This window comes from Chenopodium quinoa, unplaced genomic scaffold, assembly GCF_001683475.1.
Source record: "Chenopodium quinoa cultivar QQ74 unplaced genomic scaffold, ASM168347v1, whole genome shotgun sequence".
Lineage (NCBI taxonomy): Eukaryota > Viridiplantae > Streptophyta > Magnoliopsida > Caryophyllales > Amaranthaceae > Chenopodium > Chenopodium quinoa.
Window position 1 is genome coordinate 4,448,935 of NW_018745000.1, and position 72,089 is coordinate 4,521,023.

Genomic DNA, 72,089 nt, shown 5'->3' on the forward strand with positions numbered 1-72,089 from the left:
AGCATCTACAGCAACCCTTGCTAAGTCCCACTTGTCGCTAGGTTTCTCATCAATTCTGAAGTAGAAAATTCACCATACAAAATACATGTATTTAGCATAGAGGTAGAGGAGATGCAAATGAGATTAATGAGATACTTTGCTTCTGAAAACCAAATATCATTCCAGAGTCTTGGATAACTAAATGCAATAAGTTTCAGTCCACTGCATAAACTTACCTCAGAAACATGGGAAAGCTTACGATGAAGTAAATTGCATAAAACAAACATCCGACTTTGTACATTGCGTCTCGGTCTACAAATTCATAATACGGAAACTGCACATTCAAAGATGTAGACATTAGTCGTAACTCACACATTCAACATGTAAGGAGCATGTACTCATTTCAGAGAGCACATAGTTTGGTAAAACTCCCCCCCTTAAACGAGCACGGGGCAACCATAGCAGCCATAGGAGGAATTATTAGATGATTAATCGGTATGATTGGGCAAAACATCAGATACAGTTAAAGGCAATCCTATTGATCTTGATGATAGTAATCACAAGCAATTACTAAGCCATCGAACAAAAACAATTCAAGAGAAAAAGAAGGTGTTCTAGCTAACCCCCACCCCCATCAAAAGAATTTCAAGAAAAAGAGAGAGAGAGCTTAATGCTAAGCATTATGCTTATTCCTACTGGACCTTACAAGTACAAAAATAGAATTTCAAGAAAATACACTAGAAGCCTATGTAGTATTGATATTGATGGGATGCGGAATTGGTAAGCTCCCATTTTTTCTGGACAAAGTTTAGAGAGGTCCAATTGTTAATGTCTTAAGCCTAACTTAGTAAAGGGATGGATTAGCAGCGTCAAGCTAGTCAAATTACAGGACATTCAAGAATGACGCATGCTAGTTTAGTAGATCAACCAAAACAATATGAAGAACTTGCATAAAATAGATGAACTAAGGCAATAATGTACCAATTATGATGGTATCACAAGAATAGTGGGTTCAGAAAGAGTCCACATACATTTGCAATTGCTATAGTCTCCAAGTATGCAATAAAATATGACAGGGCTAGAATCCATGCACCCTCCATTATCCACCGTATTTTCTCAGGAACATCAGCAAGAGCATAGCGTAATCTTCGAAGTGTCATATTTGAAGCAACGTGGTAGAATAGAAAACAAACATGAGTCAGCAGGAAAGTTGTGTGTGGTACCTACAACAGGGAATAAAAGTTAGCAACAGAGTTTTGGTGACAAACGATTTCAGCACCAAGTGACTATTAAGTCAGTGTGGCTCACATCATTCATCTTCCATGATGGGAAGGTATATGAAGCTCCCAACACTTTGAAGAAATAGTGGGTCCAAAAGTAATTACCCACATAACTGAAGCATATGATCCAGATACTCGCCTGCAATAAGGAGAAATTACAGCATCAAATATGTTACATCCTGAAGATTTCAAATTATTGAAGAGAAATCATCAGATGCTTTAACATTCAATCCACGGATGATTAGAAATAGGAACCAAAATTGTAGCGTAGAAAGAAAAGACTCAATAGAGTACAGCATTTGCAAGTAGCCAACTGAGACATAATTAGTAGAATACCAAAGTTTAAAGGCAATATTCAGATGCTCCAAAAACTTCCATATCATAAACTTCAACAGTTCAACTTCTCATAAACATAAACAATCAAAATACCCGAAACTATACTGTATGACTCTTAGTTTTGATAATAACAAACAAACAATTGATGCAGCTCGTTTTTAGTGTTTGATACTATTGAAGCTCGTGTCTATTAGGTGAACAACATCTTATCAAATCACGAACAAATCTAAAGCTTTTGATATGGTAAAATAAAATAACTAACCTTCACCCAATAACGATCCTTCAAGGGAGTACCTTCATCAGCCTGAAAACCAGCATTTATATCAACTTAAACCAACGCATACAATGATAAGAATCCAGGTAGTCTTTTTTACTCGTATAAAGGGTGTAGTAGCAAAACATTACCTTCCCAACAAAAAACATTGGTATGGCAAATGATGGTACAGCTGAAATCATAGCCAAAAGCAAGTACTCCAGCTCTTTAAAATTCTGTCAATAACCACATTGTATTACATAAAATCTAATCATTCAAATATCACAAGTTATGTAGTTCTCAAGAATAAAATCACATAATCTTGTTATCAACTTTGACTACCACTTAATTTACAATATGATATCATAATTCATAAACATCTCAATATGTCATAAAATCACACTTGGAACAAATCCCGTCAACATCACTGCCCTCTACTACGCCTTATAATTAAAATAAAATTTCTAGACAACTAAGGCATGTAAATGTGATAAAATTTGAAAAATTATAACTACCCTTAACTCAAAGTCAACCCAAAATTGCTACTTGTATTTGTATATGCTACTAAAAATCTAAGAAATCCCAGAAAAATTATGGCCATAAATGATGAATTAAAGAAGAAATTAGAAGTAAAACCTCATATAATTTGAAGGGGACAACAATCCCAAGGCAAAGAGTAAGCCAAAAGGGAGTGTAGAGCAGGAAAAACAACTCCCCCCATCTTTTGCTCGGACTTTGGGCCAACCATTTGCTCGGTGTAGACCGATTTGAATTTGAATTTCGTTTACCTGCACACAAAAAGTTTCGAAATTTATGATTATTATTTTTCAGCTTGAATTTTTTTTTTTTTGTAACAAAATTGGAGGAAAAAAGTTATGGAAGATGAAATGCGCAAATGTAGTAAAATACCTGCCATTTTGGGGAAGTTTTAGGTGGGGAAGACTAATTGCGTCGTTGAATCTGGGTTCTTCTTCTTACTTTGGTGACTCAGTTCACAACTTCACTGTGAATCTGTGATGTGATAATTTTGGAGAAGTTGGTTGTTTGAATTTCCGATGTGAGGAGTGGCTGAGTGCTGTGCGACTAGAAAAGTATCAAAATGAGACCGGCCCGGCCCGGCCCGTCCCTAATAGCATGCATCCACAAATACTCCCTCCGTTTTGGAGTTTTAGGAGACGATAGAAAAAGTAATATAAAATGGAGGTAGTGGGGTAGTTGAGTAAATAAAAAATTGTAAAAAGCAAAAGTAGTGGAAGAATAGGAGTAGAGAAGAGTATTATGTTGGGTCCACTAAGGGATTGTTCTGATTGACTGAACTGAACTGAACTGAACTGAACTGAACTGAGCTAATTGAACTTATTAATTAGTGATTTTTAACTATGGATTAGTGATCTTTGATTATTTATTGATTAATTACTATACATATGTGTATATACAAATGTACATATTGAAATATTTACGAAAAATATACTATATAATTATAAAATTTATGGAAAATATATTAAAAACTTGAAACCTCTAAACATTTTAAACACATATAGTATTTAATTTAAAAATAAAATAGTATTATGACAAAAGAACACAAAACACTTACATGTATCTAACCCATTTAAACAAATTTACAAAAAATATTTAAAAAAAAAAAGAAAAAAACACGAAAAGCTAACAGAGGCAATGGCCCAATAGTGCAACACCCTAACCCACTCTCTTTAATTTTTTAATTAATACATGTATCTAACTAGTATCTAACCCCAAATTATTATTATTATTATTATTATTATTATTATTATTATTATCATTATCATTATTATTGTTATTGTTATTATTATTATTATTATTATTATTTATTACTTATTGATTATTGATTATTATTATTATTATTATTATTATAATTATTATTATTATTATTGTTAATGTTGTTGTTGTTGTTATAATAAGAGCTTAAAAGAATAAAATTTGGCTTTATATCATTAGCAATATCATTAGACATAAATTAAGAGCTGAACTGAACTGAGCTGAACTGAATTTCAACGGAAGAGAACAGGCCCTAAGTGTGAGAAATGAATTAAATATTGAAAAGTTTTTCAAAGGAGGAAATGGAGCAAGTATTTAAAAACGACCGGAAAAGGAAAGTGAACAAGTATTTAAAAACGGAGGGAGTATCTTGTTTTTATTTAATTATTGTTTTTCATTTAATCATTAAATGAAAAATAAAAACTAACATTAGGATAGTTGGGTATACGGTACACTCGGGAGTATATAAAAATTTCTGGAAGCAATCAACTTGGGCACCAAGAGAAAAAGGGCCTAATTAGGCTATTGTACTTTATTTATAGTAGTAATACTAGGTTAAGTCTTGTGCCATGCACGGTTATAATTAAACTTTATAACAAAAGTTATAAACAATGGTATTAATTCAACAATAATTTATCCAAAAAAACATATTTATAACAAAATAACTTGAATTTTAATTTATACCAATACCAAATGCATAAAGGTTATTGAATTGAATTTTATATTAAAAAAATAATAATAATAACATAAATAGAAATTTAGAATCTATAAGGTTTTATATAAGAAAATGAAAATATTATCTTAGGTTAGTACCCATATCTGAATTCATGTACATTTATCCTTATAATTTGTTGACACACTTTGACCGGCATAATACAAAATTTTAGTTGATTTTATATTACTATATGATAATTAGTATTCTGTAATCAACTTTTTAAAATATATTTTTAGTGGATATATGGGTTTTTATTTTAATTTTAATAATCGCATTGCTTAAAAGCAAAGAGTAATTAGATTGAATTTTTCAATATATATTATGTGCTCTCTCTCTCTCTCTCTCTTTTTCTTGGAAAAATTAGAAATAATAATCCAACTTTTTTATTAATTTTGGTAGAATAATCCCAACTTTGGATTATACTGGAATAATTCGAACTTTAGGGGGTCGTGAATTTCTTCAATCCCAAATACCGATTACCAGTTGAATGGGTTAATTTTTTTTTTTTAATGAAAGTGACATGTGTCACAAATTAATTGGTTTTAAAATATTAAAAAAAAAAAAAAACAACCATCGATCACCCAACCCTCCACCCCTGCTCACCAGAGCCCCCAACCCCACCCACTGCCCTCTCCCTCTCTCATCGAAAAAGCTATGGCTCAAACCGTAACCTGACCCCGACCCTCCTTCATCTCGGAAAACACCATATCCACCCGCTATCTGACCTCCCTCATCCCGACCCGAAACCCCTAACCCCAACCCCACCCAATGTTGGCTTCCCCTCTTGCCTCGCTAAACACCACAGCCACCACATCCTCGCCAAACATCATAACCATCCCATCCGCAACCACCCCAACCGCAGCCATCGAGATCGAAATTACCAAACAATCTCTATTTCAATTGAAAAATACACATCAACTGACGCGCGTGCATGGAACTTAGTGGAAGAAGTGGAAGACTTACCATGTGTCGTGACACGATGTCCGGCCAAGCTCCTTGGAGGTCACCTTTTAATTGGGACTAACCATCATCACACTTGAAGACAAGAAGAATTGAAGAGGTTCGGCCGAACCTAGGAAGTCCGACCGAACCATATTGTCAGTTTCAAACCCGATTTTTTCAGTTTTGCAGCAGTGGTCGAAATCCAAAGGTTCGACCGAACTAGGAGCATGACAGTTCGATCGAACCTACCCTTAGTTCGGCCGAACCTACCCACAAGTTCGACCGAACTTACCCTTAGTTCGGCCGAACCTTTTCCCGTTTTCTTGTCAGTTTGTGCGAACTATTTAATTTGTTTTAAGATGTTTTGCATCTTAATTAATGTTGAACTTTGCTTGATTTTGTAATTAAAGAGACTTTCTCTCTCTACCATAATCTTTGTGATTATCTTGCTTTCTTTGTGATTTCTACCTTGTAATCTTTGTGGTTATACCTTAATCCTAGCTTTACTTGGTGTTGGCTTTGATTAAGACCCCTATTTTCATTATCTTGGTGATTTTGAGATAGGTTTGTCTTATTTAGTTGGTTTGAACTTGTTGTTACTTGATTTCTCCTCCCTTTTTCTTGGGTTTTAATTTGTTGGTTATTTCATATCATTTGGTATCAAGACCCTAGGTTATTAGCCTAGAAAGGTCCTACCTTTTTGAATTTCTCTTTCCCCTCTCAAAAGATCTCATCTTTTCCCACAAAAATTTAAAATTTCTCTAAAAAAATACAAGATTTCTATCTTGAAACATGGGTGATAGATACTATTATGAAGATGATGAAGGTTACAATGAAAACTCTAAATTGGATGCTCTAGAAAAGAAGTTTGATAGATTTCTTGAGGTCTTGGAGAATAGAAGAAGTCCTAGAAGGAGGGGGAGCCATATTGAAGAAGATGACTCTCACTATCCTCGCCGGAGAAAGGAATACCGTCAACGACACCATGAGGACAACCGTGACATCAAGTTGGAATTTCCGGACTTTGAAGATAATCTTGATCCTAATGAATTTCTTGATTGGGTTAGGAGTATGGAGAATGTGTTTGAATATAAGGGTTATAATGATGAAAAATGTTTCAAATTGGCCATCTTTAAACTAAAAAAAACATGCTTCTTTGTGGTATGAGAACTTAAAGAATCGTAGGAAGAAAGATGGAAAATCAAAAATCACTTCTTGGGAGAAATTGAAGAAACATATGAGCTAGGCCTTTGTGCCTAAAGATTATTTTCAAGATGCTTATCTTAAATTAAACTTTCTTAAGCAAGGAACTATGTCGGTAGAGAAGTATACTAGGGAGTTTGAGAAGCTTTCTATCATGAGTGGAATTGAAGAAGCACTGGAGCATAAGATTTCTAGGTATATTGGTGGTCTTGAAAGAAATTTTGGGCAAAAGGTTGATGTGAATGCCCATGGAAGTTTTGATCAAGTGGTGCAAAAAGCTTTGAAGTTTTAGAAGTATGACAAGGTGAGTAGTGCTAGTGGGTATACTAAGCCTACCTTTAAGAGTTCTTTTACTCCAAAGGGTGAGACAAGCAAGCCCATTGCCAAGGATGATAAAGGAAAGGCTCCCATGTACTCTTTTAGAAAAGATGATCACAACAATATGAGAAATCGGAAGACTTGCTACAAGTGTAGGGGTTATGGACATTTTTCTAATGAGTGTCCAAATAGTATAGCTATGATGATTCGTGAAATGGAAGATGATGATTACGAAGATGAGAAGAGGGATTTTGGAGACCCTATATATGATGAAGAGGATGAGATTCTAGTTGAAACCGATGAGGGTAAAATCCTTGTTGTGAGGAGGGCACTTCACTCCATTTCTACCCCTTAGGCGGAAGAGCAAAGGGAAAATATCTTCCAAGCTCAATCTTGAAACTACCGATCATCCTACTCCCTACAAGCTTCAATGGCTTAACAATCACATGAGGTGAAGGTAACGAAACAAACTCTTCTTTCTTTCTCAATTGGCAAGCTATATAAGGATTTGGTGCTTTGTGATGTATTGCCTATGGATGCTTGTCATGTATTGCTTGGTAGACCTTGGTAATTTGATAGAGATGTAATGCATGATGGAAGAAAGAACACTTATTCATTCATGATGAATAAGAAGAAGATTGTACTCAACCCCTTGTCCCCCACCATCAAACACAAAGAACCCTTGGGTACGAGAAACACAATCAAAGAGAACCTTCTCATTGGGGAAAATGAGATGGGAAAGGAGATAGATCAAGGACACCTTTTCTTTATTTGTCTTATTAGGGAAACACAAGAGAGTGAGCAAGAGAACCCAATCCACCCCCTTGTCAAGGAAGTATTGGTTGAGTACCATGATATTTTTCCCGATGATCTCCCCCCCCCCCCGGTTTGCCACCTATTAGGGAATTGAGCATCAAATTGATCTTATTCCCGGATCACAACTCCCTAATAGACCGGCTTATAGGTGTACCCCCGATGAAGCAAGAGAGCTTCAAAGACAAGTTGGTGAGTTTATTAAAAGAGGATTTGTGAGGGAATCCCTTAGCCCTTGTTCGGTTCCGGCTCTTTTGGTTCCGAAAAAGGATGGTACATGGAGGATGTGTGTGGATAGTAGGGCCATTAATAACATCACCATCAAGTATCGTTTCCCTATTCCCTGACTTGATGATATGCTTGATGAGTTATATGGTTCCAAGGTGTTTTCAAAGATTGACTTGAGGATGGGGTACCATCAAATTCGTATGCGTGAAGGAGATGAGTAGAAGACCGCTTTCAAGACAAAGCAAGGCTTGTATGAGTGGCTAGTTATGCCATTTGGGCTCTCTAATGCTCCTAGCACTTTCATGAAGCTCATGAATGAGGTACTTTTCCCCTTCATTGGTAAATTTGTTGTTGTTTATTTTGATGACATACTTGTTTATAGCAAATGTGAACTTGATCATGTTAAACATTTGAGGCAAGTATTTGAAATATTGAGAAGTATGCGGCTTTTTGCCAAGTTGAAAAAGTGTACTTTTGTGGTGGATAGTATTGTTTTTCTTGGTTATGTGATTTCGAATATAGGGATCTCAATGGACCCTAGTAAAGTGGAGGCCATTCAATCTTGGCATACTCCTACTACTCTCACTTAAGTTAGGAGTTTCCATGGTCTAGCTTCCTTCTATTAAAGATTTGTGAAGAATTTTAGCACTATTTTGGCCCCGGTGACCGAATGAATGAAGAAGGGTACTTTTGAGTGGACACCATCGGCTCAAAGGGCTTTTGAGACCCTCAAGATGTGTGAGGCTCCAATCTTAGCACTTCCGAATTTTGATCAACCCTTTGAAGTTGAATGTGATGCTAGTGGGGTTGGAGTTAGAGCGGTTCTTGTGCAAGGAGGGAGGCCGGTTACCTATTTTAGTGAGAAGCTTGGTGGAGCAAGAATGAGGTATAGTACCTATGACAAGGAGTTCTATTCTATTGTGAGGGTTCTTGATCATTGGTCACATTACTTGAGGCCTAGACCATTTTTACTACACTCCGATCATGAATCTCTCAAGTACATCAATGGTTCTCATAAAATCAATGCAGGGCATGCCAAATGGGTTGAATTCCTCCAATCATTCACTTTCTCTTCTAAGTACAAGGAAGGGAAGAGCAATGTTGTTGTCGATGCTCTTTCTAGGAGGCATTGTATGATCACTATTCTTGATGCAAAGTTTTTAGGGTTTGAGTTGCTAAAAGAGTTGTATCGCGATGATGAGGATTTTGGTGGGTTTATGAAGAAGTGTGAGGAAGGGGTCGATGGCTCTTTCATGGTGCAAGAGGGTTTCCTTTTCAAGGGAAACAAGCTTTGTGTTCCGAAATTCTCTCATCGACGGTTGCTTGTTAAGGAAGCTCATCAAGGAGGACTAGCCGGACACTTTGGGGTTGCAAAAACATATAACATTCTTCGAGAGAATTTTTATTGGCCCAAGATGTTTGGTGATGTGCAAGATGTGATAGCTCGTTGTGGGGCTTGTCACAAGGCTAAGAGTCAATTCCGTGAAGGACTTTACTCTCCTCTTCCGGTCCCTAGTCACCCTTGGGATGATCTTATTATGAATTTTGTGGTTGCTCTCCCTCGCACTCAAAGGAAAAATGATTCCGTGTTTGTTGTGGTTGATCATTTTAGCAAGATGGCTCACTTCATTCCTTGCCACAAGACCGATGACACTTCTCATGTGGCTACCTTGTTCTTTAGAGAAGTGGTGAAGCTTCATGGAATTCCAAAAAGTATTGTGTCGGACCGTGATCCTAAGTTCTTGAGCTACTTTTGGAAGACTTTGTGGAATTTAGTGGGAACCAAGCTCTTGTTTAGTACCTCTAGTCACCCTCAAACCGATGGCCAAACCGAGTTGACTAATCGTACCATGTCCACCGTTCTCCGAGCTATCATTAGCAAACACATGAAAGATTGGGATCTTAAGCTACCTCAAGTTAAATTTGCTTACAACCGCTCTCATTGGATAGCTACCGGGAAAACACCATTTGAAGTAGTGTATGGATTCAATCCCCGCATACCACTTGACTTGTTGCCTAGTATCCTTCAAGAGGAGTTGATCTTTGAGGCGAAAGATAGAGTTGAAACGATGAAAAAACTTCATGAAGATGTCAAGAAGATAATTGAGAAGGCAAATGAGAGTTACAAGGCAAGGGCAAACAAATTCAAGAAGCCAAGGGAATTCAATGTAGGTGATCTTGTGTGGCTCCATCTTCGGAAGGAAAGATTCACGGCTAAGAGAAAGAACAAGCTCACGACAAGATCCGAAGGCCCCTTTGAAGTTGTGGAGAGAGTTGGACCTAATGTTTACAAGATCAAACTACCGGGAAACTTTGGTGTTCATGCTACCTTTAATGTTGGTGATCTTGCTCCTTTTCTTTTTGAAGATGATATTGGTGATGATGAGCCGGAATTGAGGGCAATTCCTTTTGAAGAGGAGGGGTTTGACGCGGGTGCATGGAACTTAGTAGAAGAAGTGGAAGACTTACCATGTGTCATGACACGAAGTCGGGCCAAGCTTCTTGGAGGTCACCTTTCGGGATTAACCATCATCACACTTGAAGACAAGAAGAATTGAAGAGGTTCAAACGAACCTAGGAAGTTCGACCGAACCATTTTGTCAGTTTCAAATCCGATTTTGTCAGTTTTGCAGCAGTGGTCGAACTCCAGAGGTTCGGCCGAACTTACCCTTAGTTCGGCGGAACCTTTTCCCGTTTTCTTGTTAGTTTGTGCGAACTACTTAAGTTGTTTTAAGACGTTTTGCATCTTAATTAATGTTGAATTTTGCTAGATTTTGTAATCAAAGAGACTTTCTCTCTCTACCATAATCTTTGTGATTATCTTGCTTTCTTTGTGATTGCTACCTTGTAATCTTTGTGGTTACACCTTATCCTAGCTTTACTTGGTGTTGGCTTTGATTAAGACCCCTATTTTCATTATCTTGGTGATTTTGAGATAGGTTTGTCTTATTTTGTTGGTTTGAACTTGTTGTTACTTGATTTCTCCTCCCTTTTTCTTGGGTTTTAATTTGTTGGTTATTTCATATCATCAACCAAAACCACAGTCCCAATTTTGTAACGATTTTCAAGCAATTACATTGTTCAATTTGTGAATTGCAGCGCGTAGGGGGGGGGGAATTAGCAGTGCAAGGGGAGGGGGAATTAGCAACATGGCAGTGATATTTGGGGAGGAATTGGTGGTTGTGTGGGGGTTTTGGGGAGAGGGGGATGGTGTTTTAGATGGTAATGGCCGGAGCGGCAACTAGGGTGTTGGTTGCATGGGGTTCGATGAGGCTGGTGGCTGGGCTGGCGGCGACTAGGGTGGTGGTTGCGTGGGTGTCCGTCGAGGCCAGGCTGGGTGGTTTTTTTTATTTTTTTAATTTTTAGGCCAATCAGAACTTGACACGTGTCAAGTGACCTGATATAATTGGTCACTGACTTTTGTTGACCGGTGAGGATTGAAGAAATTCAAGACCCCCTAAAGTTCGGATTATTCCAGTATAATCCAAAGTTGGGATTATTCTACCAAAATTGATGAAAGTTGAAATTATTATTTCTAATTTTTTCTTTTTTGTATAAGCCAGAGTTGGATTTTACACTATTCTAATGTCGCCTTTGACTTAAATTTTGTTACCAATACACAATATATAAATATGATCATGTAATATGTTGTTGGATTATTGTCATAAAGTCTGCTTTTATAAAAAAAAGTTTTCATAAATTTTAATAATCTCTAATTAAAAATATTGATGGTCAACATTGTGTCTCGACAAATGCGCAAATACAACTCTAATTTTTTTTTAAAATGGATGGAGTATTTTTTTTTTGAAACCACAGATGGAGTATATATATTTTTTTGAAATCATGGAGAGAGTATAATATGTTAAAATGATTTTGTTCGGTTGTTCTTATAAACGTTATGTATGATTTTAATATTTATACAAAGTATGCTTACCAAAATGATTTATTATTTTTAATTAAAATAAATTTTATTATTAAATGATAATATTTTGAGAAAAAATTGATAATATTTTAATAATCTTGGATAATGATATATTTCAATACCTCATTTTAAATCTAAGTTAGTATATTTGTAACTAAAAGATTCCTAGTATATAAAATATATGTTAAAAAAATAATAAAAAAATTAATAGAGTATTAGATTAAATGTGTTGTCAAAATGGAAATAAATATTATTGTAGTTTATAAAACAGAAGCCATTACAATTTGGCAAAAAAAAAAAAAGTTTAAAAAATTAAAAACAAAGGAAAAGAAAAAAAGGCGAGAAATTTTTATGACATTATGACAAGTGTCACTTTAGGTTTTGCTTTTAGTATAGGTTAACTAGGTTAAATCATGTGTCATGCACTGTGATCTATAATTATAAACTAAATTAGCCCCGTGCGATGCACAACGTAAAAAATTTCAACCCATTAATTGCAATGGTATTTAGATCTAAGTAATTTTGAAGATAGTAAAAATTTTACCAAATTATGCAATACAAAATACTTTTAAATCGGGAGTAATAATATTTGGAAGCCAGATAATTTTTCTTATAAATCCATAATAATGTAAATATATATATATATATATATATATATATATATATATATGTATATAGAAAATAACATACTTCGTAATATAATAATTGTCTTCAAAAAGAATATACTCTCTATATATTTTAATAATTTAAGGTAAAAAAATTAGAAGGTTTTTTTTAAAAAAAAAAGTAAAAATAAAAATTAGAATATAATGTCAGCAATGTTATGAACAGGGTGGAAATATTTGTGGATATCCATTTTCCTCCTTTGTATCATCCCGAAACAATCTAGATCTAGGGTTTATATTCTTATCCAATCAAACTCTAATATATTGTATGTATATATACACCTTATCATATGGAATAATATACACAGATTTATTCTCTTTCAATCTCTCATCTTTCCCCTTATTTTACAATACGTTATAAGTACCAACCCTAGCCGACTGAGCATGCAAAAGTTAAAGGAATATGATATTACAGATATTGAGGTAGGTATCATCGTTCTTAAAACCTTAATTTTGGATGTGCATATGATAGTTGTGTAATTTAAGAGTTGCAATGTTTCTCAATGTGATATTAAATTATCATGTCTAATCCTTAATTTTGTTGAATTATAAATATTGTTTCTTGTTGTCAATGTTAAATTGATTATGATACCAACCATTATTTTTGTGAGGACCGAAATTACATTTACATATTAGAATTTAAAAGTTTTATACTCCATATGACACCATACAAGTCCAAATTAGATTGATGTTGTATTTTTCAGTTTTTCTTTGTTTAACATTCAAAAACTTTATGCATCAAATTACTACAAGTATCTTTTAATTGCACTAACTAGTTGGTTTTTAATTATTGTCATAACCTTGTATGTATTTACAGTTATAGATTATTAGATTCCATGTGATACAATTCTTACTTTTCTAATCAGTCATTGATCGTTGGTTTGAATTGGTTAAGATCTTTTACATTTGTTATAAAATATACTATTGTTTGATTATCAACATACAAGATACTTCCTTTTTTTTTTTTTTTTTTTCTTTTGTAGTGCTCTAAGATACAACTTAATACCTCTATAATATTATAGTATGTATACTGTTGTTGGCCTATTATGTTTAGAAAAGTATCGAATAATATTATGCTCTTATTTGTGCATTAAGTGATATTTTTTCCAATAATTTTCTTCCATCATATATAATGTGATGATTATAATTGTATATTCAAAGTCTTGACTTATTAGGCTTAGAATTTATGGTCTAATTCTTCCGTATTGGATTTGGTTTCTTCATGGGGTGCATTTAATTATTCAACCCATACTGATTGTAATAAATTTTGTTGTATACAACTATAAATATATACTTTACTAAGGTACATTACTCGTACTCTAGGAATCGAACTTCCAAACTCGGTAAATTTGTGAAGTTTGTTAATTACTGTACAATTCAATTAAGTATTGTTTGCATAATTATGTTTAACAATTCCTCTGTATTGTTTAATTTTAAAGTAAGATTATCGAGAATGATTTAATTAGTGAGATTGCTTATACATGGATGATGTCGTACCTTATTGAATGTTTATTCTTGACGAGCCCAAATTATGTTAAAATTTGTTTCAAAATAAATTTGAGAAAAATCATCTATTTTTTTTTTAATTAGATGTGAAAGAAATTGGTGAATTATTATTGGTGAATACATATAGTTTCCTGTGAAATAGGGAAGACAATTACTACTAGTAATTTGCAAGACTATACTCTATAATTGCATATTCTTCTCCACTTATGAGCTAGTTTCTGATTATATAAATCATGTACACACCGTCTAATTGACCTAAACTTGTTACCGTGATCATATTATTAGTTAAATTTATATTATTATGGAGCATACTATCTTGATTTTTATATTAACATTAGATTGTGTGATTTCATTCAATTATATGTGACCTTATACATACTCCTACATGAAGATATATTATTAATGATGTGTAAATTGAATAATTGAAGTTTCGTAAATATAGACCTGAAGTTTCTTAAATTTATAATAGGCTAAAAACCTTCCAGAATAATTTAGAAGTGTCTAATAGTATTGAAAGTATATGTTCCTATATATGTCATTCGAGACTTATTAGCTGATTCTCGTAGATGAATGGGAAATCTCATGATTATTGAAGAATTATGAAGTATATTTGCATGTTATTCTCTTAATTATATATAATTTATGGAAAATTCATAAGAGTATCTATTTGAGAAAAGAATAGTGTTATGAGTTCAAGATATTAAACATGCTATTTTGAGCAAATTACTTAAATAATGTATTATGCCCATAGTTTATAGAATTTTCAACATAAAGATTAATATAATTGGGCAAGAGGAACAAGTAAGAGTTTTATAAGAATACTTTTCTTTGCTTGATACATGACATTACCAAAAGAATTTATGGTTTAAGTGCAAGGGATTTCGAGCTTGTTGGATAACTTAATTTATTTCATATCCCCACGTGCAAGGATTAGGGGGAGATATTGTTATTATATGTAATCCTTGCACATGAATTGTATGATATATTGATGGTCAGCAGTGCATACATTAGCATTAATATCAATGTCAATAATTTATTTAATAAAAGCGACCACATAATTTACATATTTACAAATGACAACATCCTGAAGATAAGATGTAAATAAATGAATGTCATTGATCATTACTAGTTGTAAATGCTCCAATTAAAATTATTGTCCCGCAAGGACAACATTGGTTACTAATGAAACCTAAAGCACGGCTGAAGCGTTGTAGTCCAATAGATTAAAAATAAAAAATAAAATAAAAACCTTTGGGAAAAAGGAATGGAGCAACTATTGACAATGACAAATTTGAGAAAATGATAAATCCCATTACATTTCTAGAATAAAATCATTTTTAATAAAATCATTATGTCTCATGATTATATAAAAGACTCTAAACTACAGCAGAGTATATATAAGTAATTATTGGATAAACTATTAGTTGATTGTCTTGCCAATTGTATAAAGAAACACATGTTGGTGTTCTAATATCACATCACATTCATTCATGTCCATGCATCAAGTAAGTTTAATAAAGTGATCACTAGTGTTGGAAAACTGACCAAAGTTCAAATTTAGAGAAGTGATTGGATGTGATAATTAAATTAGGCCATCCGGGTTTAATAATTACCCGTCATGGAAACCTGAAGTTTCATTTGATAATGTGCTGACGCTCTCTTAATGTTAAATATATGAAATGAATTGAATGGCAAGACATAACATTTAGATTGAGCCATATTTGGATTGTGATTCATAACAATTTGTATATATGAAAAATTTCAAGGGTTAATAAGTTTTGATTTCTTATATAAAAAAGTAACGAGTGACCAGAAGCTCACCAAAATAACTTATATATTATTGTCAACTATCAAGTGACTAGAAGCTCACCAAATACACTATTTAAGTCTTTAAAGAACTAGAAGATCACCAACTACTAAAATTACAAGCAAGTGATTTATGCTTGTATAACAATTCTTTTGATTGGGGCTATAATATGTCAACACATAAGAAAAAGGAAAAGAAGGAAATTCAACTGCACAATATATGTCTCCCCATTGATGTTGAATTATTGATCTCCTGAAGAGAACAAATTGTAAAAGATTTAATAATAAATACATATGTGTTATGCAATGTATAGTTAATGAAGAAATAATTTAAAATTGCTCTCTAGAAGAGATAACAGCTTGTTTTAATATAATTATATTGAGAGATAAATTTTGTTGATTATGATCCTCCCATGAAATGAATTTTATTGCAAAGTACTAAGTTGGTGAAGAACTGTGATGCCCCTATATATGAGATATTTTACCAACTTAGGGGGAGAATTGGAGTAAGTTGGCAAAAGTTAATTAAACTGATTATCCCTATATAAATAATGGTAATTTGAAATGTTTTCTAGCCAACTTTTGTCCATATGCTATCAAGATATGTTGCACATTGAGATAAAGCTTGCCAATTGTATATACTTGAATCACTACACCTGAAGTGTAGATTGTATAATTGGTTCCAAAATAAAGATGTGATATATGGCAAGATAGTGCAATTGACACTTTTAATAGTGTAATAGTATATTAATACCAAGTGTATTAAATATCTTTGAAGTTGTGTAGATATCTGAACTATTACAATAGATGGCCTATGATGTAAGAAAAATTATGATGGTACCAATGAAAGATGTATTCAGATATCATTGTCAAAATAGCAAGCAAATTAAAATTGTACCTTGAGGAATTATATGATGATACCGGTATATGATGGAACCGATAAATAATGCATATGCATGATATAATGGACTAGTGAATAAGGGATCTGGAATATATGTCCATTTTAGTGTCGACATAATGATAACAATTAAAGTTTATCATGGACCAGAAGTCCAATGAAATATGGATTTTAAAATCCACACTGTACAGTGTCTTGCATTATTTAGAGTCTTATGTATGTTCATATACATGTGTGAGTCATAGGTTAATGGATTATTCATTGCATATATTGAAAGTTGTTAGATGCATTACTCATTATATATTTTGTTTTCTATATCTCATATTGATGCATTAGTTCTATACAATAATTGTGGTATATGTGAATGTCTGTTCAAAATATATATAGTATGGCGTATTAGTAACTTTGAAGGAAAATTACAAAGAAATATTTATATTCCAATGGGCTTATAGTTGTGATGAAATTATTGAAAACGTCGATTTAATAACATGTTATGAATCATGTAAGAAGAGTTCATGAAAAACTTATATATGACGTATTAAAATAACCAGCCCTACAATTTTTTGAATATTACAATTATCAAACTCTTGAAAATTTTATGTGACTACATCATTGACATCTCAACCTGAAGTTTGAGTATATAAGAGTTAGTGAGATTTACTATTTGTATTCAATTCGTAGAAAAATTATCGTGTAGTTAATTATGAAACTTCTAAAGAAACGGGATACTTATGCGTGAGAATGTTTCTTATGGTCCAGAAGAACCATAATTAATGTATATAATTGCATATGTTATATTATAATTCATATGAGATAGAAGAACGACATTAATAATGACAAGTTTTGTCATCAAATGATTATTAATGAATGTTTGATCAAATAATGATTATCAATTTCTATTATTAACGACTTCCAGAAGAAGTCATAACCGCATAAGTTTAATTTTAAATCAACTATTAAACAGAGATTTGATATAATGATATTAGAGATAAACACATATATGGTCAAATGAAGACACTTCACATGTTCACGTGAAAACTTGAAGAATTGGAGATGCAACTTCAGCTTAGGAGAGTCGAAGATCAACGAATGATACTTTACTTACTACATATGAGAAGATATCCAAACATATTGGATTCATCGTTGCGGCATTAGAAGATCTCAAGTTATGTATTCATCAGGAGGAGAAAATATGAGCTGCACTCTTTTTCCCTTGACCATGATTTTGTCCCAAATTGGGTTTTCCTGGTAGGGTTTTTAATGAGGCAGCATCTTGAGCGTATTACGAAGAATGATGTACTCTTTTTCCTTCACTATGTTTTTATCCCACGGGGTTTTTCATAGTAAGGTTTTAATGAGGCACAATCTTCGATAATGGACATCCAAGGGGGAGTGTTATGAAATATTTCACTACAAAAAAATGTCCATATAGAAACGGAATTCTAGCGACGGAATTTCATCCGTTTCTAAATTAGAAACGGAATAAAAAAAATCCGTCCCTAAATTAATTTAGAGACGGAATTTAAAAATCCGTTTCTAATATAGAGACGGAATTTAAAAATCCGTTTCTAATATAGAAACGGAATTAAAAATTTCGTCGCTAAATTAGCAACGGAATTGAAACTCCGTCTCTAAATTAGAAACGGATTTTTTTTCCGTTGCTAAATTAGCAACGGATTTTTTTTTTCGTTGATGAATCTAGCAACGGATTTTTTTCCGTTGCTAAATTTAGAGACGGATTTTTTTTTCCGTTGCTAAGTTAGCAACGAATTTTTTTATTCGTTGTTAAGTTAGAGACGGAATTTTTTTTTTCCGTTGCTAATATGAGCAACGGATTTTTTATTCCGTCTCTAGATAATTTTTGAAACTAATTATTTAAAATATTACATTAGAGACGAATTATGTAAGTTAATTTCATCTCTAAACTAGAAACGAATTTTCAATCCGTCTCTAAACTGGAAACTGATTTTTAAATCCGTCTCTAAATTAGAGACAGATTTGAAATTCCGTTTCTAAACTAGAGATGGATTTTAAATTCCGTCTCTAATATTTCTTTCATTTATTATCAATTATGTGCGTAAAAGTAAACAAATAATATTTGGTAAGAGTTTCAATATTTGACATTGAGGTCACGGGTTCGACTCCTACTAACAGTAATATTGCGATTGGAGATTCAAGGAGCGTTACATGTAAAGCCGAGTCAGGTTGACCCAAGTGAGGTCGACCCAAATAGCAGCTCTTTTTTAGATTCAAAATATTTTTTTCGTTGCTGAATCTAGCAATGGATTTTTTTTTCCGTTGCTGAATCTAGCAACGAATTTTTTTTTTTCCGTTGCTGAATCTAGCAACGGATTTTTTAATCCGTTGCTAAAGCTAGTGACAGATTTATTTTTTTGTTGCTAAATCCAACGACAAATTTATTTTTTCCGTTGCTAAATCCAGCGACGGATTTTTTTTTTTACCGTCTCTAAATTCATTTAGCGACAAGGTTTTTACCAACGGAGTGATTCCGTTGATTAATCCGTAGCTAGCTATGTCCAGCGACGGATTTTTAGCAATTAGCAACGGGTTTCACCTGTTGCTAAAAGGCCAAATTTTTGTAGTGTTTGTGGATATCCATTATCCTCCTTTGTATCATCCCAGAATAATCTAGATCTAGGGTTTATATTCTTATCCAATCAAACTCTAATATATTGTATGTATATATACACCTTATCATATGGAATAATATACACAGATTTATTCTCTTTCAATCTCTCATCTTTCCACTTATTTTACAACAAGCAATTAATTTAGGTAGGAAATTTTTTTACCACAACTTGACATTTGTACAATTTAAATAGAGAATGATGTTAGCGGTTGTTACTTTAGTTATATTTATAGATTAATTGATTGATTTGCAATATCTTAGCTGGTTGGATTAAGCTAGCAATTTTATGAAGATAGTTTAAGAAAGATAAACTTGAATTTTCCCTTAGTTAAGGGCTTCGAATTAGTTGTATGCAGTTTTTTTTAATACCTTTTTATATACGAAGTGTTTTGTTTTGTTTTGTTTTTTTTTTTAAAAACTATTTGCATCCTTAATTTGATTGAAATCTTGAATAGTTCATAGTGTTGGATGGTTGACACCCATGTTATTATTATTATTTAGTTGTTGTTAATTTTCTCTAATAGGATTTCAAGATAGAATAATTTTTTCCCTCATTTTTGTATGTGTGTGTCTTAATAATTTTAAATCTCTATCTGAAGGTTATGTTTTCTCTTTACTTGAATGTGATTAAATTCAAATTGCTTTTACAACAAAGAATTTGAAACAATTTTTTTTATTTTTTTTTTATTTTTATTCAGTACAAAGCCACCTAGTATATCCAAAGTACATGACAACATAATTGTTTCACATATGAGAGCCTTTATACAAATTTTGCCCCCAAGCCTATAATATATCAGGAATGGGCCTAGCGCGACTTGATTCGAAAAGTAACTCGTTTAAGATTTTAACTTGTATGGACACGATATGCAAATTTGGTAATTTAGCATAATTTAGGCTTGAGTTGGACTCACTAGACTCAGTCAAAATCGACCCAATTACCTGAATTCACACCTACATAATTTAGACTTGAATTGGACTCACTAGACTCAACCAAACTCGACCCAATTCAGTTCAGTTCAGTTCAGTTCACTAGACTCAACCTAATTTCATTCTCTCATAAAATATTCATTTCAGCTCAGTTCAATTCAGCTCAACTCCAATCAATTCAGCTCCAATCAGTAAAGTTCAGCTCAGTTCAGTAAATGTGAACATACCCTTAATTGCATGAAGTTTGGGTTGAATGTGTTAAAAGTGGCTTATTGGAGAATTTAGTATTGCAACTTTATTCCAAAATAACCAACATGGTAAAACTTAGCACTTTTGCAACACACTAGTTTGACCATTAATATAAATACTCCCTCTGTTTCGAAATAATTGACACACTCCATTAAATACAAAGTTTAATAAAATAATAAGTGGACATCATAAAAAGTGTTATATAATGTAAAGGTAAGTTATTTAAGCAATTTTTAGGGAACGTTCAAATTTAATGTATATAAAAACAAAATGGGACAAGTGAGAATGGGAATTTTTTTTTTTTTTTTGAAACGGTAGGTATAGTAATTAATTCTAATTAAACAACGGTGGTTTTTATTACTCCCTCCGTCCCTTAATTAGATGCCTATTTCTCTCTATTATGTAAAGAATAAATGTTAAAAATAGGCATCTAACAAAGAGACGGAGGGAGTCCTTTTTAAGGTAGTGTGCCAGTTATTTTACTCAACCAAAAGAAAGATGTTTGACTACTGGAACCCTACAGCACCTAACTACTGGAAATATCTCTGGAAGTCCGATCTTCTATCAGTTTGGAAGCATTTTATATGGAAGATTGCTCAGAACATCCTCCCTACGACATACAACCTAACAAAAAGAGGAATTATAACATCTAGACATAAGACATTGCCCTCTATGTAATGAAGATTTGGAAAGCATGAATCCCTTGTTCCGCTTCTGTAACATTTCCAAGAGGGTTTGGGCATCCTCCCCTCTTGGTATCCCTTTCCACTAACCCCTCTCATTTGTCTTGCAGGGAATGGATGATTAACTTCACCAATTACTGTATGAGATGTTTTCCTACCGACCCTTCGATTCTAGTTATGTTCGTGGCTGGCTTATGGTCCATTCGGACACACACAGAAATGTAATCAATTTTAGAGGCGTGAGTGTAAACCCCAGCAAAATACTGGATGTTGCACAGATGCGCGTTCGAAGACGGGAGACTGCTAACAAAGTGGCTGTGGACAACAACGTGCAGAATGCACCAGGGAGCCAAGACAAGCCTATGCTATGGTGCGTAGGGAAGGTTTCATCCAGGAGCAGCATTTCAGTCTGTGTAGATAGATGCGGCATGGAAGAGGCAAATCCTCGCAAAGTCAGATTCCTGGATAGGAGCAGTAGCGTGCATAGCAGAATCTGATGATCTCCATCACTTGAAGGAAGCGGCAAGAGTTCATGCATGCACTTCCAATCAGGCTGAAGCGATGGCCATCCTAAAAGCAATCAAGGGAATTCCGGAGAGTTATGGCAACCTGATTATAAAGACGGATTCCAAACAGCTCATCCAAGCGTTAAGGGACCCCAACAAGGCGGAAGAGGAGCAGAAGCACCTAATCAAGGACATAATAACAGCTGCCAGCAAAAGGGATTTTGCTGTATGTGTAAACGTGGATAGACACTTAGTCAATAAGGCCCATAAACTAGCTGTTGAGTGCAGGAAGCCAGGAAGTATGGGTAGCTTATTGGCTCTAGTGTTAATCTCTATAACCACTGCCTAAAATAAATAAATAAATAAAAGAATTATAAATATATTGGAACATTATGTGTAATGAGTTTGATATATTTTCATGTAAAGAGGTCGGGTAATTGTGTAGCTCACTTAATGGCGAGACAAGTCCCACCTAATGGCCTTGAGCATATGTATTTAAATGATTTCCCGTAGGGTATCATTTCCCTTGCTGAACTTGATATAGGCTGATCTTTTGATTTCGAATATATGCTCTTTGCCTCTTTGAGCCTTTTCAAAAATATATTGAAACATTAGTAAAAACATTAAAAAGTTATTGTTTAGCTATAAATCTACTTCACAGATTCCACACTGGTTAGCAACTTAGCTATATGGTGAGCTCTATATACCTGATCTCAAATCAACTTTCAGAATATTATAGACTTGGAATTTTGGAAGCACATCAAGTCGTCAGATTTCCCCTATGGTCAAGTGGATAAACATGCCACCGTTCCTCGTATTGAAGCATAGAGAATAGCGTGGTGCAGTCCGAGTACACCAGGAATGGTTCAGGCCTAGACTCCACTATAGTGCAATGATGCAAGCTGAAGCCTCAGCCTGCAGGCACTTTAAGACAATCCAAAGGTGCCTGCATCACAATCTTTGCCTGTAACATACTCCGTGTTTGTCCCCTATTCCAGGAGCCATCAACCTGAATTGTGCAATAAGGACCAAGGAAAATTTTGTCTCTCCAAACATTACCTTTTTTTTTACAAATTAATGCTTGTTACTGATCAGAATTTCCCAAACAACCAAACCTATAGTCGCTACATGGTTACATTTATGAATTGTTCTCTAGCAATCTCTCTTCTCAAGGTCAAATGGGTAGTTGCTCTTCACAAATACCTTAAATGCCCAAAAAACTAAGAAAGGATTGTAATGTTACATTACAATTTCATCCCAAAAACATAAAATTTACAATGGTGCTAGGAGTACAAATACAGTACAACAGCATCAAAAAGCAGAAGCAGAATAAAGCACAACATAAGCACTTAAGCAGTGTTTAAAACCTTAGTGTCTGTAAAAAAGGCAAGGGACAACATTTATTTAACTGTAATTATATCAATATTTATTTAACTGCAATCATAAAAGGATGAAAAATGGAAGAACATGGATAATTATACTCCCATATGATGCAAACAAAGAGAAAAAAGGAAAAAAAAAAATCTGCAAGTTCTACTGAAGTTAACCAAGCCAAATTAATAAAACAAAACCTAAGATCTAAAACAAACTCCTATAAATTAACTAATAAAACCTAAAATCTAAACGTAAATCCTTCAAATTAGCACAATTTCAATCTAGTTTATCTCAAAGTACCGGAGTACATGAGCAGTTTCCACTTTATTTAACCAAAGAAATTAGAGTTTCACTCTTGCCTTGAGATTAAGGCATTGTTCTTCAAAAGAACTAAGACATATAGCAAAATAAGACCAATTATCATCGACAACGCCAAATTAAGGGAGATGGATGTATGAAAGAGGAGTTGGGAAGAACGGCTATAACCCTTCAACTTCGCACAATTTCAATCTAGTTTATCTCAAAGTACCAGAATACATGAGCAGTTTCCACTTTATTTAACCAAAGAAATTAGAGTTTCACTCTTGCCCTTGAGATTACGGCATTGTTCTTCAAAAGAACTAAGACATACAGCAAAATAAGACCAATTATCATCGACAACGCCAAATTAAGGGAGATGGATGTATGAAAGAGGAGTTGGGAAGAACGGCTATAACCCCCTGACATGAATGTTCAAGTTACAGATTAAACATATATTTAGTATTCATAATTGTATCTTTACATGTAATATAGGTGTTATTAAGTATTCACAGGAACATCCCTGTATCTTATTGCATTCCTTTAACATCCCTCGATTAAGTCTGCTGATAAATTAAATGGCATAAAAAAGTTCATGCAATCCTGTCAAAAATCAACTACAAAGTAATAGCTAATCATTAAGCACAGCCAATGTTGGAAGTATAAGCATGTGAGAGAAGGTGATGGAAAAACGGAAATCTTTACATGAAATCTAGCACATATAGAGATGAGATTTTGAATTAAAATGATTACGAGCAATATGAAATGAGCAGTATATGAATAAATTTTGACATATATATACAAATTCAGGTCACATACAACAGGAATGTGAACTCAACAAGAAATAAATCTCTTACAACATAAGTGTCGAAAAGTACTGCTCGAATTCCTGATCTATTGTTGGCTTCTGTCTACCCATATCTCCCTCTGCATCCAAACGAAATGTTGTCTTTAGAATAAAATATTTAAGTTCTCCACATATAAACTGGTAACTGGAAAACTAACAGTTTTGAAATTAAATTTAGTAAGACATAAGAGTCCGCTACTATTGTGATTCTAGAATGTGCTTCCTAAAAGAGTAAAGGCTAAACAGCCAACATGTTATTTCCTGTGAAGTGTGAATCCAGATCAAACCTTTCTTCCTTATTTGTAGTGGTGAAAACTCAAGCTAAATTCTACTAAATTATGTCCAAGGCTTTAAACACAAGAGTTATGTGCAAGGTATTAGATAGTGAACATGTTACACTTAATACAAGTTTTCTCTTATAAAGAATGACTAAATTACCTCCATCAGCAATCCACCTATCTGACGATGGAATCCCACTGGAGGAAAGTAACCCTTCAAGTTGTTCAGAAACATGTGCCTTGCTGTCCCTATAATATTGTGCGTCGATGCACTCCTCCAGACAGTCAACATCATACCACCCAATAGTACTCTCCTGATGAGGAAGATGGTTTTCTTCCATATCATCCCCTTTGGCATTGAAAATTCCACTCTCTAGTGAAAGGGAATCAATTCCAGAAGTGACTGGTCTTGAATTAGCCCAGGAAGTAGAAGCCTCATCATACGATTCCGTCTTTCGAAAACCTGCTTCAAAAACCACTTCCGTAGATGACTGTGAACCTCCCGGAAAGCTATTGCTGTCTTGTGTTGATTCAACTAACATGTTAAGGAATTCTGCACCCTCTTCATTCGCAGATCGTAATGATCCACATTCAGATTCGTCAGCTGCCTCATAGCATACATGCTTTGGAGCAGGCAGGCCAAAGTCTTCAGCAGCTACAGCTAACTGTTTTCTTTTCTTCAAGTTGGAGCCAACAAGTTTCATTTTCTCAATTTAATGAAGCTCTGGATAAAACAACCAAGAAAATTTAAGAATCCAAACACCTATCACTTAGCTCAAGGAATATGCACCATAAAATGTTAATATTGTGTGCCTGGACAGCACTAGAAATGCAAGCTGTGTAATCAACAAGCTACGAAAACGTGACAACCTAATTGGTTGAAAGAAACAACAAAACTATGTCCTCAAATGATCTTAGACATTTAAGGTGCTGGGATTTTCACCTTTCCATCATATGGCAGTATGCCAGTATGGCCTATGACTTTAAAAATTGTAGCTCAGTCAAACATAAAATAGCAGATTATCATATCATTCATCCTTAGCAAATTTCAAGATTCTTCAATAAAAAGAATTAGATAGGGCTTTTGTCGATATCCCACCATGACTTTACCTCAAATCCATGTGATTTGTGCAAACTCCATATTATGGTGAACCATATGTTTCATACCCCAACTTTTGTTTTCTCCTTTCGTTGATTTTTGCAAATTCCATCCTTTGAGTTTACATTTTTACCTCAAAGCTTGTTAAATTTCTATAAAAAGTACAAGATTATCACTAAGATAACCCAGCAATTGTTTTTCCTTCAAAACCAATATTAGTGACAAGATTTTCACATATGTAGGTACTAACCGAGATGACATCTCCCCAATGCTAAGCAATGTTTAGCTTTCCAGTTGTATTCTTTTTTCAATCCATGAACTGGAACTCCATCCTTTAGTTGTTTCCAAATAGGAAAATTTGTTGAAAACCATCTTATAAAAACCAAATTTTGTTAAAAACCATCTTATAATTTTTTTTTTTTTTTTTTTGGTCCCGAAACACATCTCTTTTAAAATTTTTTTTGTTAAGTCCCACCTCTTCCCGGATTCCGACCATTAACTCATGTTTCTGACGTTGAGCGAAATCCGGGAAGAGGTGGGACTTAACAAAATAAATTTTAAAACAGGTGTGTTTTGACAAAAAAAAAATTATAAGATGTTTTCAACAAAACTTGGTTTTTATAAGATGGTTTTCATCAAATTTTCCTTCCAAATAAAATAGAAAAAAAGGTGGATTCCAAAAGTGAAGAAAGACTGCAGGAACCCTGGAAAACATAACCCCTTGAAGGTGGTTTTTGTCACTTTTCTTATATATGTTAATGAACTGAAAATTATTATGAGACACACAGTAATGTTCAGGAGTATATACAAGAATGTGGGAGTCAGCAGTGCTTAAAGAGCATTTTTTAGACGCACGCAAGCCTACTGAAACGAGCAACACAAAGATGACTACAGAATGTGTCAAAGATTATATTGGACAAAAAAAAAAATATCAACATGATTTTGCATAAACAATCCCTAGACCACAAGCTAGAAAGCTCACAAGTTCCATTGCTTGATTTTACATCTCATCAAACCAGCATGATAGCTAGTACTTGAACAACAAAAACACCTGACAATTTCCAAATAAGCTACAACGAACTAGTCTAGAGGCAAAACAATGAGAACATTGATCATATATCCAAGAGCATGTTAGCAACAGCCATTTAAGTGCTTGGCTCAGTCTACTGCATATTAAAAATTACGGAGTAGTTCCAAGTAGAAAGGACTTTAGTCTAAGAGAAGCTCCTAATGATGTCATCGTGACAAAAAAGAGATGTGGTGGTTCAGATAAGCTTAGCGGCACTCCATGATAAAAAACTTAACCAGGGAAAAAAGAAGATTTTGAAGAATTGAAATAGAGTCCTGTGATTCCTGTCAGTTGGAAAAATAAAATTCCCAAGTAAGAGAAAAATCCCCGGGGCTCTCCTTGTGGTGTTTGAGTCTATCTGCAATTGGGGTTGACAGGGCACATCTAGGAAAGTTGAGGCATTTGTAGCTTGGAAAAAAAAAAAAGGTTAAGGGGAAATGAATTGTTGAGCATTTGTAGCATCAGAGGCTGGTTCTTATATCAACATGTTGGTAAACCTTAATAAGGAATTTGATTTTTGAGAGCATAGCCTTGTTGCAATAGGATTTAAAGCTCTTTTATATAAAGCTTTTGTATTATTTGATCCATGACCTTCATTATAAACACGGGAACTTTTCAGATTTTGTAGGTAAGGTCAAATAGAAATCATTAGAGTCCATTACACAATGAACTCATAAATGGCATAATTTGTCTCAAACAAAATACCTTACAAGATCTACAACAATATTTTATAGTTTCACACTCCCAGCTCATATAGGGATAACACCGGCAAAGAGGGTATGTGTATGCCACTATGCACTACAAAAGCACACTCATAATTAACCTTGATGAAGGATGAAGCAAGAATTGATGCAACTTAGTTTCAAACTGAGGTAAAAGATGGAAACAATAGCCATCCATGATACAATCTATATTATAATTACAGAGTCAGTTAATGAGGTTTCTCCAAAACTTCAATACTCAACTCATGATTTTTTTTATTTTTTTTTCCCCCTTTGACTGCTTTGAGTAACTTCCATTATTTTTTTTAAAAAAAAACTTCTGTCTTTCCTACGGAGTATTATTTTTCCTTTCTAAGTATACATGTTACATGTATACCATGCGCTAGCACGGATGAACAGAGGAAATAATCGAAAAACACAAACACAAAAACACAGACACAGACACAGACACATAACACAGCTTGGCATGTTCATTTTGTTAAAGCAAACAGTCAATAGTGTCTCTCCGTCCCTATTTGCCATATTGCATTTTGGGACCTCCATTATTATCAATATAAACCTTTTTATTCATACTCAAAAGAGGAAATACATACAATATCATTCCATAATTTTCAGCAGATTTTAAGATTATATGAAGAGGCTGTTATGATGAACATTTAACTTGAAATCAGAAATTTATTGGAAGACAGCAGAATCAAAAGCTGATGAGTTCAACTTTCACAGAAAGTTCTTCAGTCTTATCAGCACCACTCTAATAACTTCAATTCCAAGTTGACAAACAATAATTTAATGTAAAATTTCACCTACGACCCCATAAGTTTAATGGAATCTACAAAGCATCAGCTGCTCATACACAAAACTTTAAAAGCTCATACCACTTAATCAGAGTGCTCTCACTTAATAAGACAAAACCTAGATCAACCCCACATTTTATAAACATATGAACTCTTTTTGTATTCCATTACAGAGACAACATATGTCTGTTGGTACAGCCCTTTGGTGAATACATGCTGGTTTAAGCTTTCACTTAGTTGACACGAACCTATAAACGACATAATAAATGATGTGCACAAGACTAATATTGTAAAGGTAGCTAGTCGATGTCATGATAGAATGAAAAGCATGTTGATTGTATAGACAATATTAGCACATTAAGAGTCACCTTTTCAATTTTTGTTAGAAGGCAGGGAGAGAGGACGATACTTGTGCTAATTACAGTACTTGTTGGTTGTAGTCTCGATAGTAGTTAACACATTAAGAGTCACCTTTTCAATCCTTCATAGTAGTTGTGCCCCCAACCTCCTCAGTATAATTTCAGTTTATGCAAGACATACTTCATCCGAAACTGCATCTATATACTCATGTATTGCAATACCCTCCAGAAAGTTTGCATCCACACAATTGTCATATGTGACTAAGTGAGGTATGATGGCAATAGTATAGCACTAAATATACAAGCTTTAGACCACTTTCACGAATAAAGTGAGCTGTTTTTAGGATAAAATCCTATGTCTTATAATCACAAAATATCATGCTTTGAAATACTGTTGCCATTATCTAGTTAGCCACAATGCCACATTAGAATGAATACTCAAAAAATCCTTTTTCTTAACCAGGAAACGAAATATAAAGCAATACATACTAATTTTGATGAATAACAAAGAGTATAATAATAATTCAGAATACAACAACAACAATAAAATTTTAATTCCCAAAATGATTTGGGGTTGGCTAACACGAATCTTCATAAGGAATCGTACAACATAACAAGAGACATAACAAGATATTCAGAATAATAATCAAAATTCAAAACCTTACCCCTGTAATCTGCCATGAATGTATGCTTGTTTGAGATTAAATTAACAATTCAAAGATATCAAATTCGCCGCAAATCACCTTAAACCCTGCATAATAGAGATAATTCAATACAAACTATTTGGAAAATCTATAACTAATAGTCTTATACGAAGTACTAAAACCAAATCAATTGACACCACCATTATATATATATGACAAAATCATTCTAAATTCTTCTTTTTCCATATAAAATTACTCGTACTTATGATTATTTACTGATCCATACACTTTTATTGCAATACTACAACATATTTCGTAACACTTCCATTTGAATTTGCTTGATAAAACATTTTTTTTTTCCATTTGTATTGAGTTTTTTTTTTTTTTAAAAAAAAAAACCATTTTGTGATTAGTACTATGTAAAATCTTTAATATGAGTAATACACACATGAGTTTAAACATTCTCTTACGAACAAAAGATATTTACAAATATTTTAGTGCATCGCACGAGTACTAACCTATTTCCCGGAATAATTCAACGAAAATCAAAATCACAAGCATAAAAAAAAATATAAATAAATAAAAAAGTAAAAGTTTAAGCTCACCCTACCCTGTGAATCTGGAGTTTAAGTAAACAGTTATCTTCTGCAATTGAATTTCAAAAACCAAGATGTAGCTAGCAATTGAAGAAAAGAGAAATTGGGGATTTTGATGGAATTTCGATAATGGTGGATTACTACTTGTTAATACTGAAGGTTGCTTACGAAGTTACGATATCTAGTGGACTGTTCCCTCAGTCCCTCCCACGTGAATACCATGTGATTTATGGATTTTTTTGGGACAAACATTTTGGGATTTGAGATTAATTCTACCACAGTATTTTGGTATGGCCTGTTGCCAAGTCAGTAAAAATAATGGACTCAGATGTACGCATAACGGAACTGCTATTCACGTGCATAAGTACAAATTATAGGGGTTACTGGCTTTGTTAGGGTTATTTGTATTTTTCGAGGGTTACTTGTATTTTTTTTTTTTTGGGATTATTTGTATGAATACTTATTCAGGGGTTACTTGTATTATTACTTATTCGGGGGTTATTTGTATGGGTTAGTTTAAGGGTTAATTGTATGAGTTTCTTATTCAAGGGTCACTTGTATAAATTACTTATTTAGGAGTTACTTGTATGAGTTACTTTAGGGGTTACTTGTATGAGTTACTTTTTCAAGGATTACTTGTATGAGTTGCTTATAAGTCCCATACCAAACCAGTAACATCCTACAAGTAACCCATGACCAAACCAATAACACCCTATAAGTAACTCCTGACCAAACCAGTCGCACCCTACAAATACTCCACAATCTACTCATATTACTATTGCTTTTTCTATTGCTGAATTTTTTACGAAGAATGTTCGATCAATGATTTCACGAAGAAAACGAGCTCACATTTCTCTGGTTCTCATCAATTTCACTACTTCAAATGTTGTTGATAATCTTAAGGTTAATTAATTGCAATTTTTCATAGCACTTTGGCACCCAATTTCTACAATTTTGGGCTTTAATTGTAGCAATTTGACAAAGAGGAGAGAGAAAATGGGTGGAGTAGAAATATGGTTATTGGTGATGTGTGGTCTGAGTTGGAGAAAAATCTAAGAAAAGAGGGGAGAGAAAATGGGTCGAGTAGAGATATGATTGTTAGTAATGTGTGGTTTGGCTTGGAGAAGAAGCTAAGAAAAGAAGAGAGAGAAGACTTGTGGTATTTTGTAAAAAAAATAATAAAAAAATAATAATAATTGTCACTGGCCACACCGTGTAGCCAACCACATACAAAAATTTGTGTAATTCTATTTGTCACAACTTGACCAAATTTGCTTCATACAATCGTACGTAAGACTGTAAGAGACTAAAGTCTAAAGATCTTTTTCTTTAAAGTTCGTTAGGCTGCTAATGTCTGTTTTGCTTTGCTTTATTCTGTTGAAATATGTTATGCTCTGCTCTACTATGCTATTACATATTCTACATTGTTGACATTTGCTCTCTTCTACTAGAAGCTCAAAAGAATAGGACCTAAGTGGTCTAAGGCTCAAAACTTCAAACCTTGTACATTACATTTTTTTTTGTAAAAATTTGCTTAAAATAATCCGTATTATTATCAGTGTGTTCAAATAATACAACCTAAGCTATTTACTATCAACATCACCACCTTTTAGAATATTTGGGCGAAATAGTACACCGGCTATCTAGGTATCCCAAGGACTATAGCGTCCACATGCTCTCTTGTATTTAATACTGTTTGTAATACCACTCATGATTTTTTTGAAGGAACTTAATATACTACTCATATCAACAAGATGCATCTTTATTTTAGGGAGCTCGTAAAAAATATTTCTTAGTTAAACGTGCTTGGTTGAGAGTAGTTTTGGGATGGGTGACCTCCTGAGAAGTTTTCCCAGGGTGTGCATGAGTGAGGACAAAATGCGCCAAAAGGACTTGTATTGGTTTGTGAGGACAATTGTTGGCTCTTGATGCGCATTTTGTACCAATGTGCCCCACCCTAATCTAGGATCGGGATATTGTCATCACTGGAAAATAAGTGGAAACCCAGGGAGCACCCCTACAAAGCCGAGTACCATGAATCAATCTCTCATTTGCCACCTTTGTTAAGAGCCTCGAAAAGGTCTTTACACAAAGGAGATATAAGTAAGGTGATATAGGATCCCCATACCAGAGACCCCTAGATCACACCACTCACATTGTGTCACGTACAATACCATGTATAACATCGTATAACCTGGTGCAGTGTCACGGTGCATTGCCACGTATCGCGACGTTGTAATACCCCTATTATTTTAGTACTCTATCTATATATTTTATATAGCAAAATTTGGTTTGCTTTTTACTCTCTCTCAAATTTACAAGCAAGTTCTTTTTCTATTTAAGTTTCGAGGACGAAACTTGTTTTGAAGGATACAAATTTTTAAATGGATCTGGTTCACACTAATTTATTGTGGACCACTAACATAAGAGAAACTATGGTTGTTTTATAAATATAAAAAGGGAATCTATAATAATAAAAAATGTCACGATGTTGAAATAAAAGTCATTTTGGTAATATATAGGCTATAAGAGGTTAATCTTTTTGATGAAATATTTTATATACTCGTCAATGAAAATAATAAAGGTCACTATGTTAATATTAGGGTCATAACGTCGTATTTTAAATTCACAATACCATTAAACATTATACAAGTTTTAATAAAGGTTACTAGGTCCAAAATAAGGGTCACTATGTTCAATATAATGTCAGTTGCGTGTGTATAAACCTCGGGTCCACAATAATATTATTGTGGACCAGGTCCACGCAAGTCTTTCTGTTTTAAAGAGGGTAGATTGTAATACCCTAAATTTTTCACATGTTTTAAAGAGAGTAGATTGTAATAACCGTAAATTTGGTGTTTTTTTTTAGTGTAAAATTAGAATTTTCAATCAGTATTTAAAAGGTCTATCTTTTTATTTTTGATAAAATTATAAAACCTTGTACTGCGTATATTTTAGTTTAATTCTTTTCGCTAGCACCTGCTGTTATTCTAAAACCCTACTTTATTATTCGTAGTTTCATTATTAACTTCCATTCTCTTTATTTTGTCGTTTTCTTAGCTTCCTTCCTATCTCGTGCATTAGAACGCTCGTAAGGAGTCCTATTAAAACCAAGAAATATAGGCCTGCCTGCCATCCACACCAGAATAAATAGATTTTTCCGAAAAAACCTGCTAGTGGAGGAAGACCCCCTAGGGATAAGAGGCATAGGGCTAAAGAGAGTACCTACTTTTTTCAGTATTCGAAATCTCTCTTAAACCTTTTAGCCTTTGATTATCATCATGATTTTCCACCAAACTTTTACCATGATAAACTTACGTATCTTGCCGGCATGATGCCGTTCCAGTGAAGTTCTACAAATTATATACTCCGTATGAAGTGCTTTCATGATCAATTATCAACACTATTACTAACTTATCCAAAGTTCCGCCTGATTTGCAAGTTGTGAGTCGAGAGGCAATGGTATTCCTCTAACATTAGCTTAACTGTACGTTTATTGAGATAGGAACATATATTGTAATATGATATTATGAGAATAATATCATGTGAGATATTATTGTGAAAAAATATACATGAGATATTGTGAATAGATTTAGGAAGTTAAGATATTTGGGAATATTAGGGTTAGATATTCGTATTGTCTATATATATTGTAATGTGGCCAAATATTATGAATGGGAAAATACAATGGAAAAATACAGAGAACTATTTTCCCCAATAATTTAACATGGTATCAAGAGCCTAGGGAGATCCTAGGATGAACACGAGAGTTCGTGTGAGAGGAGAGAATGAAAAAAAACCTTGATCACGAGAGTTCGTGTGAGGAGAGGATGAAAAACACGAGAGTTCGTATGAGAGAATGAGAAAAACCTTAAACACAAGAGATTGTGTGAAAGGAGAAGAAAAATTACGACGAGTTCGAAAAGAAAGATGTTCTCGCTGTATTGATTGATGGGTTCGAAAAGAACGACGTTCTCATCAAGGGAGAAAATACCTCAAACACGAGAATTCGTGTATGAGGATCGAGTGATCAATTGCACACATTATTCATTATTTGCGTCCAATATAGAATTATTGTGAGAGTTCACAATACATATTTTTTAAACAGCGTGAGTCAATTGGCTTGTGTGAGATATTGTGCATGAGAGTTCACAACTTTTGTGTATGAGATAGTGAAATTTTTTGTGAGAGTTCACAAATTATTTTTTATTTTTATTTTTCTAAGATCAATTTTTTTAAGTGATTATGTTGTTGATCATAGAGGAATATGATGATTTTAATGAAGATGAATAACGTGGCATATATGTTGATCGAGTGCAAGAAGATTATTTTTGTGCTTTTCCGTGGATCGTTCGATGATTAGATGCAGATTTTATTTTAATGTCCAAGTCCGACGTTCGAAATCTACACCTCCGACTTGAGGGAGGGTATTGAGATAGGAACATATATTGTAATATGATATGATATTATGAGTAATATATCATGTGAGATATTATTGTGAAAAGATATACATGAGATATTGTGAATAGATTTAGGAAGTTAAGATATTTGGGAATATTAGGGTTAGATATTCGTATTGTCTATATCTTAACCCTAATATTCCCAAATATCTTAACTTCCTAAATCTATTCACAATATCTCATGTATATCTTTTCACAATAATATCTCACATGATATTATTCTCATAATATCATATTACAATATATGTTCCTATTTCAATAACGTTTCTCGAAAGGTAATTACACTATCAATCCTTTGTTTGATATTAATGTGGTTGTGTTATTATTATGTGTAAATTTATTGGAGATGTTTGGTTATAATTTGTTTACTGATTGTACTCTATATTATTATGTGAAATTTTATAATTGTTATTCATATGATCATGTTTCGAAAATATATGGTTAATTTATGATGATGTATGATTTAATTGTTGTATTATTTTATTGTATTATATTGATTGATTGTGTTTTTATTTCTAGGGTTTTTCATGTTGCTATAGGGAGCATTGTTTTATTGAGGTTTTACGGTTACTAATGTTATTTTGTTTGGGTTGAGATTTCATAAATTTTAGGTACTAGTATTAGCCATATAAGAGTTGGATATTTTATGAACCGAATATGTCGTCATATATGAATTGAGAACCTGTGCCAATATTGAGATATTATTTATTATCATATGAATACTTATTTGATCAAATATGAGATTAAAAGGTTGAGAATTATCATTTTGTTCTTGGTTTGAGGCTTAGCATTATATATCTTAGTCCCTGACATGTTCGTAAGGAGATAATGATCATGAGTTAAGAATGAGGTACGATATTTATTTATTATTTTTCTATGGTCCCTTACAATGGGAATTGGCCCGTATGTGGTTTTGTTCAAGGTTTTTTCTGGTTATTGAGAGTATTCAAGTTTTTATACTTGTTGGTTTGTTATTCGAATTACTCATGTCCAAGGCTAGGTTAGAACAAAGAGCATGACACACTTATTGGATAAATGAGTTACTAGAGTAAAGTTCTGTATTATTATTCGAGGTTGAGTTGATAAAGGTTATTTTCAGAGTACAATGTGTAATGTAGTTTTGTACTACATTGTTTAATTGAGCTAGTAATGTTTATTATTTTGTTATACTCTGTATTCTAAAATGTGATGATTACTCAGCTTTTTGCTGACGTGTGTGTTGTTTTGTTGTGCTAATTGTGTTTGCGGGCATGTCTTTTTCTTATGGTGGCCCTGCGACAAACTATTCTGGAATTTGTGCTTAATGGTGAGCAGTCAAGATTTTCTCAGCAGGTTTAACAAGTGATCGTAGCTAAAAGAGTTCAAATGTTTCGATTAGTATTCTGTCACGACTTTGTAAAGTTGTACTAATAGCTCACCTAGTTTATTAAGTTGTAATTATTGGGATTTGTAAACCTTAACACTTGACAGGTTCTCGAGTATGACGGTGATATCTCCGATATAGGTGTATGCTTCCGCAATCTTATTTAAAGATTGTTTATTTTTCCTTTAATTCTTGATTATTATTAATTAATAAATCGGGGTGTTACAGACATAGTTTCTCATCTTATCCTAAATTGCACCGCAGCGAACATGTCGCATCTCTGCTGCTGCAGTGCACATCCAACTTCTATATCTTTATTTGACTTTTATATTATAAAAACTTGCCTACTTTCTAATATTCGACATGAATTTGATGACCTGATGAGACGATTTTGACATGTCAAACCAAGACCATTCTGAATATTGCTTTCATGAACCCAAGACCTGGACGTAATAGTTCCACTATTCTAGGCTGTTGTTTTGTTGGAAGTCGATTTCCTTTGAAATTGAATTTCCTAGGAAGTATTAAAATGACTTGTCAAAAAAATAAGGAAGTATTAAAATAAAGTTGTGTTTGGTTAGTCAGAAATAAGCTAGCTAAACATGGAAAATAGCTAGCAATTCCAAGGGAATTTACTCACCAATCAACTCCCCCCTTGGTGAGTTGAATTTCTTAGGAAGTGCAATATCTTATAGTGTCAACAAAATACTTTATCTTAATTCCTGGGAAACTAATAACGGAAAAAATTTCCCATTAAATATAAATTTCCCATGTGAACCAAAACTTCGAAATAAGATCCGAAGGTGTTACCTTTAGACCAGGTGTAGTGGTATAATCTCGAGGGATACACCAATTTTTTTCAACCTTTGTAAATTCTTTATTTTAATTTATTTCAATTTGATTTTGAAGTTTTTTTTAATAGTAAAAAAATTCATTAATAAATAGTCATATGACATCTACAAAAAAATTCGACTTTAACAAATAAATGAGATATTGAATCAATTAAATTTTTTTTCCTAAAAACTATGATTGTGAGTAGATCTTGTATTGTGGAATATCTTCCTTTTATATAGCTGAAAATCTGAAATAATACCTTGTTGGATAGACAATCTAATGATCTTTTGTACCCGTGAGGTTGTATTGATAGACAATCTAATGAAAGCTTGATAACCCTTGTGATCTCGTATGATTTTTCACCAACGAAATAATTTCACGACACTCCATTATTAGATCTATTATATCGGATTCAAACTTAAGAATATTCTCCCTCGAAAAAAAGAGATAAACCTTGTGATAGGAATGGTGTCCTTCGAACAAATGTATTATTTCGATAGAGGGTTCTAAATTATTAGAAAGCTGATTATTCGGTGAGGTCAAGTGATCGGAATGTCTATTTGGAGGCCGCTTCCGATCATTAATATTAACGCATAATTAATATTACAGCTTAATTTTGACTAAACCCTTTGGGTCACACCCAATCAAGTAACCAATTCGAGACGAAGGAATGAATGAGTCATTATAATATTATGAGCAAAGACGTCGGACACCGAGCTAGGAGCATTGAAACCAAGCGTCTCAAGTTGAGTCAAATTTAGGAATCGACGAGACAATAAATCAAGCAACCAACAAGTCAAAATATAGCTCTAACCTCGGGTTGGCATAGCCAATCGAAAGCTAGGCTGTATATGCTAGCTAGCTAGCTATAGGCGCAAACACAGCAACCCTCGAGGGTGCTGGCGGGTGCTTGTTGGCAGAGCTTGCAAGCTAGCAATGCTAGCAAGGAAAGCCGCAAGCAATGCGCACTGTGCCTCGCTAGTAGTGGCTGGGCGTGCTGACTCGCACTGCTCGCACCATGCAACGAGGCCAACAACAAGTTCTTGCCAGGCCTCGCGCGCATGTGCGAAGGCAGCAGCGTCCAGCAGCCCGCAATGATGTGTGGCGTGCTGACACAGGCCTCCGAAGTGTGCGGCCAACAGCCCGCAAGCACGCGCAGCGTGCTAGGGCCGAATGTGCGGCCAACCAGCAAACCCAACCAAGGGGCCAGGCCGCCAGCGTTGCTGCCTTGGCACCTAAGGCTAGCTGCGGCCAACTAGAGCTCTACTATTGGCAACCATGTGAGGGACGGTTTTTTGTGGGAATACTTGGGGAGCTAGGAGGCCAAGTGGTCCTCCTTATGGTCCTAACCTACTCCCTTAGTCACATTGTGACACTTTTGCTTTTTATTTGATTTTTGAATTAAAATTAAATTGTAAAAAGACATTTTACCAACTCTCCCACATTGATGGGAGATTGGAATTCTCAAGGGATTTCTCTATAAATACCCATCCTTGTTAATTGAGAAAATTACTTTGAGATGTGAGCTTGAAATAATCACCAAAGGCGTGATTACTTTTGCTCTTAGTACTTTAAATTTCTTGGTCTAACCTTGGCTAAGCTCCGGGGTAAGGGTCGTTCGGGTCGGTCTTGAGGGTGTAAGCCGTCAGAGGCTATCACAAGTGCGAAGCTCGGCAAACTTTCAAGTAAGAGCTCAAGACGAGCAAAGCACATGTCAAGGGTATATTTATCTTTCTCTTTCTTGTTAATTAATTGTGCATGTTTTAGTTGCTTTAATTTGTGTGCGGGTCATGGGATGAGTTTTAGTTTCGCATGGTGTCGGACATCACAAAACCCAACACCTTGTCCTTCGAAAGAGGTTGAAAAAACCTTGTCTTTCAAAGGAGATCAGAACCCTTTCTTTCGAGGGAGAAAAGTTCCTCATAAAAGGAGGAAACATTATTATATATAAACCTAAATTTTTTTTAAAGAAACAAATATTGGGTGTAATCCCCCGTATTTTTAAATATTTTATAAATTTAATTTCATTTTATTTATAATATTTATTTGTATTTTTTCGGATTTTATTTTAAAAAGTTTCAAATCATTTTTGGGTTGATAAACGATTTTATTACAATGAAATTTTTATGAACCTATATTCTACAATTTATGCCAATACAAATTAAGTCTGATCTATTTCATTTATTTAATTAGCCCATAATTTGCATGAGGCCCAATATTCCTACGTACCATAGAATTCTCTTTCCTATAAATACCCCATACATCCCCAAAATTTTCCCCACACAAAAGGGTAGTCTTATTTTCTTTTCTCTTTATTTTATTTCCTTATTTTCCTTATATTTTTCTTTTTCCTTTTATTTTCTTTTCTTTTTTTTTCCCTTTTCTTTCTTCTTTCTCCTCCTTCATGAGTTTCACTCACACCCACCTTTGCTGCCACCCAATTGCTTCGCCAGCCACCACCACCAGTCGCAGGCCGCCGTCGCTCCTGATCGCCGGTGCACCACCAGCAGCCACGTGGATGTTGTCCTTCCTCTCCTCCTTCCTCCTTTGTTTCATTATTTTGCTTAATGTTAATGTTAATTGTTTTGGGTTTTGATTTTATAGTATAAAGTTTATATTTTTAGTATCAAAATCATGTTTTTGATGTTTTAAACTAATAATTTCATATTATAATTGTTATAATTTTCAGATTTTATGAATTCTAAAACCTAGGGTTTTAATTTATTGAAATTGTAATTTTAGGGTTCTTATGACTAATTAATTTGAGACTTTTGTTCCTATTGGATTTCTATTGTTTAATTAAGCATAAAAACATGTTTTTAATGAAGTTTTAAGGTGTTTTAAATCAAATTATATTGCTGGAAGTTTGTTTAAGTATTAATTTGTGATTATTGGTTGTTTTCTAGGAGGTGATTATTCCTTAGTAGACTTTTAATTGATTAAAAGTGGCACAAAGGATTGTTTATACGAGGTACGTACATGTCTACTTCGTTGTAAGTAGTATCATGTTTAGGTACCAAAAAGTAAATAACTTAGTTTCATGTTTAGAGAACACTTGGATTAAAATTGTGTGGTTATACATTTAATTAATTCTTGTGCTTATGTTTATGAGTTTGGTGAATTGATTATGTTTGTATAGAATTATGGATGCAAGCATGTTGAATTATATTGGTTTAATTGTTTGTATGGAATGTAGATACAAGCATAATTTTATTGGATTGGTTTGTTAGCCACATTTGGATTATTAAAGGATTAGAATTGATGAATGGTTTAAGTAGAATGAATTTATTAATTATTCCACAAGGTTATTATTATTTTATTTATTACTCGAGCATGACTTGTTAGTATGTTGAGTAAAAGTGGATTAAGTCGAAATGGCTAGGTGAGTTGACTATGTTCAACAATTTTGGATAATTTGGAAGTTTAATGGAATTAAAGGTTGATTTGTTATGTGATCACCATTGTCCTAAATAAGATTAAAAGTGAATTGATGTATGATTGTTATGTATGGTCTACTTGAATGAGTAGGCTACTAATTAAAATTGTAATTACGTAAAGTGAAACATGGATGAGCAATAAAACTCTGGAAAGTGTGCACTTCTAGAGTATTGACAATTATGGGTTGGGGTACACGGTGGTAGCCCATGGCTTTCCGAGGCTTGTTTGATCAACATGTCCTCTTCTCTTTTGGTATTTACATTTTTTTTATAATGAAAGTTAGATGGGATCCTAAACTAACTTTGTGAGAATAGAGTCGTGCCCATTCTTAAATGGTCATTTGGGACCAAAATGATTTGGTGGGTTTGACAACCTCGTCTATTTCTTACTCCAAATAAAATTAATTAATTAAATTAAATTAAGTGTTTGGAATTGGTTAGTAAGTAAGTGAGTCAATTGAATTTTTTAGGTGTGGAGTCGTGATTAATGAATTCGTGTTGTATGTTTATTTATTTAAATTAATTGAGCATGCTAGGTTTGGTACGTTGTAGCTTGTATGTACTCAGCTTTCTTGATTGCGTGCTTTTGTGTGTGTTACTTTTGGTCATGGCCTTCGCCTTTCAATGACTATGTGATGATCCAATTATTACACTTGTATTATTGGGGAGCAGTATTGCACATGTTAGCCTGATGATGTAAAGTTCGGGGATTTGACATACGCATTGTCAAAGGATTGGTGTGATTGAGAGTATTCATTCGTTCTTTATGTTGAACTTATTTATGTTTTACTATTTCAGTTATGTTTTGGGATTTTGAATATTGGTTTGGTTTTAGTAAGGGCCTTTATGGTTCCAATTTGTAAGTTTTGACTTATTGGTTTTCTAAATTATATTATTTTAGGATTTAAGTTGGATTTCCGCTGCGATACTTTGATAAAGCCTTAACGTTTTAACACGTGGTGGTAACATACCAATGGTTCTTCTCTATTTTATTTAAATTAAGTGGTTTGGAAAAGGGAGAATTATTGGGGTGTTACATTGGGGCTTCCCACTAATTAAAACTGATGAAATCTAGGGTTGAGGAGAGAGGGAGGAGGAGAGAAGAAAGAAATTTTAATGTATTAACATTTATTATTTCAAAGTTACTAACAATCTATTCGCGATGTAGCAATTCAAAGAGCTCATTCGACGTAAGTGATTAATCCTTCTTTTGTTTTAATCGCTTTATTTATTTATTATGATAATGTAGACACCTAAAAATGTCTCCCCAAAACCAAACTCGATGATTAACAACCTTTCACTGCCATCAATTTTTGGGTCAAGTATTTAATCTTGGGAGTGTTTAAATCCATATTAAATCCCAATACATTTCATAAACCATCCCAATTCCTAGCCCATTTTGCTAAACTATAACTTATTTTCCACTTTTCGTGTCCACATCACAAAAACCAAGCTTAACTGATTTTGTGGACCTATAATTTTGATTAAAATATTATTTGGTTAGATAGGCATTTCAATAATATTTCCAATGATATATCATAAGCATAATTCCGATTTAAACCGAATAAGAAATAAGCAAAACAATAAACTCGGCCCAAAACCGATACCCTTTCACTAAAACGGTCGTATATTAAATTCTAAATTTTTTTTGACCAAATTCTAATTTGGTTGGAAAGTATACTTGATAATTTTTCAAATGATATATTATATGCCTTATTCCGAGTTACAAATCAAAAGTTATCATAGTTTTAAAAACAAGTGAAAACAGGAAAATACCGCGCAACGGTATGCACATCGCGTGACTGAAAGGAATGGTGTCCTTCGAACAAGTGTACTATTTCGTTAGTGGGTTCAGAATTATTAGAAAGCTAATATATTCAGTAAGGTCAAGTGATCGGAATGCCTGGGTGGAGGCTGCTTCCAATCAGTAATATTACTGCATAATTAATATTATAGCTTAATCTTGACTGAACCCTTCGGATCACACCCAAGCAACTAACGAAACGAAGCGACGAATTAATTAGGAATTAAATAATAAGTCGACCGAGTAATTAATATTTAGACGACGGGAATTGGAGCTTAGAGCGTAGAAAACCGAACGTCGGAAGTCGAGTCGAAAAATAGTAAAAGACGAGACATGAAAATAATAATAAATCAACAAAGACCAAAATACCCTAGCATCGGAATGCCCCGAGCAAACCAAGTGCTAGGGGCATATGATCTAGCATGGTGGCTAGCATGCACACCAAGCCGAGCCTAGGTTGGCTGGTGCGTGCTAGCACACCAAGGCTCGGCACTGCCTAGTGCATGCTAGCATGATGGGCGCTGCCTTGTGCGTGCATTGGCTAGCAGCCATGCCGCAGCAGCTAGCACGCTAGGCGCGCCAGCCGCAACATGGCTGGGCCAATGCGTGCTGGCTAGCGCTGCTGGGCCTGCTGGGCGTGGCAGCCACGGAAAGGCAGCCCACATCGGGTGCCTTGATGCCCAAGGGTGTGTGCCATGTGGCGCATGGTGAGAGGTGTGTGAGGTGTTGTGTTGACCGGTTTTGGGAGAGGGAGTAGGGAGCAAGTTTGGTCCCCCCTCCTCCAAATGGTCCTCACCTAACCTCTCACATGAGCTTGCCACTTGTTGATTCATTACTAGTTTGATTATTAATTTTTTTAGCTTTAAAATAAAATGGGAAAATCAAATTCTCCCACATTGATGGGAGAACTTTTCACTCTCTAGCTTTTTCCTATAAATACTCAAGTTGGGGTATTGGGAAAATCACTTGAGTGAGAGTTGAAAAAGGCATCACCATTGTGAAAACCTTTGAACTCATTAATCTCTCGGGTTTTGGTCGGGCCTTGCTAACCCCAAGGCATTGGACCGTTTTCGGTGGTCGAGTTGTGGGTGGACTATCGTTGGAGGCCGTCGTAATTTCGAGGCTTGCTTTCGAAGTAAGAGCCCCTTCCGTTTGCGTGAAGCACGCTCTAAAGGTAATTATCTTATCTTAATCTTGTGATTAATTTAATTATGTTTATGGTTTTATTTATTGCGAGTGCGATATTGTTTTTGGGTTTGTTTCCGCAGTGAGTCGGACTCACCAAACCCCAATAGCGGTATTGGAGCTTCGCTCGTTTATTTTTAAAATCATAATATTTTTCAAGGTGTTTTTATGGCTTAATTTTTCTGGTTTTAAGTTGCTAATTAGATTAGTAGCTCGTTTTATTTATTTTAACCTCGTATTAAGGCTGTCTTCAGCCCCAAACCCAGATTTTGACCAAAAAATAGTGAATTTTGGGTGGAAAAGGCGTTCTAGAAATGGTTTTAACCTTTTAGATCTCGGTTTTTTAGCCAAAAAACGACCAGAAATGCACTTTTCGAGGGATTTTTTGTTTTGACGAAAATTTTTAAGTCTTTCTAACCTTGAAAATTAATTGCATATTTATGGTGGTTATGTAATTGGTTCAATACATATTTTATATGCAATTTTAAACCTCTTTAGGCATGATTACTTGGTGGTAATTTATGTTTGAAAGCTTGGTTTTATTTTTCACATGATTGTAAACTAATTGCATTAAGTGTTAAATTGTTGTTCTTTGAGGCTTCCAAGTACTGAAGAGTCAATCTTTAATTATGGTAAGTGATTGAAACTTTAAGTTACTAATTTCCATGAATTTTTGTTGAACTTTGTTGATTTAATCATTTTTGAGTTGATTGGAATCATAAAGTTTGAAACTTTGTGATAGAAATTTGTTTATCTTCATGATGGAAGATATAATTTTTCAAGGATTCACAATTGTTAGTAGTTGAATTTTTCATTTGAACATTAAAGTTCATATTTTTCCAACTCCCTCTTATTTTGTCAAAAACTTAAGATTAATTTAAATTAATTAAATTGATAGTGAGTAATTGCCCTCTTATTTTTTTTTTGTTGCACCAAGTTAAACCAACTTAATTAAAGAATGGTTCTTGGGAATTATTTTGGTTAGATGCATTTTGAAAATTTTATTTTAAGTTAGACTTGTTTAAAATTTTCATTTTGTTCAATGAATTAGTTCCAAAACTAATTTAGAATTAATAATAATGTCACGGAAATTTTGGGATCAAAGTCCCGAGGCTATGGCATGCAAAACCAAGGCGGAAGCACCCTTGACTAGCCAGGCTGCATAGCAGCCCGCATGTGGCTTCCAAGGGGCTGCCTTGATGGTGCGTGCAGCCAAGCCGTGGCTGGTGCACACGGCCGCAAGCAGCAGCACGGCAACAACATCATAGCAGCAGCACGCTGCCTTGATGGTGCGTGCGTGCGTGTTGTGGTGCGTGGTGTAAGGGCTGCTGTGGCGCGGGTGTGGTGCACGAGCATGGTGTGCTTGGGCTTGGTGCATACGTCGTGTAAAGAGGAATATGCGTAGATGTTGCTTGCGAAGCAATGTAGTGCAATGAGTTCGTACAACATGGCCATCAAGGGCCACGTTATTGATGCGTGAAAGTTCGCTAATGTGGGCGGTGTCACGCTAAGCGACATCGGGCCCACTCCCACGTTCATTAGGCATCAAACGGTTGTGCGGGGTGTGAGCACTCCATGTCTTAGTGCTAGGCACTTAGACATTTTGGACTACGTAATTTTTGCTTAAATTGTCGTTTTAATTATTTTAATTTTTTTAATTAAAATTTTGGAGGCTAGTCCTCGGGTTTTTGAGCGGCATTGGCAAAATTTATTTTCACAAATTTTGGGTTTTACCGGCTTAATTAATTGGATTAATTGAGTTGGATGCGGAATTTAGTGGGAGCTTTAAATATTAATTGCGCTTATTTTCATAACCGGTTTAAACAACTTTGACTAGTTTTAATTAGGCGTGTTAATTGGATTAACCACCTAGATTAGTTACTAGTTCTCGCGTGTTTATGTATTGTTACTTGTTTATCGTTATAAAATGCATGGGCCATTCACAGATAGTGAATGGATGAATGGAATGTATATTCTCTCACAGGTTTTATGAAATGGCAACTAGTGGGGCCCGATTAGGATAGAAAATACGGACTGTGATCCGTGATGTATTTTTGTAAATCTAAATACGGTCTGCGAACCATTGAGTATTTTTGTACCTTAATATTTAGATTAGTCCTAATCGTAGATACTAGTAGTTGCATTTATTTTGGTCAAGTCTTGGAAGACGAAGCCATGAAGTTGCTAATGAAGACCTTTTGATGTTTTGAAGATCTCAAGGGGTTATGCTAATTGCCAAATGCATCTCTATTTATGTTTTTCGATATATGTGTTTATGTATATGAATGTTAGATGCATGTTTAGGATTTTGAATGTTGTGATGATTAATTAAGTTCACTTAAATCAACCAACATAGAAACCCTAGGTCCCTAAATATTGAGTAAAACTTTCCCTTCCAAAACAACACTTACCAACCGAACGAGGGTAGTGGCGGGCTACGCCAAAGCAAGGCATCACTACCTCTCCAAGGAACGTAAGGCATACCGGGTATGCAAGTTGGTTTTGGTTGTACTCAACGATATGAGTGATGGAGTCCTAACATGTCGTGGCAAAGTGAATAAATGGTTGAGAGAGCATTAGATGCGACGATTTATTCAACCAAGAGTGGCTTGGAGCCATTAGCAAAGCGTTGCTTACCTTAGTAGATTGAGTGTTAAGACAAGCCAAAGCATGCTTAACCACTCTTTGTTTCTTCGGATCTTGGAATCGACTTATTCTCACCCAAAATGGGGACAACTTTAAATGTGTGAATAAGACGTTTTAAATAAGTTTGATTAAAATGCATGAATTCAATCTTATTTAAGTATTATGAATGGTTTTTCATTTCAAAATTCTTTCAAATGTAGAATCATGTCTCCAACTATTGACAACAATCTAATGTTCCCAGAACTTCCCGAGAAGTTATCATTTAGCTTGAATTTGGTAAACTTCAAGGAATGGGAAGAGGAACTCCGTTTGACCCTCCGTAATTTCTACCTTGAGCATATCTTGGATACGCCCATCCTGAGTTTCTACTCAAAAGGGATTATGAGCGATATGGCTCATGAGGAGTGGATTTATGATTGCAAGAGAGTCTCTCGACTCATGGAAAACTCCATTCCGGAACAGTGGAAGAAGAAATTCTCCAACTACCTTCCGGATGTACTTCTCAAGGCTCTAAAAGATGTGGTCAATTTTAGGGTAACAAAGAGCGATGAGGGCAACTATGATGGACTCGTGGAAGAAGTGACTAGGTCATTGTCTAACATGAGGATCAAGCCACCGAAAGATGGGTGTCTCAGCAAAGAAAGGCAAGAAGTATGGGCTAGGGTCTATAGTGCAAGACTTAGACCCGGGATGCCACTTCAAGCCCATGTGCAAAAGATGACGAGGTTACCATCTGGAAATGATTAGTAAACCGGTGGAGGATGAGCAAGCGACTCATATGCTTAATCTCACTCCACACGGGATACGTTGCAATTAAGATGCGACCTACCAACAATCGGAACAAACTATCCTACAAAGAAAAGCTCCAGAAAACCTATTCTTGCAAGGCGGCTAAGTTTGCTCTAAGGCTTAAGAAAAAGGAGTTAAAAAACAAGGCTAAGATGCGCTGCTTCTATTGTAGTAAGCAAGGCCACTACAAAAGAGAATGTAGCGAGTATCTGGAAGATGAGGCAAGAGGAAAGAAAGCCTCAATCTCAGGTATCATCTAGACATTTGAAAATAAGCAATTTATAAGGTATTAGATACCGGAAAATTGACTCATTTTATGCTCCTATTTCAGGAACGAAATGAGCGGTGTTTTTTAAGTGGTCATGAGTACACAAGTGGATGATGAAGAAAATCTATCCAAAGAAATCTTGTAATCTCATGTATTTTGTCTAAATTCTAAAACTTGCTAAGTTTCATCTACCATACTTTGATCTTGCGACGTTGGACGTCATTTTAACCTTGATCACAAGACCTTTTGTTTAATGTCTTGTTTACATTTATGGAAATTACACCTTTTGTGTGTTTAGACAAAATTGTTTATGATGATACCAAAAGAGCTAAGACCATGGAGTCAAATCAGACTTACTTGTGGCATTGTCGTCTTGGCCACATTAACATCAAACACATCAAGAGACTTCTACAGGAAGATGTTCTTGACTCTTTCGATTTAGAATCGTTTGAGAATTGCGAGGGATGTTTATTAGGCAAGATGATTAAACAGCCATTCTCCATGTTGGGAGAAAGGCAGGAGACTTATTAGGTCTAATACACACTGATGTATGTGGACCAATGAGCTCCGCCACAAGAAATGGACACCAATATTTTATCACCTTCACAGATGACTATAGTAGATATGGTTATGTCTACCTAAATGTCGCATAAATCTGAATCGTTTGAAAAGTTCAAAGAATTTAAGAGTGAAGTTGAAAATCAGCTTGGAAAGAAAATCAAATCCCTTCGATCGGATCAAGGTGGTGAATACTTGAGCCAAGAATTCGATGACCATCTGAAAAGAAAAGGGTGTACTTTAAGAAATGACACCTCCAGGAACTCCACAATGGAACGGAGTATCCGAAAGGAGAAATAGGACCTTGTTAGACATGGTACGATCAACAATGGGTCTTAGTGATCATCCTATCTCTTTCTGGGGACACGCACTTTTAACTACGACACTAAAACTGAACCGCGCACCATCGAAAGATGTAGAAAAGACTCCATATGAATTATGGACAAAGAAACCTCCTAGGTTGTCTTTTCTAAAGATATGGGGATGCGAAGCATATGTCAAGAAATTGATTTCTGACGAACTTCATCCCAAATCTGACAAGGTTTACTTTGTGGGCTACCCAAAAGAAACCAAAGGTTATTACTTCTACAATAAATTGGAGAACAAAGTGTTTGTTGCTCGCGATGGTGTCTTTTTGTAGAAGGAACACCTTTCCAAAATGACAAGTGGTAGGAAAATCGAACTCGATGAAGTTCGTGAGGATGAGCAACAAAACCAGAATGACAGTCAAAGTGCTCAAACAACATCTGTTGACGCAGGTCAAAATGATCGAAATGTGCAAAGTCAAACCAACAATGCAAATGCTAAATCCATTACCCTACATAGGTCTTAGAGGACGAGATCTCAACCTGATAGATATCTTGGTTTAGTATTAACCGAGAATCAGGACATCCTGATTATGGATGGAGATGAACTGGCAACCTACAAGCAAGCGATGGCAAGCACTGACTCTGCTAAATGGCAAGAGGCCATGAGATCTGAAATGGATTCTATGTTTGAAAATCAAGTCTGGGACTTTGTTGACTTACTCGAAGGTTATACACCTATTGGATGTAAGTGGATTTTCAAGATGAAAACCGACAAAGATGGAAATGTATTCATTTACAAAGCTAGATTGGTGGAAAAAGGTTACAGACAAGTGCATGGTATTGATTACGATGAAACCTTTTCACCAGTCGCAATGCTGAAATCCGTTCGGATCCTCCTAGTGGTTGCTGCATATTACAATTATGAAATATGGCAGATGGACGTCAAAACCGCCTTCCTTAATGGTATTTTGGAAGAAACTATGTATATGACACAGCCTGAAGGTTTTGTTGACCAAAACAATGCTGGGAAGGTTTGTAAGCTTATGAAGTCCATTTATGGACTAAATCAAGCAAGCAAAAGTTAGAATTTGCGATTCGATGAAGCCATCAATAAGTTTGGTTTTATCAAGAATCCAGATGAATCTTGTGTTTACAAGAAGGTCAGTGGGAGTGACATCGCCTTCCTAGTCTTATATGTCGATGACATATTGCTCATTGGAAACAACATTCCGTTGTTAGAGTCTCTAAAGGCCTGGCTTGGAAAGTGCTTCTCAATGAAAGACTTAGGAGAGGCTCAGTATATACTAGGAATCAAGATCTATAAGGATATATCAAAAAGGATGATTGGATTGAATCAAAGTACTTATATTGATAAAATACTTGCTCGATTTGGCATGGAGGAGGCCAAGAGAGGTCACCTGCCAATGTCACATGGCATAACCCTAAGCAAGAAGCAGTGTCCCCAGACACCTGATGAGCGGGTAAGAATGAATCAGATTCCATATGCTTCACTTATTGGATCGATCATGTATGCCATGATATGTACTAGGCCAGATGTATTGTATGCCTTGATTTCTACGAGTCGTTACCAATCAGATTCAGGAGAGGCCCATTGGACTGCGGCCAAGAATATCCTAAAGTACCTGAAAAGGAACAAGGATAAATTCCTAGTGTGTGGTGGTTCAGAGGAATTAGTTATGGAAGGTTATACCGACGCAAGCTTCCAGACAGACAAAGACGATTTCAAATCGGAATCTGGATATGTGTTCTGTCTAAATGGAGGAGCGTTCAGTTGGAAAAGTGCCAAGCAGAGTACAACTGCAGATTTTACAACTGAAGCCGAGTACTTAGCAGCTGCTGAAGCAGCTAAGGAGGCTGTTTGGATTCGTAAGTTCGTTGGTGAACTTGATATTGTACCCTCCATAAAGGGTCCAATAGCCCTCTATTGTGACAACAATGAAGCTATTGCTCAGGCCAGAGAGTCAAGGGAACATAAGAAGGTCAAACATATCAAACGTCGGTTTCACATGATTCGAGAAAGGAAATCAGAAGGTGAAATCAGAATTTGCAAAGTTAGAACGGATGACAATGTAGCCGATCCACTTACAAAACCTTTGCCTCAAGTGAAGCACAACAAGCACGTTGAGGCAATGGGAATCAAGCATGTAGGAGACTGGCTTTGATCTCCTTGTTTAGTGTTTTAGTTAAATTTTGAACATTTAATATAAGACACTAAGAAAAACCATTCAAGTTTTGGAGTAATATAAATTTCATGCAATATTTTATCACTCCGTTTGCTATTTAATTGTGTTTAGGATTAAATAATGAGTCCATTCGATTTTGAGAATATTCAATATAGGGTATCAAGACCAGTCTTGGTAAGGAAACACCTATTAAGTAAACATTGAATGTTTATAATCGAAAATTATCCCTAATCAAGGTAATTTAAACTGTGGACGATTAATGACCAATTGAGATTAGTGTGTAGTCTGATTTATAGAACCGTTTCTTGTGCTACGAGGACATGATTGTCTTAAATCATTTGCACAGGTATTGGTTTAAATACAGACTGGATTGACCTATGAGAATACTTTAAGAGATTAAAAAATCATCATAAGTATACTTCTCATTATGGCTATCGGAACCTATTTCCTCGACCATGAGTATTGTGAGTTCTCTTGTTTGAGTATTAGTCCGCTTTGATGTTGTCAAACGTCTGCTGTAATAGGGGATTATAACAGCAACACTCGGGCGGCTAGGTCCTCTCAGTAAGAGGAGCTACATTACAAGACTGGAAATGTCCCCCTACTAAAATAGGGAAGATGTCTTTGTTGTATACAAGGCCTCTTGTAGAGCGAGATTGTGAAAATGCATGGCCGTGCTCGGATGGATTTTAGAAATCATCTGTTTATTGACAGTCGGACTCGGAATCGAGAAAAACTTCTGGATGTAATAAGGATGACAAAATAATCTTACCTTATAGTTCATGAAGAGACATTAAGCGACATAGGAAAAAGGCTGTACACTAAATGCGCACTTATCCGGCAGGACAAGTGGGAGATTAAAAGGAATGATGTCCTTCAAACAAGTGTACTATTCTTTTAGTGGGTTCAGAATTATTAGAAATCTAATATATTCAGTAAGGTCAAGTGATCAGAATGCCTAGGTGGAGGCCGCTTCCGATCAGTAATATTAATGCACAATTAATATTATAACTTAATCTTGACTGAACCCTTGGGGTCACACCCAAGCAACTAACGAACCAAAGCGACGAATTAAGTAGGAATTAATTAATAAGTTGACCGAGTAATTAATATTTAGACGTCGGGAATTCGAGCTTAGAGCGTCGAAATCGAACGTCAGAAGTCGAGTAAAAAAATAGTAAAAGACGAGACATGAAAATAATAATAAATCAACAAAGACCAAAATACCCCTAGAATTGGAATGCCCCGAGCAAACCGAGTGCTGAGGGCATATTACCTAGCATGGCGGCTAGCATGCGTACCAAGCCGAGCCTAAGCTGGCTGGTGCGTGCTAGCACACCAAGGCTAGGCACTGCCTAGTGCATGCTAGCATGATGGGCGCCGCCTTGTGCGTGCAATGGCTAGCAGCCATGCCGCAGCAGCTAGCACGCTAGACGCGCCAGCCGCATCAGCCAGCAGCAGCATGGCTAGGCCAATGCGTGTTGGCTAGCGCTGCTGGGCGTGGCAACCATGGAAAGGAAACCCACATTGGGTGCCTTGATTCCCAAGGGTGGGTGCCATGTGGCGCATGGTGAGAGGTGTGTGAGGTGTTGTGTTGGCCGGTTTTGGGAGAGGGAGTGGGGAGCAAGTTTGGTCCCCCCCTCATCCAAATGATCCTCACCTAACCTCTCACATGAGCTTACCACTTGGTTATTTATTACTAGTTTGATTATTAATTTTATTTTAGCTTTAAAATAAAATGGGAAAATCAAATGATGGGAGAGCTTGATGGGAGAGCTTTTCACTCTAGTTTTCCCTATAAATACCCAAGTTGGGGTATTGGGAAAATCACTTGAGTGAGAGTTGAAAAAGGCATCACCATTGTGAAAACGTTTGAACTCATTAATCACTCGGGTATTGGTCGGGTCTTGCTAACCCCAAGGCATTGGATCGTTTTCGGTGGTCGAGTTGTGGGTGGACTATCGTTGGAGGCCGTCGTAATTTTGAGGCTTGCTTTCGAAGTAATAGCCTCTTCCGTTTGGGCGAAGCACGCTCCAAAGGTAATTATCTTATCTTAATCTTGTGATTAATTTAATTATGTTTATGGTTTTATTTATTGTGATTGCGGTCTTTTTTTTGGGTTTGTTTCCGCGGTGAGTCGGACTCACCAAACCCCAACAGTGACGGTGCTGTGCACTGTGTCACAGTATCCAGCACCGTATCACAGCATACACACCGTGATGAGGCATTCAATTAAATTTTTTCCGCGGCGCCTTTTCACTTCTAGGGTTCCGTGCTTCACCCCTCATATTTTCTCTATAAATACCCTGTTGATTTCCACATTTTCGGGCACCAAATATCATTCTCTCTTCCTTTCTTATACACTAAATGATTCTCTCTTTCTCTCTTATGCTTTATCCTATATACTAGTCTTCCAAATTCTTTCATCATATATCCCTTAAGCACCCCAAGGAGTTTGTACTTGACCCGAAGTTCTATACTTAAACCAAGGCGTGAAAGGTTGAATTAACTGAGGGTTTGGACCAAATCAACTCTACTTTTTTTTTTAATTTAATTTTTTTAATTTAATTTATATTTTTATTGAAGTTACTAATAATTTATTCATGATGTATCAATTCAATGAAACGCGAAAAGTGAGTAATTAACCACTTATTAAATTACTCTTATTTTATTTTATATTGTTGGTATCATGATTAGGGTTATTATTATAATTTGATTTGACTAACGATATTATGGTTATACTGCTTCTAATATCATTGTTTGTTATATTGTTATTGTTGATCACCATATTGCATGCTTAGTGGGAATATGTAATTGAAAATCACGCCTAATAAGATAATTTGGACAACCAGTTTAGGTTCCTTTTTAATCTTGTTGTTTAATCAAGTGATCACAATATTGTAGAATTATATGTTGCATTAATATTCAACCAATTTAACCTAATATTAATTTGGAGCAAATTGAATATTTGTTTGCATACTTTTGAGATCGTAGGAATCACTTTTCACAATAAGAATTAAGTAGAGACCAATATGGGCGAATGTGACTCAATGACTCACTTCATACCATCATCCCCGTTCCTCCTTTTGTGGTTTCGAACCATATGAATTTAGTAATTTCATGGATTATGAATGGGGTGTAGCCTTCACGGGTTAATCGTTGTTGCCTTTCATTTCCCTTATTCGTGATTGCATTTAATGATCGGTGAATGGTATACAAGCTCCTAAAAAAAACTTGTTGGCGGCTCCCTACTTTATTTGTCCCTAATCTTATATGTCAATTCCCACTTCCTGTGAGTGTCAAGCATATTCACACATGCTTAACGTAGGCGCACTTCAAACGACGCCTACAGATAGTATCATGTTATGTATAATTTAATTATTAGTGTCATGCTAGCTTAGGCTGATTTCCTTATTTATTTGTCATTTGCTATTATTTTATTATTTTATTGCTTTAATCAAAATTCACAATATTGCATGTTAATCAAGACCATAAGTATTTGAAAATCATTAGTAAACTACTAGTCCTTCTACAAAATCAGCGAAACATATTGGACAATCTACATCATCTTTTTCTTTTAGTGTCTTACAACTTATTGTATTTTCCCTATTTATCTAACTATTTTATTGTCAAAAACAAGCTAAGATTATAACTTGGTTGAATATTTAATGTATATAAAAGCTTGCATGTCCATACATGTCTTAATACTCGTATTTTGTTTAATCTCAATATTAGCAATTACACGTGCATTAAATGTTCAATCCACTTCGTATAATTTTTTATTTTTTTAGGGATTGTATAATTTAGTTTGCAGCAAATTGAATATCTACTTGTATTTCTTTTAATTTCAATTTATTAGTACATTTCGCTATTAGTTTTGAGTATAGACCAATACAGGTTGTAGGAACCTAAAAAAGTCTCCCCAAAATCAAACCCGAATATGAACAAACTTTCACCGTTATTATTGGGCGGGTCGAGTATTTAATCCCGAGAGTGTTTAATTCATGTTCAATCGAACACAGCTAACAGAATAGTCAACGGATCAATCCTAATGTTTAGTCAAAGCATAGTCCAATTCATATTTTGGCCCGAACCCTTTTTATTCATTTCGTATTATTTATTAATTAATCTCGATTAATGAATAATAAACCTAAATAAGCCCGGAACTCTGAAACGACACTTTAAAATACCGAACTTAATAATTAATAATTAGGTTTAAAATGAATTTGGACGCATTTTTGGCACCGTGTCATGGTGCACACATTGTGACGTAGTGCCCAATTAGTGTTTTTTTGCGGCGTTTATCCCTTCTAGGGTTTCGTGGAATCCCCTGCTTATTTTCCTCTATAAATACCTTGCTAATTTCTTCAGTTCGGAGCATCAAATCATTCTCTCTTCTCTCTACTATGCTCTAGCCTAAACACTAGCCTACCCTATTCTTCCACACTACTTCCCATAAGCACTCCAAGGAGTCTGTACTTTACCCATAGTTCTATACTTAAGCCAAGGTGTGAAAGGTAGAATTGTTTGAGGGTTTTGCCCCCAAATAAACCTTTAATTTGAATTATTGTTTATTAATTTCCTTGAAGTTACTAATGCATTTATTATTTAATAGTTGCAAGCAACAAAATCAAAGTAAGGAATCATGTTCCTTTTATTCCTATTATTTTTTCTAACAATTTTTATGTTTGACAGATATTAATTGTTAGATTTATTGTTGAATTGCTTCCAATATTGATGTTTATTTTATTATAAAATTTCATGATCACCATATTGCATGTTAAAGGGAATATGTAATTGAAAATCACGCCTAATAAGATAACTTTGACGACCAGTTTAGGTTCCTTTTTAATCTTGTTATTTAATTAAGTGATCGCGAATATTTTAGAATTATATGTTTCATTAATATTCAACCAATTTAGCATAATAATAGTTTGGAGCGAATTGAATATTTTGTTTGTATGCCTTTGAGATTGCAGGAATACTTTTCACAATAAGAACCGAGTAGAGGCTAATACAGGCGAATGTGACTCCATGACTCACTTCGTACCATCATCATCGATCCTCCTTTCGTGGTTCCGAACCATATGGAGTTAGTAATATCATGGATTATTAATGGGGCGTAACCTTCACGGGTCATTCGTTGTTGCCTATCGTTGTCCCTTATCGTGGTTGCCTTTATTGATCCGTGAACGGTTTACAAGTTCCTTAAAAACTTATTGACGGCTCCCCACTTTCCTTGTCCCTAATCGAATGTCAATTCCCACTTCCTATGAGTGCCAAGTTGTTGGGGTTTGGTGAGTCCTACTCACCGCGGAAAAAACCCGAGCCAAGGATCACGCTTGCAATAATTAATATCACTAATGCATAAAATAAACACAAAAGGGCAAAATAGGAAATATACCTTTGTCGCGTGCTTCGCCTGACCGATTGGGCTCTTAATTGAAAGCAAGCCCCGAAAACACGAAGGCCTCCAACGGAAATCCACCCGCAAATAGACTACCGACTTTAAGGTCTGTTGCCCCGGAGTTAGCGAGCCCGACCAAAGCCTGAGTATTATATGAGTTCAAGGGTTTTATGGCAATGCCCTATTAAACTCCTACTCAAGCATCATTCCAAAAATCCCAACTTGGGTATTTAAAGGGAATGATGAGAGTATGAAATTCTCTCCTATCAATGTGGGAGTATGAGAATTCCACATTTTATTTTAATGATAAAATAAAATAAATAAGCAAACTAGTAATAAATCAACAAGTGTCATCAATACATGAGAAGGGAAGTGAGGACCACTTGGAGAGGGGGGGGGGGACCAAACTTGCTCCCCACTCTCTTCCTCTCCTTGTGACGCATAACCCTCACACTTAAACCCCTTTCACACATGCTTCCCCTTAGCACACGACCCAGCTACCCGCACCAAGGAGATGCAGGCTGCTGCTGCTCGCAGCTAGCAAGCCTCTCACTCCTTGTGCGGGCTGCTACGGCTTGCGGCCAGCAAGCCACGCACTCCAAGTGTGGGCTGCTGCTCGCTTTGCGGTCGTGGCTGCCCTTGGCTGCTAGCATGCACCAGCCAACCTAGGCTCGGCTTGGTGCGCATGCTAGGCACCATGCCACTTGTTGTGCCCCTAGCACTCGGATTGCTCGGGGCACTCCGATGCTAGGGGTATTTTGGTCTTTGTTGATTTATTATTATTTGCACGTCTCGTCTTTTATTATTTTTTACTCGACTTCCGACACTCGGTTTTGACGCTCTAAGCTCGAATTTTCGACGTCTAAATATTTATTACTCGGGCGACTCATTTATTTCTTCTGAATTAATTCGTCGTGTCGGTTCGTTCATTGCTTGGGTGTGACCCAAAGGGTTTAGTCAAGATTAAGCTGTAATATTAATTATGCATTAATTAATATTACTGATCGGAAGCGACCCAGGCATTCCGATCATTTGACCTTACCGAATATATTAACTTTCTAATAATTCTGAACCCACTATCAGAATAATACACTTGTTCGAAGGACACCATTCCTTTCACAAGCATATTCACACATGCTTAACGTAGACGCACTACAAACGACGCCTACACTGATGAAATTGTCTTCCTAATTCTATTTCATACGTACCGTTATCCTTGAACCTTCTATTCGTGTTTCATGATCACATGGAGTTAGAAATCTTATGGATAGTGAATGAGGTGTAATCTTATATTAACTCCATAGATTAAAATTAAATTTTTGGATGTCTTTTCCCCCTTTCTTTAAAATTCATTAACGGTTTACAAGTTTGTAGATTAAAAACCTATTGACGGTTCCCTAATTGTAAGGGGTTTGTTAGAGGATAGAGGTGACAAATTAGGATATGAAGGATGAATGAGCATAACATACCAAGCAAAGTTTAGAACCAAATTCTAGGGTGAAATTAGGCAATATATCAACATGAGTCTTCAATAAAAAGATTTCTAGTCCAACAGCAACAAAGTGTGAAAACAGGTTAAGTTAAAATGAAGTCGCAAAAAAATGATTTAAGGCATGGCCTTTAACATTGTATACTAGGAAGAAATCAGCACCATTAAGTCTTAAAAAATAAAGGCAATGCAAGACAAGCATATCAGGAAATTAATGAGTTCTAAGTTGACATTTGTTAATGATTTAATGATATAACCACAAAAAAAAATATGCTTAAGAGAAACAACACCTCCACTAACCTGAGTAAACCTTAGAAAGTTTTGGAGGAAATAATCATTTATGCATCTCTTGAAAGGGTACAACTTCATGTTAATATTCAAAGCAAACTCAACACCACGCTTAGGTCCAAGGAACGATGTTACCTCCTCCCCATGTTGCTTAGACTCCAATATTATTAAACTCAAGAACATGTGTACGTGGACATTTGACACTTCAATTTATTCCAAAACCACAAAACTTGCATCAACTATATATGCCACGTTTTAAAATTGTACACTCAACAATTTAAAAATTGCACTAATGCCACATTATAAAACTTGCATCAACTATGCCATATTTTAAAATTTCAATAAAGATTATGGTTTTTACCGTCAAATTAGACAATTAGCAAGATTAATTACTCTAGAGATCTTCTACCAATCAATACTCGACTTAAGTATGTAGGTATCTTAATAAGTGCAGAATTAAGCTAGGGATCCATTCTCATTCGTAATCTTCTGATTAATCGGTACCACAAGTGATTTACCCTAAAATCAACACCAAATCAATCAATTTTATTTAGCACAATGAACATGATTTCTCAAATTATATATTAATGAATTGCAATTATCAAAATTCATACTTAACAACATAAATTCACAACAACTTTGAAAAATATAAAGGTGGGAAAGGCTTTGGGATCATGAGAAACTCGTTAACTACATGAGACTAACAAATGCGAGGGTGTGCAACCTAGGTGTTCGACCAAATGCAAAAAAGAATAAGGACAAACAGAGAAAAAAGACATCAAAAAGTGAGGAACTGAGTTAGCTAAGCTAGATCCATATCAAATTATAAACATCGTCACACAATTTAAAAAAATCCTAATTAAATATGATATTTCAAAGAGGAAAATACATTGGCGAGAAGTGGTGTTAGTATTAGTAGCAACATCTTTATTGTCATCTTCTATATCTTCCTGAGGTTAATAATGAGGTAGGTCTTACAGTCCTCTCCAATTTTAGAGATGAAGAAAGAAATAGAAGAAAGAAAAAGAGGTGATAATGAGATTTATTGAAGAAATAATCAGCAGAAATTAAGGACTGAGAAAGAAGAGGAAGAATTAGGGCTTACCCATTATAGGAGAAAGAATGAGAAATTGAGAAGAGAGGGAAAGAGGCGGTAGTGAGGATAGAGAAATATATATATCCTTCATATTACAGTACAAAGGGCACTAGTTTAATCAAAATTGGTGCCTTTAAGACATATGGGCACAAGTTTTCTTTGTACCGGTGCCTTTTTGCAATAATGGGCACGGTGTGAATAAACATATGTCTATCCGTTGGTGTCGTTTTGGTTTTTTCCACTAGTGACAATATGTCTAACTTGATTTTTTTTTCCTTTTTTTGTCTCTTTAATTGATTATATAAGAATAATTATGTATGCATTTACATGATTTTTCTAGTATAAAATAAATCATTAGAAATTAGGAATCGCGTTGCACACATTTACCTACAAATGAATTTGCGAATAAGAAGAGCTAGTAGAATCCATATTATATATGGACCGATTGAACTCTTTTCTTGAATGGATTTTTGGTACTTGTAGACACCCATTTGTGTCTCCCCAAAACCAAACCCAGTGATGAGTACCTTTCACGTCGAATCATAATCAAATGAAGTGAAAGTGTGGAAAGTCTAGTGTTGCGGAAAGTTTTTTCTTTTCTTTTCTCTCTGTTTTTGAAAACTTATTTTAAGAAAACAGCCAATTCAGTTTTGTTGGTCCATGATATGGGTCCAATAGTAGTGTAGTTGGATGGGGCTTGCAAATACCTTTCCAACGATATATTATAAGCTCAATTCCGATGAATATTGCGGAAGTTATGACCAATTTACCAAACTGGGCCCGGTTTGAGCTTTATGTACGGCCCAATGATCTAGGGGAGGGCCTAATATGATTTATCATTCCTAATGTAATTAGGAATGGTTTTAGTCTTCTAGAATCTTCTAGAAGGTTCTTTTCATTCCTAATTCAATTAGCATTGATAAATTGACTTTTGACTTTTCAGAGTTTTAATCAAAATCAAATAGCATTTTCGAGGAAATTATATGATTTTATCCTCCAGTACGGCAAACTTATCTGATTTTCGAAAACACGTTGGAAATAGGCTTGGCGCCTGACCCCAGGCTTTGGCGCCTGGAACCAGGCCTGGCTCCTGGCGCTAGCCATTGGCGCCTGACGCTAGTGTTGGTGCCTGGCGCTAGCTAGCCAGGGTTGGCGCCAGCTCTGTTTTTTGTGCGTCATACTCTGTTTTGTTTATTTTATCTTTTTGACTGATTTTCTCTATAAATAACGTATTAAAAACTCCGTTTTCATTCACCAATTCTCCTCATTCACAAGTTCTCACCTACAATCAGTTTTCATTCGCAATCATTAATTCTCTAATTCTCTCTTAATCATTCTCCAATTCTCATCAAGTTTTCTTCTTTAATTCATTAATTCATCTTTCTCTTTTCTAAACTTTGTTTTCAAATACAAAATTCCGCATTCGCAAGACTTAGAAACACCTAGCCATATTTGAAGTTGCCTTCGCCCTAGCCGTGAAAGGTTTAATTTTTGAGGGTTTGGTCCCAAATCTTTATTTCAATTATTTAATTTAATTGTTTTTTATTATTATTTTCCTTAAAGTTACTAACGTGTGTATTTTGTTGTTAGAAAGAGGTACGAAGCATCAAAGTAAGTGCTTTAATGGTTTTTATTGATGTTATGATGTAGAAATCATGTTTATATTGTTATTATGATGTTCCTAGTATCATGTCTAGGGTAATTTTAATATCAAATATGCTTATTATGATTCCTGTGATGCTTCCTATGTTTTTCCTAATATTTATGATTGTTAGTATCATGTTAGGGTTAAAGATTTGATTTTTATTGCTTAGTGACATGCTAGGGTTTGTTATTAATCTTGTTAGTATCATGCCTAGGATCTTGCTATTATTATGCTTTAATGTTAACATGAACATGACTATGATTATAATAGTTATTATTTTGATGATTATGATTATGAATATTATTATTATTATTTTGATGATGATTATTTTATTTATGATGATATTATTATTGTTGTGATTATTATAATTATTATTCATGATTATTTATTATGTTGCTTGATGCTTATTTATTTTTATTGCTTGATCACGCCTTTTATGCATGTTTAAAGGGAATCTATACTTGTAATCACGCTTAATAAGATAATTAATAATCTTGTTAGGGTTAATTATGATTATAATTTCAAGTGATCGCCAATAATAGATTTATTTGTGGATTAATATTCAACCAACACAGATTAAACAGGTTTAGGGTTAAACCTATTGATTGCATGTTAATTAAAAAGCGCACATGAATACGATCAGAATAAAGTAGAGGCCTATTATTAGGGCATGTTCAATCTCTTTTAGGTTGGATTTGTACCTTCATCCCCGAACCCTTATTTGGTTCTAGACCTTATGGAGTTGACGATCTCTTGGATCGTTAAGGGGTGTAACCTTCATCCTATGAACGGTTTACAAGTTCCTAAAAAAACTTGTTGGCGACTCTTTTGCTCTATATTCTTCCCTTTTGGACGCCATCGTACTTTAGTGTATGATCACAGTGGGGTTCAAGCTAGTGGGATTCTAAGGCTTGAAATTATTCCCTACAGTTTTTGTCGACTCCACTGGGGAGGATTTCTATTTTAATTCCTGAATTTGTTTCGGCAATGATTTAGAATGAGTGGATGAGACTCGAAAACTTCTAAGTATATCATGTGCGTAATTTTGATTAACATTATTGTCATATGCATAAAAAAGATCTCATTGGAAAGACCATCCGTAATGAGTTAAAAACATAGGATTTTACACGTAGGAAATTTGAGAAATATCTTTCACAACTAGGACCGAAATAACACCGCGCGAGACTGGAAAATTTTATCGAGCATAGAAAGCTGCTGAGGCATGTGGGAAGTAGCGTCAGGGGCCAGAGCATTGGCGCCAGTATTTTAACCGTAGCACCAGACGCTAGCCTTGGCGCCAGACACTACAGTTAAAAGCTGGCGCCAGTCTCTGTTTGCTGGCGCCAATTTCCCCTAATACCGAGCCAGAAATATGCGTTCTAATTTCGACCAATTTTTCGTATTGTTTGCTCGATCCAACTTCCTGATTGAATTTTTTCTCACTTTTCTGAAACCCGTATGTGTTCTATATATGGACATAACCCTCTGGGAATTCATGCTCCATCTACCCGATTGAACGCTCTGTGCAACAAAGGGTACATCTGAGATGTTGAATTCACCAAACCACGGAAGCAAGTTTTTTCTAAAAACTCGCGGTGTTCCATCCACTCGCGCCAACCCTTCACGGTTAGGCTTCCGCGCGGTGCATCCGGAAAATTAACCATGTACCCTATTGACTAAACCATATCCCGAACTTTAGAGAACTAGAGCCATGGTTAGGTTGCGAACGCATTGCATCATATTGTGCCTACTTGACTAATTGTGCATTATTTGTTGTGCATATATATTCTATGTTTCTCTTAACCGTTTGTTGACTTGTGTTGAGACTAATAAATTAATGACTTAAAGAACTTTGCCTAATTAATTAATTAATTAATTAAAGTTAATAAAGTCTAATTTTATTTTAATCTGAATTGACCTAGTTCGACTTTAGGCATACCCCAATTGACTAATAACACCGAAAACAGTCCTAGATCGAAGTTCCAATATTGGCGCCAAGGTCTGAGCTGTAGCGCCACATTTTGGAATGTAGCGCCTGACGACAGCTCTGTCGTCTGGCGCCAAGCTCCACAGTGTGACGCCAGTCCTGTCGCTGGGCCGACAGTTCGGATTATTGGTCGAGTCATCACCTAGAGTCTAATTAATCAGTTTTCTATTTAATTCTGTTAAATTTTTGCTGTCAAGATTTAATGATCGAGTTTAGACACTAAGTCCCATGGTCTTACACAAGAGTCCAAGCATGTCACTTACACTCAATGCACACACCAATACACATACTTTGACCATGTTTAAGAGAGTCTTGTATGCGTGTTTTTCCGTCATTTTTTTAGGGGGTAAGTCGGATATTAATCCTCCAATAAAAAAAAAACTATACTTAGTTCCCTAAAAATATGTACATTATTTTTGCCAGAAAATATGCACCCCTTTTTTCTTTTTTCTCTTTTCTTCCTTAAAATAAACCGTAAAGTCAAGTTGATTCGAGTCAAGTAATTAAAACGCAAAATGGTTTAATTTACAGCGCGTGGTCAAGAGAGGAAGGACGGTTAATCAAAGACAACCTCTTCGTACAAGTCCAACTTTTCGACAAACCCATAGCTCGTAAGAGGAAAACTAAGACTATAATGGAAACACAAGAAGAAGTCAATGATCTTAATTAAGAACCAGCTGGCTACCGTGACTGAGACACTGAAGATTCTCGCACTCAAGATTGATGATCCCGTGAAGCAACAACAGATGGACCTCATGCAAGAGAGTTTAAGCAAGTTGTCTAGCGACTACAAGTTTCAAGAGCTTACATCACAAGGGGTCTCGGTGGACAAGGAGCTTCTTCAGCAGAAGTTCAACGCCAACGACATCCCAAAATTCAGAGCAATTGACAATCCTTACTTTCATTTAAGAGCATTTGAAACAATAATGAGTATCAAGGGTATTGATAAGAAAGTGTTCCCTTCTCTGTTCTCACTATCTCTCGAGACCGTTTGTCAACAATGGTTCTTTTCTCTCGAGAAAGAAAAGACCTCCACCTGGGAGTCCATAGCAAATGCTTTCGTTGATAGGTACAAGTGCAACATTCAAGTTAAGACTGACCATAGGGAACTTGAAATCCTCAAACAGAAAGAGAATGAAGGCTTCACATCTTTCTTTAACAAGTGGAGAAAAACCTCAGCAAAAATGATTGAGGTGCCAAGTGAAAAAGAGTCTGTGAGACTGTTCATTAAAAATCTTCAAGAAAAATATTCCAAGCATCTCAAATATCAAAATAACCTCCATACCTTCAAGGCCGTTTATGACATTGGGATCAATATTGAAGATGACTTGGCTAAGTTAAAAGCTGCCAAGAATAACTCCAAAAGTGGCTAGAAAGGAAAGAAGAACGACAATCCTTCTTCTTCCAAAACCGCCCACTGAAACAATGTTAGCACCTTTAATTTAGGAGAAGTCCTTGCTATGAACAATCAAGGACAGAAGAAACCATTTAGGAGGAACTTCACTCCTATTGGCATGAGTTATGACACCGCATTTGATTGATTAAATGCAAAAGGTCTTATAACTCCTATTGGACCATTTGGAGACCCACCAGTTGAGAAGAGGTCGACTAATTGGAACCCCAATGCACACTGCAAGTATCACCAAGGTAGGGGCCATCTCACTGAAAACTGTTGGAAGCTTAAGGAAGCTATCCAAGACCTGATCGACAATAACAAACTGTCGTTGCCCCTTGCCAGTAAGAAGCCAAGCATTGACAATGCACCTCTCGCTCATACCCTGGCTATCTCCGATGAGGAAAACGAGGTTGACCCCTCATCTCTCATTAGACCTGTCAAAGAAATCCGTGTCAAAGAAAAAGAAGAAGAAATTTTTTTCGATGTCAAAGATAACCTTCCAGAACCGGCAAATAAGGAAAATATACAATTGCTCACACTGTCTATAAGGGAGGTATCGCAACTACTACATGAAGCTCTCAAAGTTATGAACGAACTCCATAAGAAATACGATGAGCTTCCACTTCCGAAAGATGAACCTAAAAGAGAATTCACACCAGTGAGAACGACTTATGAGGTAAAACATTTTCCCTTACAAGTTACTGAAAAGCCCAAGAAGAGCAATAGAATCTACACTCCAATTGGGATCCCATATGCACAAATGTTCGAAATGCTCTCCGAGAGTGGCGAGATCAAACCTCTCGAACCGAGACCATTTAAATCATTGAAAAGAACATATAGATATTACTGTCAGTATCATCAATCAGGGGGTCACACTATAGAAAACTGTTTCAAATTCAAGGATTTGGTACGGAAAATGATTGATGAAAAGAAACTAGTCCAAATTCAACAAGAAGAGGATGCGACCATCAATGGAGTTTGGAACAGTGATGAAGAAGATGTCTATCTGAAGGATGTAGTAGGACCTACACCTTCTGTGTCATAAACCACAGATGACATTTGGAGTGAAGAAGATTCATTGATAGACGTCCTCACAAGATCTGGGAGAATGCAACCTCCTGTTTCAACATAACCTATGCCAACCACACAACAAGTTCCCATACCTATCATCGAAGACAATGATATTGTTAAGAAGTTTAAGAAGACAAAAGTTGAGATGAATGTGTGGAAACTTCTGGCGACATCTCAAGAACATAGGTTGGCTGTAATGAATGCCTCGGACAAAATCGGGATAGATTCTGACACTAATCCTGAGGGACTAGCCAACTTCCTCACAAGTGACCTTCCTAGTCCGATTAATTTGATCACCTTTTCTGACAAAGATTTACCCCTAGAAGGTGACAAACATTACAAGGCATTAAACCTCACAGTAGTTTGCAAGAGGATGAATGTTCCTATGACTCTTGTAGACAATGGATCGGCTATCAATGTATGTCCACTTAGAACTGAGAGGATGCTCGGCATAAGGGACGAAGATTTAACCCCGTCTACACAAGGAATAAGGGCCTACGATAACACTCGTCGTCAAGCTCTTGGCAAGATCACTCTAAATATAACGACAGGAGCAGTAGAACATGCTACTACTTTCCAAGTAGTAGATATTAAAGCTTCGTTTAACTTGTTGTTCGGACGCCCTTGGATTCATGATCTAAAGGTCGTCCCTTCATCTCTCCACCAACAAGTAAAAGCTATAGTTGGGGGAATTCCAATCACTATCGATGCTTCGCCTATGAGGATTAAATCCATAGAGAATCCAATCATAAATGTGGAGCACGACGAGGATGATGAAGATTTATGGGGCTTTAACGAAGAAGTCTCCTTAATCCAGGAGGATGAAAGGACCCCTCTTTGCCATGACCCCCATTCCAATATGATTGTCAACACCATGCTGAAGAAACAAGGACACTTTCCTGGGATGACCCTAGGGAAGAAGAAAGGAATGGCAAAACTGCTGGAGTCACCTGGCCTCCCTAAGTTAGATACTTTCGGACTTGGTTTCGAACCGACTCGGAGAGATCTCAAGCGAGCCCAGGAAAAGTCGAAAGCACGTAGGGACGCTCGCATTCAAAAGAAAGCAATTCCAATGGATTAGTACCCTCTTACGCTTAATGGTCAGTTCATAAAAGAAGGAGAGGACTATCCATGCCATGAATTTCCCGAGCCATTTGTTGTAAACGGCATAAGACAACCGGGATTCGAGATTTTCTTGGATTTCTACTTCACTGATGAAATCCCAACTCCCGTCCACAAGGAGAAAGCACCCCCATGCTTTGACTTTAACGTCATGGGATTACTGTTTGGGCAAGAAAAGAATGAGCCAACTTATAAAGAAGATAACTCCCCGCTCATTCAAACAGTCCTACAAAGTGAAAGCTTCGATACCTCAAAGCTATTTACTCCAGCTGAAGGATCACTACAAGGGTAACGCAAGACTATCAAGGTGACTACTCCAAGCGGAAGGAAGATATCCATCACGACAGGGCAAGGATCGATGTATGAAGAGTCGTCTGAGTCTGAGTCTGAGTCTGAGTCTGAGTCTGAGTCTGAGTCTGAGTCTTTTCCCCTAGAGTCCTCTAAGTCATTAGTAGTAACACCTCCCCCTCTTATTTCTTCTCCTAGGATAGTTAGTGATCCAGTCCCTGAGGACATATCACTCTTTGATGTAATGATCTCAGAGCATAATAATATTTCTCATTCTCCTTACCTCTCGTGTTCTTCTCTAACCCAAGATGACGAGCATTTCTTAGCTAACAATGAAAAAGACAAAGAAATTATTAAAGCAATGGAAACACTCAAAAAGAAAACACCGATAATCGAAGAAACTGAAACAGTTGATATCTCAAATGATTCAACTCATAAAAGAGAAGTTAAAATCGGATTAACATTGAATACGCAAGAAAGAAATGATTTAATTAACTTACTTAAATAATTTATCGATGTATTTGCTTGGTTATATGAAGATATGCCAGGCATTAATAGAGAAATAGCTCAACACACTATACCACTAATTCCAGGAATGAAACCTGTAAAACAAAAGCTACGTCGAATGAAACCCGACGTAGCTCTTAAAATAAAAGAAGAAGTTCAAAAACAAATAACTGCAGGTTTCATCAAGGTATCCAAATACCCCGAATGGGTCACCAACGTCATCCCAGTTCCGAAAAAAGACGGAAGGGTAAGGATGTGTGTCGACTATCGAGATCTAAATAAGGCAAGTCCAAAGGACGACTTCCCTTTGCCACACATCGATATTCTGGTAGATAACACGGCAAATCACACGCTTCTTTCGTTTATGGATGGATACGCAGGTTACAACTAGATTCTCATGGCAGAAGAAGACGTGAAGAAAACAACCTTTATAACGCCATGGGGCACTTACTGCTACACGGTAATGCCATTCGGGTTGAAAATCGCGAGTGCTACTTACCAACGTGCAACAACTGCTTTACTCCATGACATGATGCACAAAGAAGTCTAAGTATACGTCGACGACATGATTGTAAAATCAAAAGACCGTCCAGGCCATCAAGTAGCCTTAAGGAAATTTTTCGAAAGGCTAAGGAAATATAATATGAGGTTGAATCCATCTAAGTGTACTTTTGGAGTCACTTCAGGCAAGCTCTTGGGTTACGTCATAAGCTTTAGAGGAATAGAGGTAGTCCCAACCAAGATCAAAGCAATCATGTCAATGCCACCGCCCAAAGAAACAGATTCGAGGATTTATTGGCCGGTTGCAATACATAAGTAGGTTCATGTCAAAACTAACGACAATATGTGAACCAATCTTCAAGAAGCTCAAGAAGAATGTACCAGTAATATGGGATGACGAGTGTCAAAAAGCCTTTGAAAAGATCAAAGCCTATCTCGCGAATCCTCTTGTATTAGAACCAGAACTTCCCTGAATACCTCTTAGGTTGTATTTAACGGTTACCAAAGAGACAATGGGAGCTATGCTAGCACAAGAGGTAGAAGGCAAGGAGAACGCAATTTACTACCTAAGAAAAAAGATGCTTGAATACGAAGCACGCTATACACCACTCGAGAAGTTGTGCCTCGCCTTGGTGTGGGCCACAACTAAGTTAAGACATTATATGCTGGTGCATACCGTCTTCGTAGTCTCCCGATTAGATCCATTCAAGTATCTATTTGAGAAATCCACACTCAATGGACGTATATCAAGATGGATAGTCAATCTAGCCCAGTTTGATGTAAGATTCATGCCACAAAAAGCTATCAAAGGATCCGTGGTGTTTTCCTTTCTAGCAGATTTTCCAATAGAAGACTCGACGCCAATACAAGACATTGAACTTCCAGATGAAGACCTAATGGTCACTGAAGATGATACTCGGAACTTGTATTTCGACGGAGCCTCAAACCCAAAAGGGATGTGGCGTTGGAGTACTACTAGTATCACCTAAAGAGGAGCATGTTCCAATCTCCATAAAGCTTGATTTCGACGTTACCAACAATGCTGCTGAATATGAAGCATGCGTGGTAGGCCTTGAAACAGCTTTGGCATTGGGAGTAAAGAAGTTAAGGATATTCGGAGACTCTTCTTTGATTATCAATCAGATATCTAAGAGGTGGAAAGTAAGGAGCGAAAGTCTAGCCCCTTACCAAACCTATCTGGAAACTCTTATCGATCAGTTAGAAAAGGTAGAATACACATATCTACCTAGAGAGGAAAACCAATTTTCTGATGCCTTGGCAAGATTATCCTCAATGGTTAGGATTCCAACGGAAATCGAGCAAATGCCTCTAACTATAGAAAAAAGGCATAAACCAGCATACATCTAGGCTATAGAAGACGACGAAGTAGTCCGAGGCGAAGAAGAAGAAGAAGAAGAAGAAGAAGAAGAAGAAGAAGAAGAAGAAGAAGAAGAAGAAGAAGGAGAAGAAGGAGAAGAAGAAGAAAAAGAACCGTGGTACACGGACATACTCAATTATGTCACCAATGGAGAATACCCTCCTCATGCTGACAAAAGAGCAAAACGAGCATTAAGACTTTTGGCTTCTCAATATGTACTCATAGACAACGAGCTACATAAAAGGGTACCTAAGGGTCGAGCTCTCCTATGTGTAGGAAAGAAAGATGCACAAAGAGCAATGCGGATAGTCCACGAAGGAATCTGTGGCACTCATATAAATGGAAAAATGTTAGTCCAAAAGATAATGCGAGAAGGATATTATTGGACTACAATGAATAGGGATTGCCATCAATATGTAAAAAGATGCCCTAAGTGACAAATTTATGCAAATTTACAACATGTCCCTCCATCCTTGCTCTATACCTACACATCGCCATGGCCATTCTCTACATGGGGAATTGACATCATCGGCAAAATCACTCCCCCAGGAACAGGAGGCCACGAATATATCCTAGTAGCAATCGATTACTTCACAAAGTGGGTCGAAGCGCAATCATACGCTAAACTCATTGCAAAACATGTAGCACTCTTTATCGAGAGAAATATTATTTGTCGATACGGAGTCCCACATGAAATGATAAGTGACAATGGAACTCACTTTCAAGCTGAATGTGAGGAATTAATACAAAATATGGCATTCAACATCATTATTCTTCCCCTTATAGACCTCAAGCAAACGGAGCAGTCGAGACAACTAATAAAAATTTAAAGACTATCATCGAAAAAATGACGGAGAATTACAAAGATTGGCCTGACAAACTTCACTTCGCATTGTGGGGTTACCGCACGTCAATTCGTACATCAACAGGAAATACGCCATTTTCTTTGGTATATGGAATGGATGCCGTACAACCTGTCGAACTAGAAATACCATCTCTACGCATTGCGTTGGAGAGTAAACTCGATGAAGTAAAATGGACAAGGGCAAGATATGAGGAATTAATTCTACTCGATGAGAAACGACTAGAAGCTCTACATCATACTCAGTGTTACCAAACTCGTATGGCTAGGCATTTTAATAAGAAGGTCAAGACAAGAAATATCAAAGTAGGAGACTTGGTGTTAAAAGCACTAAGGAAAAATGTTTTAGATCCAAGGGGTAAATTTAGACCTAATTGGTCTGGACCCTACATTGTCAAAACAATCCTGTCAGGAGGTGCAACAAAACTAACTGATATGGATGGCAATGAATTCTTGAATATGACAAATCTTGACCAACTTAAGAAATACTACCCATAATTACTTGAGTAGGATACTCAAGAGAGCTACGTTCGGCCTGATTCCTTAAGAAAGGATACGTGGGCAACCCTTTACGGTGCGGCCACTTTAGTTTTCGACATCTCCGCGTTCCAGAATTAATTAAACATTCAACAGAAGATCGGCGAATTATCGGCGTCGCAGAAAAGAGTTTGGCGCCAGCCAAAAATCATCAGCGCCAGCCGATGAAATTGGCGCCTGGCGCCAGACTCCAATGATTGGCGCCAATTGCAAATAAGTGGCGCCAATTTGAAAATAAATTCTGGGCAAATTTCGGTGTTTTTCGGAAAATTTTCGACTTCCTTACTCGAAGAATTTCTGGAAAGTTAACTTTTTCGGTTTTCTTTGCTTTAATAAAATAAATTTAAAGTACATAATTTAATTAAAAGCTGAAATTTCATTAATAAAATAAAATTACATTATTGATGGAATTTAAATAAAGCTGAAATAAATTAACTTTAAATAAAAATAATCTAAGTCTAAAAATTTAAAGCTAAGCAATGCTCCTAATCTTTTTTTTCCTTTCTAGCGCTTTTCCAATTTTTGTCTGCTTCCTCCTCCTCATCCATAACTTTATCTAGTAGGCATCCTTTAGAGGACCTACATTCAATTTTAGAGTAGATAGTCTCCCCTTCAGCTAACACTCCATGCTTCTTTTCCACCCAAGCCTTTTTATCTGTGGTGTTAGTAGCATTTTTCTTCCCAGGCATTGCAGGTGTTTTGAATTCAATTCTTGCACCTAAGCGTTCCTTGGCAGGAATCACCCTATCACCTAGACGATTCTTCACATCAGTTCTACCCTGATCCTTCGAAGACTTCTTCAGCAACCACTTCTTTACATCATTGGGAAAAGAAGGAGGAACCTTTTGGGTAATCACTTCCCATAAAGGTCTAGCGCTCCAGTAAGCATCAAATCTGTCTACTTCTTGAGATACTGGGTACTCATAGGGAGGACGAAGATCCCCGGAAGGAATATTCTGAAGCAAGCCGTATTGTCTTTTTACCCTGCAGGGGTAATAATAAGTCACACGGGACAAACTTGGAAGACGGCAGAAAGGTTGCTTGTTAACACCAACCATCCTTTCTATTTTCCACCATGGGACGACCCACTTGATAGTAAAATCACGTGATTCGAAGACTTTTCTCCACCCATGACGCCCAATCTTAGGGAAGCGTTTCTTCCTCCTCACGAAGCAATTAGGAGTATACTTCTCAATATCGTCCGGAGGGCTAATTAATCCTAGCCTTTCCATTAGCCACATCTGTAAAAAAATTCCAATGCAATTAAATTATTATTACAATACAAAAATATATTTTTTGATTTCTGTAATTAAAAATATTATTTTTCTACCTGTAATAAAATTGGAGAGCCGCGAAAAGGTGCTTTTGGGTCCCTTTTCAGTTCATCAAGACTAATCATGGTCTCTCCAACTATCAATGGCATTGGATTTCTCCCTGATTCAATTTGTTCTAAAACGAGTGGTTATAATTGATTGGCCTTCATCATTTTTACCACTACTAAGAAAAAATTGATTAAGCATGCAAAATAGGAACGCCCTTCTTCTATATATATAAAAAGATTCAGAAAGAGGTCTATCAAAATAATGGCGTGCAAATTCTTTCAAATTAACTATATTGCCATCTACTATTTTTGATAAATCCCTTTCTTTTAAATTAAAGAAGCGCTCAAAATCCTTATAATAGTATGCATCTACTCTAGGGATTACAATGAGGTATATTGCAAGGAAGCCTAAAATAGCACCAAATTCCTCTGGCAAAGGGCTAATCTCATCATACCCTATTCTGAAACAATGAGTATCAACATTCCAAAATTCTAGAGCGGTATGTATGAAATCTAAGTCAAGATCTATCCCTTTGATGCCATAAATTCCCCCCAAGTGAAATAAATCTAATTCTTCTCTCCCTAGCAATAAGAGATCGACACCATTCATGAGTGTATTGGGTGAAGGTTTTGGTGACTATAGACATAGTTATTATTTTTTTCTAAAGCAAAGAATAATTTTATTCGCTGGAATTATGAGAAGAATCGGCTGGGCAGGGGGCTATTTATACACAAATTGCGAGAAGTTTTAATCTGAATGAAATACGATATCAACGTCAATTGGCGTCAAAACCACGTAATTAGCGCCAGCCGTTAGCGCTTGGCGCCACACGCCAAGTGTAGCGCCTGGCGCTACGCGCCATATTGTGGCGCCAGCTGGCGCCAAGTTGCCACATCAGACGCGCGTGTTTAACTTGCGTTTTTAATCCTAAACTCGAGTCGACTAATGACTTTATGGCTCCGTTTATTTTTCCTAAACATCTTTTTCATCCTTTTTCTTAATTAATTAAAAAAGCTATTATTTTTAATTATATTATTCTTTCTTGGACTTTACTTAAATTAAATTCCAAACACCCGACTTTATATTTGACTTTTCCTTTTTTTATTTTTCTTTTTGGGGGAGAGAGTCGGATACCCTCTATCAATAATAAAAATGACGGAATTTTTGCGCAAAATTGTTTGTCACACTTCTCTTTCACACACAAACATACACATAATAATAATAAACAAATAAACTCAAAATAGCATAAATATACAAAATGTGTCTATAAATAATGAGTCTAAGGCAAAGTTCTATAAAAGTAAAAAAAAAAATATACACAGGAACAAACTACGGCGCTGGAGGACGTAGGCCCATCATATCATAAAATTGCGCCGTACGAGGAGTCACCCCTCCACCAGCCCCAGCTCCAGCTCCGGTCTCTGTGGGAGGAGGAAGACTCAATGTAGGACCACTCCACCCAGGATCAACCTGAGGCTGAGGCTGCGCAGGCTGCCACGATGACGAGCCTACCTCGTACATCCCACCACCTCTGAAAGCCGAGGTAACCTCTCCTATCGGTGCAACATGAGCACCCTCAAAAGAA

The 72,089-nt window shown here is 35.7% G+C and overlaps 2 protein-coding genes across 3 annotated transcripts in view; both read right to left on the bottom strand.

Moving 5' to 3' along the window:
- The window catches only part of LOC110707516 (cycloeucalenol cycloisomerase-like), a 3,592-nt gene extending 590 nt beyond the window's left edge, over nucleotides 1–3,002 (bottom strand). The window contains exons 1-8 of the mRNA XM_021885529.1: nucleotides 2,758–3,002; nucleotides 2,485–2,636; nucleotides 2,001–2,084; nucleotides 1,858–1,899; nucleotides 1,288–1,398; nucleotides 1,011–1,202; nucleotides 216–313; nucleotides 1–55 (exon numbers count right to left, since the gene is read on the bottom strand). The exon at nucleotides 1–55 is cut by the window's left edge and continues 590 nt beyond it. Coding sequence (XP_021741221.1) covers nucleotides 1–55; nucleotides 216–313; nucleotides 1,011–1,202; nucleotides 1,288–1,398; nucleotides 1,858–1,899; nucleotides 2,001–2,084; nucleotides 2,485–2,636; nucleotides 2,758–2,764 — 741 coding nt within the window. The 5' untranslated portion in view covers nucleotides 2,765–3,002. The remainder of the gene's footprint in view (nucleotides 56–215; nucleotides 314–1,010; nucleotides 1,203–1,287; nucleotides 1,399–1,857; nucleotides 1,900–2,000; nucleotides 2,085–2,484; nucleotides 2,637–2,757) is intronic.
- A 21,064-nt stretch (nucleotides 3,003–24,066) lies between these two features.
- Nucleotides 24,067–29,957, bottom strand: LOC110707517 (protein FAR-RED ELONGATED HYPOCOTYL 1-like). Of its 2 annotated transcripts, none has more exons than XM_021885530.1 (4): nucleotides 29,767–29,957; nucleotides 29,178–29,263; nucleotides 24,630–25,193; nucleotides 24,067–24,271 (listed from the first exon to the last, which is right to left on the bottom strand). In XM_021885530.1, the coding sequence occupies exons 3-4, from the start codon at nucleotides 25,171–25,173 to the stop codon at nucleotides 24,198–24,200; spliced, it is 618 nt and encodes a 205-aa protein (XP_021741222.1). In that variant the 5' UTR covers nucleotides 25,174–25,193; nucleotides 29,178–29,263; nucleotides 29,767–29,957; the 3' UTR covers nucleotides 24,067–24,197. The 2 variants fall into 2 exon arrangements, with proteins under 2 accessions (XP_021741222.1, XP_021741223.1); XM_021885531.1 differs by having other exon boundaries at nucleotides 29,762–29,957.
- Between the last annotated feature and the right edge of the window lie 42,132 nt (nucleotides 29,958–72,089).

Bases quoted from the DNA above. Each gene is read 5' to 3' on its own strand.
- LOC110707517 (XM_021885530.1), bottom strand. From the start codon at position 25,173: ATGAAACTTGTTGGCTCCAACTTGAAGAAAAGAAAACAGTTAGCTGTA. The intron at 24,272-24,629 runs GTAATTTAGTCA...GTTTGGATGCAG, and splicing joins TAGGTGGATTGCTGATGGAG to AGGGAGATATGGGTAGACAG.